A 72,089-nucleotide genomic window follows, 5' to 3' on the forward strand; every position below is an offset into this window, starting at 1 on the left:
TAGGAACGGATCTATCAACTAACGATCCCCACTCCACGGTGCTAACAGTGGGGTGAGAGGCAGAATCCCACAGGCCGTGATAACGGGCCATGAAACGGTTCTCGCTAACCGATAGATCTACTCAAGATCGAACATGCCTTAACCGCACGCTATGCACGATTAAGATTGATATAAAACAACCAATAAAAAACATAACTCATCATTTAAGATGTAGATTAGATTAGTTTAAGATTAGCAAATGATGAGTTAAATAAGATATAAGGCTGATCCAGATCAATCTCAATCGGGCAGAGTGATATTACTGTAATTAGATAAACAATGAAAGCAATAAGCAATATCGGTAACTTAATGAATCTACCAAAGACCGCCATTCAAAGGTAGAGTCAATAACTTGACCTCGATCTAGTTCAAGCAGTGGGGTGTGAGACAGAATCACACAGGCCATACTTGAACTAGGCAAGAGTCGATAACTAACCTATACCAGAGTCACAGTGGGGGTCGACCAGATCGATGCAGCCATACGAACAGAGGTATAAACCATGACGGTACTTACAGACAAGCAGTGAAGGTCGACCGGATCGATGTAGCCGTACTCACCGAGATCTACTCTACTCCTACTCCTAAGAGGTGGCCAGAGCCGAAAAAAGTAAATTGACTTGTATTTGATTGATTGGTTGTCCTCTTACAATAGCCGGGGTTCGTTATTTATACCCAGAGCCTAAACATGAATCCTACTCGAGCACGATTTGTTACAGACTTTAATTTGGCATAAAAATGAAAACATTCCTAATTTAAGATAACTTGGACTCTAATCTTTTCCCTTTTTGTAGAATCCAACACATTTTCGTCCTGGCGTCGAGCGTAGCCTCTGTCGTTATCTGCTGGCGCTGTCCGAAGAAAGCCGATTCCTAGATTTTGCATCTGAATCAGCTATTTCTGATCCGCCTGTAACTGATCCCTTGATGATATGATCTTGTAAGCTTCTGGGTCTCTGTGATTTTCCAAATTTTGGTGTAAACACATGCCCCCCAATTTTGGGATAAAAGTAATTTTATTCCAAAATTATCCTGTCTGCATCCCTGATTGATCCACAGTCACGGGTAGAGAACCTCGATCCGGGGTTCACTATTTGTCGCCGTTCATATCACCTCATGAGCCCATGCTTCAAAACTTTTGCAAGAGCACCACAGTTTCACGAGCATTTGGATTCATCTTCCCGGGCCGGCTATAAAACGTTTATTCGATCCTGGCAAGAGCAACTCACTATTTTAGCCATGTTTCTCTTCCATCCATCCTTCCGAGTGCTCCCAACTCCGTTGGACCCTCCATGGTCTATCCTTTTGTTATGATGATCTCGAGCGGTTAGAAGAATTCTTGTGTATAGGGTGATTGTGTCACTTATTCTAGCGCTTTGTTGAGCAAGAAGACCAGCCATCGCAGTTAGAAGAATTCTTGTGACATTACCTGAGTCTTCTCTCCATGCTCACAAAGCTGTTTTAGTGTTCTGTGAAGGCTAGAATATATGGACACCTTTCCCTTGTTTGTTCCATCAAATGCCTATCGGAAAAGCCACAAGCTTCTTTCCAGCGGTCTCCTAGTTACCGAGGAATTAGCTGGGTACCTGTTAGGCAGGTGGCTCTTCCCTTTCTCTTGCACAATCTTATCAATGGGCCGATGTGACTTGGTTTACGATGACCCTCGGCCTTATGGGGATCCAGACTCCCTTCAATCCAAAGAAGCCTTGGTGGGTAGATCTCTAGTCAATGTAGACTCTTTGTATCCGTCTCACGATGCTTCGTAATTTTGGGAAACGATAAGCTCAAATTTGCTATCCTTCCGTTATCCGTCCCCTGAATTCCTAGAGTGCCAATCCGCTTTCGTTTTTTATTTCAATTTCATATCTCCTGGCAAAATCTATCTTCTCGCCTTCCTAGGCTATATAAACGGGCCTTGGCAGTGGATCCAAGTATAACTCACATTGCCTCAAACCCTTGCACCCTTAGCATAGTTCCTGCTTTTCCATAGGTCAGAGATTATGGAGAACAGCAAGAGGTCCCCTGAGAAGGTCTTCATCAGATCTGCATCATCGCGTTAGTGCCTTCGTCGTTAGGAAGGTGTATCCTATGATGCCTCCGCTGCCTTGGGGAACAGGGCCGACTCCGTTTGGCCTTTCAGGGCCTTCCTCATTGACGGCTTGCCGCCAGCCCTCTTGCCATCTGATGAGGCAGATTGATAATGATGATCTACTTGCCTCCATTGATCGACATGGCCAGAGTCTCACTGAGTGTCTATCCCTCATAGAATCGGCCCTGGCCATGGTTCGATGCCGGTCACCTCCTATGGTCGATTCGGTGGAGGATAGGTTGGCCAAGGCCGAAGCCAGAATTGCGGGTGAGATACCTGTCGTAACCTCTACTTCTTTTCAATTTTGTCTCCAAGACTCTAATCACCTCCCCTTTGAACCTTTTAGATCTATCTACCCAACTGGAGAGCCTTCGATCAGCTGCGGACCATGTGGCAGGATTTGTCAATGTCAGGGGCACCATTCTGGTGTTTCGTTTGCATGACATCCCGAATCGCGTCAGGGAGGTCGCCCTCCATGGCGTTCGTCATGGCGCTGCCACAGCGTTGGCTGCCGCCCAAAACCGTTTGGGAAAAAATCTTCAGCTTCTTCCCCATGGTTTTCCAGATGCAGCATACCCTGGGGAATAGGAGCGCTTGGTCGAGGATTTCATGAGTGCCGCCAATTATGTAGCTTTTAATACCTTGGTCGATGACATAGTAGGCAAGGTTTTCCTCGGCCCATAGTTTGTAATAAACGATATTTAACAGATAATTTTCTTGTCTTGGCACTATGCGCATTACTTTTGTTTATGCTTGCTTTTTTGGCTAAAGAGCCGATTTGATATAGCTGATCCAGACCCTTTGGTTTAACCAAGTCTGAAACACAACTTTTATTAAGAGAACCCTTCGATTTCCTACCTTTCAGTTGCTCAGTGTTGTATTTCCATTGGCATTAGTGAAGTGGTGCTTCGCCTTCCATTAATTGCTATTGCCTTTTGCATGTCCTGAGGCGTCCGCCTCTTCGCTTCATGTCTTCAAATACCAACCAAGGGCTTCGGCTTCAAACACCTCTCTATCTGCAACCGTTCCTTCGCTTTCTTTCGTCTGCCAAAACCTTGCAGCGGTTCCACTCCTCTTTTCTGCAGATTCACTCGTTCCTCATGGCCGATGAAGGTAATCAAGGCAAGCGCGCGACAGAGGAAATCCTAGCAGAAGGCATGCCGATTAACCAGCGTCCCCGGCGCATAAGGTAAGATTGGCAACCCTTGTTCATGATGATGGTCTGCTCCGACTTGCCGATAAGCTCATTGTGAATGACAGCCTTCACTCTTTTTCTAGGACTGACAATCCTGCTGACGCTGCATCTTCTGCGCTGGCTTTATCGTTGGGTTCTTCCAACTCATATGATGGTGATGATGCCTGGCGCTTCTTTCGAGAATGGAGGGCGGCCGAGGACCGCTACTCTAAGGCGATTTTGAACAATGGTCAGCTAGAGATTCGCTTGGGGGTCCTCCAGGCTGCTCTTAATGCGACGGAGGTGGAGACCAACGCCGTTCGAGCACGGTTGGCTGAGTCTGACACCGCGGTAGTAGGTAAGATGAGCTTCATGAATTTTTCCATCCTGGTTTCCGTTTCCTTTGCCTTGATACTCTTCTGCAATTGCCAGCTCAAACGGTGCAACTAGAATCTCTTCAATCAGTGGCGAATGCGGCCGCGGACGCCGTCAATGCAAGGGGGTCCCCCATTGATGTTCGTCTCCAAGACATTCCAGCCTGCGTCCAAGAGATTGCTCTCCATGGCGTTCGTCATGGTGTGGCGGTGGCGCTAACTGCAGCGCAGGTCCAAACCGGGCATGATCTCCATACCATGGAGGTTGGCTTCCCGACCGACGATGGCCCTGGGGGACATGAAGATCTGATAGAAGATTTCACCGCAGTGGCAGAGGCCATTGTGGACATTACACTCGCTCAGGATGTGGTGAACAAGGTCTTCGATTAGTTTGCATTTAGGATAAACTAATGAATGAAGACTCCTATTCCTTTATGATTATGTTTCAATGCAATGCCTTCGTGTATGACTGTGAATCTTTGTGTTTTTTGCTCTATAGGCGATACATATCGTATCGGCTTTCATTATCTTTGAAGATGTTTACTTTTTGAACTAGAGGTGATACCCTCCTGGTACCGGCTATTAGAGCCGAGAATGAATCGGCTACCAAGTATTGATCAGATGCTAAGATAACGTCTCACAGAACTTTCAATATAAAAGGTCAGACGAGCAATCAACCCAGGTCAAGCGTCCTATTAAGCGAAACAGAACCTCTCTTAAGAAATCCATTAACTCTGAATCACACTTATACTTTAACTCAGCCTTCACATACGTCGGCCTAAAACCATCTCCAAGACTTAATACTCATTTTCCTTTGATCCAATGACCTACGTGAAGCTGTGACTTTTCTACTAAAACAAACTCTCAGAGCCGATCGCTTGCATCGGCTGTTGGCTTTCATTGCTGATTTTAATGAAGCCTCCTTCCCATGACCTGCCAGAAAAACACTCGAAATCTCCTAGTTCCCAAAAGACTAGATCAGCTATCGCGATGCTTACGGATTCATCAACATGAACCAGCTCGACATCATCTCCATGCCATTGAATCAAACACTGATGCATGGTCGATGGTATGCAGCAATTCGCATGAATCCAATCACGACCGAGGAGTAAACTATATGACCCTTTCCCATCAATAACAAAGAACGTGGTGAGCAGAGTTTTACTCCCGATTATCAGTTCAACGTTTATTGCCCCCCAGGTCTTGGATGTATTTCCTCCGAAGTCTCTAAGCATCATGTCAGTCTCAAGCAAATCTCCTGGTCCCTTGCCAAGCTTACGAAAAGTGGTGTATGGCATAAGATTGATAGAAGCTCCTCCGTCCATCAACATCTTGTTCATCGGCTTCCCATCAACAGAATCTTTCATGTATAAAGCCTTTAAGTGCCGATGCTTGACTGGCTTATCAAATATTGCTTGCTGCCCAACCATTAACTTGGCAACCATCTCTTCATACTCTAACTCGTTGAAGTCTAAATAAACTTCCTGATCTGTCGGAGCTCTGAATTCTGATGGTAACAGAAAAGCTATTTGGATATTAGCCGATGGTTGCCTCTTATCAGCTATCTGCTTGGTACGCCATACCTGAGTTTTACCAGGTGCCTGAGCCTGTTCCATCTCTCTGTTCCTTAGGCGCTGCACCCTCCTCTTTTGGCTCCTCGTCAAATCTCCTGGGCACCACTGGTCTTCCTGCCATGTGTATATTCTTTTAGTGCCTTCCTCTTCATGATCAGCCTAGTTCTGTCCAATGACTCTTTTCCCTAACCGATCATGAACACTTTTGTTTTTAAGCGCTGATCTATGTTGTTATAATGATATGCAGCTTGAGCATGGATAGATCGGCGGTTAGTTCAAGATTGTCTATACTCCTGATATTGATTGCTACATTCTGGACAGTCGTGTCTGGTAGGCAACTTCAAATCTTTATTCCAGCAATGTCTAAAGAAGGGACAATTCCAATGTAATTCAGCTTGTTCCCTTTCATACTTCTCTTCTTCTAATTGATGCTGGTATGCTTGATCCTTTATCCAACGCTGATAATCCTTTTCCTTCTACCGCTGCCATTTATTCAACAGAATCCAAGATGTGACAAGCGGCTTTGACGTCTCTGCTTTTGATGTCTTCCCCTGCTCGTATCAGCTCTTTTGTTCAGCGTGACGTTTTCTATTCTCTCTGTATTCATCGGCCGATATTTGTATCTTGGGATCAACTGTTCTAGCTTCTCTTGATTTGGCCGATGTTAGGACCTTGGTTTTTCCTTTGAACAGCCCAGCATCAACCATGTTCTAATCTCCTGGGAAAGGATTATCATCGACTTTCATCTTCCGAGGTGTATCGAATTTGAGCCTACCTTGCTAAATAGTTCTCTGTATATGCTGCCTGAAGATTCTGCATTCATTCGTGGAATGAGAAGTAGCGTTATGGAATTTGCAGAACTTCTTGTTCTTCAACTGATCAGGGGGCAACATGACATGACCATCGAGCAACTTGATCTGTCCCTTCTCAAGCAAGAAATCGAAGAGCTTGTCCGATTTGGTAACATCAAAGTCATAACTCTCCTCAACTCCTCTTCCCCAAGGATTTGGCACCATCACTGTCTTCTTGCCCCAATTCCATTTAGCTGCAGCAACCTCTTCTTCTTCATCTTCATAGCCGTCATCGACTGAATATGGATCGTAAGCTTCTGCCACTGAAGTACTCTTCTGGAATCGGGTATCTCTGCATATGCTCTGGAATTGGCTATTAAGTGCTGCCACTCATTGAGCCAATTGACCCAAGTTGTCAAATTCCTATCCCAGTAGTTTCTCTTTCCATATCGGCAGCATTCCTTAGACGGCTAAAGCAACTAACTGATCATCGGCCAAGCTCAACGAGAAACATAGATTCTTAGTCTCTCAGAATCTCTGAAGAAACTCAGTGCCCGATTCGTTAGTCCTCTGTCTCATGGTTGTCAAATCGGTTATCTTCTTTTCTCCAGTTCCAGTGTAAAAATATGTATGAAACTTCTTCTCCAGGTCAGCCCAATTGGCAATGGAGTTGACTGGTAGCGACGAGAACCAAGTGAAGTCCGGCCCTGATAGGGACAAGGAGAAGAAACAAACTCGATGGGCATCCTTAACTGATGCTTCGCCCAATTGTGTAAGATACTGACTGACATGTTCTATTATGCTTGTACCGTCTTGACTAGTGAACTTGGCGAATTCCGGGAGCCTGTAATTTGTAGGAAGAGCGACTAAATCATACCACTCTGGATATGGGCGTTTGTACGAAAAGGTCAGCCCTTTTGGCTTCAGGCCGAACGGATTCTTCATCATCTCGGTTACCTTCAGCAACAACTCGTCAGCTTGCGGATTTGGATTTCTCGGTACTTGCTGACCCATCTGTGGATTGAAATCCCTCGTGCCCTAATATCCTGGATTTGGTATCATGTGGAGAGTGTTATAATCTGTGTCATAGTGATATCCTTGTGGAATCTCAATCTGCTGGGTCTTCTGCTGGCTTGCTGTTTGAAGTCTCTGATTATAGACATAAGGATCTATATCTCTACGGATCCTTTGAATCGATGGTGCTATTTTTTGAGCCGACGACGGTATGTGGCCTGATGTGCCAAAATTGATCATCTGGTTCTGACTTTTCTCCGTCGGCTGTTGCACATGCTGTATTGACGCTCCAGGGTTGTACTGTATCTGATTCGTAGTAGTACCTGGAGTTTGTTCGAATGAACCTTGAAGTGTCTGGACTTCACCATTACCAGCTGGTGCTGCTTCTTGATGGCTAGTGCCAACTTGATTAGTCCCTTGGGTCAACAGATCTGGAATGTTGTAACAAGTCGATCCAACCTAACCAACTAGAATTCCATGAATCGCCTCTTTCATGGCGTTGTGAAATGCGTCAACGAAAGATTCATTGCGGCTAGATAGGGTATCACGAACAGATTTGTCTATGGCTTCCGCAAAGAAATGCCTGTCTTTAGCTTCAACTGTATCTGTCTATCCATGTAGTAGAACTCTTGGTAGTGGAAATTTCCGAATAATTGTGCTGCCACGTGTTTTGGTGTAGGACAACAAACACTTCTTCTGAAATTCTTCCGTAGCTTTGTTGATGGTATCCCTATCTTCATCAGGTAGGTCTTCATAATGTACCATAAGGATGTCGTCATTGTTGTGAACCGCCATGACGATTGTGGTGTCCCACCAAGCGTGCCAGAATTGTGTGTCGACACAGAATTTTGTCCCGTGCCAAGGACACACGCAGCAAGCCGATAGGATCCCCTTGATGGAGCAGATCCGCCTAGCTTCAGCATAGGGGTAGTCGATCCTGCGCAATCCTCCTGAGGCGTGCCAGTCAATTTGACCCTGCAATTGGCAAGGAGAGAAAGTTCATCAGTAATTAAGGGCGGAACTTGCCGGTGTTGCCAGACAGTTCCGAAAGTACGGCTATGAGAGCCGATATAGAAGGAAATAGGCTAAATAGCTGATCCCAGTATACTCATGACAATAAGTCAGTTAGAGCTCATGGGGTCATGTGAAGAGAATCGGTTATCATTCAGAATAAATATCATTTAAGCAAACATTAATCAATGGCAATAAGATATGAATTATGTAAAGAAACAATTCAACACCACTCAACCATCTAATAAAGATAAATTTATTGAACATGTTAGATCTCATCTATCACCATGACCAGTGGGGCATGAGGCAGAATCATGCAGGCCATAATACAATAACAAGATCATGGGGCTAACACATCTTTTGACTTATGTCTACTTCAACGATCTCATGATGTGAGCTGTTCGTGAAAGCACTCGATATCGGCTAAACAGCCGATTCAGGCATAGCGCACAGTTAAGGTCATGCCTTCTCAGGAACGGATCTATCAACTAACGATCCTCACTCCACGGTGCTAACAATGGGGTGAGAGGCAGAATCCCATAGGCTATGATAACGGGCCATGAAACGGTTCTCGCTAACCAATAGATCTACTCAAGATCGAACATGCCTTAACCGCACGCTATGCACGATTAAGATTGATATAAAACAACCAATAAAAAACATAACTCATAGTTTAAGATGTAGATTAGATCAGTTTAAGATTAGCAAACGATGGGTTAAATAAGATATAAGGCCGATCCAGATCAATCTCAATCGGGCAGAGTGATGTTGCTGTAATTAGATAAACAATGAAAGCAATAAGCAATATCGGTAACTTAATGAATCTACCAAAGACGGTCATTCAAAGGTAGAGCCGATAACTTGACCTCGATCTAGTTCAAGCAGTGGGCTGTGATACAGAATCACACAGGCCATACTTGAACTACGCAAGAGTCGATAACTAGCCTATACCAGAGTCGCAGTGGGGGTCGACCGGATCGATGCAGCCATACGAACAGAGGTATAAACCATGACGGTACTTACAGACAAGCAATGGAGGTCGACCGGATCGATGCAGCCGTACTCGCTGAAGAACTCGCCGAGATCTACTCTACTCCTACTCCTAAGGGGTGGCCGGAGCCAAAAAAGTAAATTGACTTGTATTTGATTGATTGGTTGTCCTCTTATAATAGCCGAGGTTCGTTATTTATACCCGAAGCCTAAACATGAATCCTACTTGAGCACAATTTGTTACAGACTTTGGCATAAAAATAAAAACATTCCTAATTTAAGATAACTTGGACTCTAATCTTTTTCCTTTTTGTAGAGTCCAACACGTTTTCATCCTGGCGTCGAGCGTAGCCTCTGTCATTATCTACTGGCGCTGTCTGAAGAAAGCCGATTCCTAGATTTTGCATCTGAATCAGCTGTTTCTGATCCACCCGCAACTGATCCCTTGATGATACGATCCTGTAAGCTTCTGGATCTATGTGTTTTTCCAAATTTTGGTGTAAACAGATACCAGGCAACTGCCTGCGCACGCGTGTCTCACACAAAAATTGTGTGACTTGCGACCATGTGGGCTAGCTGGTAGGCCTCTACGTATTAATTTTTTTGCTATTTTTTGACCGATTTATATATTCTGAAAAATGGTTTATATCAGCGGTTTGTGTAAGCATGCTACCAGTGTGAATCAATCTGCAATGGTCAATTTTGTTAAAACCTTTAGTGTAAATATTTACATAGATGGTTATTAAGTGACGTCAGAGAAATGCACTGATTTAATTTTCACTGGCCTTTCACGCCGGTGGTTCACTGGTTCATAAAAAACACTAGTATATAAACAAAAACTACCGCAAGTATATTATGAAAAATGGTTTATATCAGCGGTTTGTGTAAGCATGCTGCCAGTGTGAATCAATCTGCAATGGTCAATTTTAGTAAAACCTTTAGTGTAAATTTTTACATAGATGGTTATTAAGTGACGTCAGAGAAATGCACTGATTTAATTTTCACTGGCCTTTCACGCCGGTGGTTCACTGGTTCATAAAAAACACCAGTATATAAACAAAAAATACCGCAAGTACAAATGTTTTATGTACTAGTGAATTTAGATTTATGAGTAGCACATGGACAACAAACAGAACCATAAGAAAGGCAAAAAAACATTACCAGAAAAATCTTTCTCACTAGAAAAATTCTCGTGCATTCAGTGCGTGCCAAGAACTAGCAGAAAAATACAGGGTCAAATACAGGGCGCCTACAACATGCTCCCAAGTGCGTTCTGCATATGCATATTGTTATTTTTGCATAAAGCTCCTCCGTATGCAGCATTTAAGGAGGAGAGAGATGGAAGCTGTTGTCTCGCAAGCATACTGACTGAGCATAGTATTTGGAGTTCAAGCTCATTAGACATGAATTTTTGGGTGCAAATTAAGAGTGTAAGTAGGATTTTTCTAGAGCTGTTGGCAAGGTACGGCGGATGGGCTGTTGGCAAGGTTCACTTTACCGGCAACAAAAAAATACCGGGGGTTTAATCGGATTTATCGGAAAGTTTCTCCGTAAAAAAAACAAAAAAAAACTTAATTTCTCTAGAAAATTACATAAGTTCTCTCTAAAGAATTGAACATCAAGAACTAGCACATGACAGTATTGATATAGGAGAGTATCACACGTTCATATAGGTGGACTTGTGAAAATTGGAATATCGGTGATAAATAAATTTTACCGGACCTCAGCGATAAATGGGATTATCGGGTTAGCGAAATTTTATTGCCGATAAAATTTTCACTGGCTGTTGGCAAGGCAAAAGGACTGAGCGTCTGAGCCGGTGGACCTCGGAAGGAAAAACAGAAGGGATGTGGCTGTGGCACTATACCACAGCCCAAAAATAGTAAGAGCACAAACAAAAGGTTTTAGCACTGTCAATTAGATATAACTTGGATACCATTTTTCATAGATTTACTGAGGATGGAAAGAGTACATATAGCATGCATAAACTGAACTTTTACTACTAAATTGGAGTACATAGTATAGTAGTACTATTGTATATTCAGACAGATGTTATCTCAGTAAATACTCATGTCTATCATGATTTCTTTTGGCCTTCTCAGGAGATCTACCTTCTTGAGGGCATCGTTAGCATTTTTTATGCCAACAGTTTACAGTCCCGTAGTTTTTTATGCCATTCTTGTCCCACAGGTACAAGCAGTAAGAGATTTGTTACCAAAGAGGGACCAAAGAGGCTTCCTTGCGGCGGACCCAGGAAATATTTCAGGGGGGGCTAAACAATACTGTTGTTCGATCTTAAGTCTCAGCCCCCCTACACTATAGAACTTTGCCTAAAAATTCATGGGGCTCCACGGGGGTTCTACTGCTCCGAGATGGGGGGGGTGCCCCACCGCTGTGTCCGCTCCTGCTTGTCGGTGACAAAAGTCTTGGTCTCCCAGTGTTGTCTGGTGAACACCAGCCGGATGGGCTTGAGGCGTAGCGCTTCAGATATCATCACCACAAGTGAGGCAGTAGCCATCTTGGCGTCCTCTTCAGGTGTCGTCGACGGGTCATATCCTGAAAACATCTGCACAGCTCTTCTGGCCGCATCCTTGCCTAGAAGCACAGTTGGAAGCTTTCTATGCCCCTCACCGTTTTTACATCCTAGAAGGGATGTGTAATCCTCTGAAAATGGAAGAAGTGTATAGTGAGGAAAAAGAGTGTTGTAGCCGGGGAAGCAGTTCCAGTGATTCGTTTTTCTTGAATGCCACCGGGTAGATGTTCGAATCAGCGAAAGCAAGTGTCGTCCGGTGACCACCGGCGGCGAGTACTACGCTAGATTTGGACATCACTGCCGGCCTCATCACTGCCGGATTTGTGAGAACCGGCAGTGATGTTCCTTCACTGCCGGTTATGAGCTCCAAAATGAGAAAATGATTGGGGCTGGGTTAAAACCGGCAGTGAAGCACCACATCACTGCCGGTTTGTGGCTTGAACCGGCAGTATTTTGGCGGCCACTCATCACTGCCGATTCAAGCCACAAACCGGCAGTGATTGGGCTCTATCACTATCGGTTCTAGCCAAGAACCGACGACGATAAGCCTACAGCACAAAAAGGCTGCAACCATCCTCTTCTTCCTCCTCTCTTCCATTCCGAGAACAGAGGCGCGCGTTTGGGCCCTTCCCCCCATTGTTGCGGCTGCTCCTCACCATAAAGCTAGCGCTTGAATTTTGAAGAATGGCTTGATCTTTTTTGCTTTAAGGTTAGTAACAAACATCCACTCCTTTGATTTAGTTGCTTAATTAGCTTCGTTTTGATGGCTACATTGCTTGATTCTCATTCTAGTTCTTTCTCCATTCTAGAGAGCACTTTTTCAATTGGACATTTGTGCAAGGCTCAAAATATGGTGAATCCATCATCCAAATGGTTGGTGTCTATGAACACATTTAAATTCGTGGCTAATTATTTCATGGTGGTCAAGATCACCATCGTAAGTATGTGATGCTATAATTAGTTCTTAGAAGTAGAGTAGAATAGTTATTCTTCAATATTGTGCAATAATTGTTTTTTACTACGATTTTCAATTTACAGGGCCAGGGCTACCAATTTCAAATTTTCAATAATTAGTGTACAATAATGTTTTCCAAAAATGGTACTTTCGAGCTACAATTGTTGTTCATGAAGCTCAATTTCTTATTAATTCTTTGTAATTACTGTCTCAGTATTTTTTTGTGCAGAGATGGATCGAGAGTGGATGCATCTGTCCCGAACGGAAAAGCGGTACATGCATGGCGTCAGCTAGTTTATCACCAATGCCAAAGCCCATGCTGGGAATGGGAACCCTATCTTCTGCCCATGCAAAGATTGCAAGAATCAAAGGAACTTTCGTCAAATTGAGTCTATACGATTGCACTTGATTACCAGGGGATTCATGCCAAACTATACGATATGGACTATGCATGGCGAGGTTGGTGTGAATATTCTGTAGGAAAACGATGATGATGTGGACATGCTTGACGTAGCCATCCACGATGGTGACGAGGAACCTGGTGTCAACACAGAACCTATGCCCACAGTTAATAATGTGTTTAGGAACATGCTAGCTGATGACACCGAGGATAACGATGGCATTTCTCAGCTGCTACGTAATGTAGAGACTAGATGTCTTAGTGAAAGACAGCTGAGAAAGTTAGAGAAAATGAGACAAGATGGCAAAACACCATTGTATAGGGATTGTCCAATGAGCAAACTGGAAGCCGACATCATGTTGTTAGAGTTCAAATCGACAAACGGATTGAGCGATAAAGGCTTCGATCAGTTGTTAGGTATAATAAGGAAAATGCTCCCAGAAAAAACGAGTTGCTAGAAAAAACATACATGGCCAAGCAAATGATCTGCCCCATCGTCCTCGAGGTTGATAAAATCCACGCGTGTTCCAATGATTGCATATTGTACCATGGAGAAAAATACAAAGACTTGGACAAGTGCCCCAAGTGTGGAGCTCTATGGTATAAAGAAGGGCCGTCAGATGACGGTACCAAGACTAGAGGAGGCCCCGTAAAGGTCGTTTGGTATTTCTCTATAACTCTCCGGGTGCATAGGTTGTTTGCATGTGCAAAGTCAGCCAAGCTGTTGCGCTGGCATGGCGAAGAGCGTAAGAAAGATACAATGATGAGGCACCCCACTGATGGGCATGACTGGAGGACTGTCAATACTATGTTCTATAAGGACATCGGTGGAGAGGTAAGGCACCTTTGGTTTTCTTTGAGCACAGATGGGATGAATCCTTTCGACCAGGTTAGAATCAATCATAGCACACGGCCAGTGACGCTCTATATATATAACCTTCCACCTTAGGTTTGTATGAAGCAGTCATACATCTAGATGCCACTACTGATCCAAGGGCCAAGACAACCTGGGAATGATATCGATGTGTTTCTAGAACCAGTGATCGATGAACTAGTGGAGATATTTGAAAAGGGTGTGCTGGATGTTTGGGACGAGTACAAAAAGGAACATGTCACAATTAAGGGAGTACTTATCGCTACAATCACCGACCTGCCAGGTCGAGGTTCGTTGTCCGGAGAGAAGACAAAAGACTATACTAGATGTGTCGAGTGCTTGGACGACACCGATACGGTAAATCTGCCAAATAACTCAAAGATAGTTTATATGGGACACCGTAGGTTCCTACCTAAGGATCACCCTTACCGCAGGAACAGAAAAGATTTCAATGGTACTATTGAGAAACGCTTAGCTCCAAAAAACCGAGATGGGCGTGCGATACTTCGAGAACTCAACAAACTAGAGGTTGTCCTTGGGAAGGGGGACAATGCAGTAGCAGTGCCTGATGGGAGCGTTTGGAAGAAAAAATCGATTTCTGGAAACTACCTTACTGGCCATTTCTGAGTGTACGCCACTGTCTTGATCCCATGCACATCACTAAAAACGTGTGCGCTAACACTCTTAACACCTTGATGGACACCGGGGGGACATCGAAGGATTCACTAGCCACATGCCTAGACATGCAACACTTGGGAATCAGGAAGGAGCTGCATCCCGTGGAACTAGAGAATGGCTAGTTTGAACTTCCGGTTGCGTCATGGACATTGAAGAAGGAAGAAAAGCGTGCACTTATTTCTTTCTTCAATGAAATCAAAGTCCCGACGGGCTACTGTGCGAACCCGAAGAGGCTAGTGAACATGAGAGAACTCAAGTTCAACTGTGGCCCTATGAAGACCCATGACTGTCATGTCATTATGACTCAGCTGCTCCTTGTTGCCCTGCGTGGTATCCTCCCCCTAAAGGTCTGCGCCCCAATCATAAAGCTTTGCTCGTTCTTCAACGCGATCTCAAAAAAGGTCATTGATGTGTCCACGCTAGAGCAGCTGCAGTGGGACATGGCCGAAACTCTCGTTAGGCTTGAGATGCATTTCCCGCCAACTTACTTTGATATCTCATTGATCTGCTCATTCATCTTGTTGACCAAATTAGAGCTCTTGGCCCAATGTACATACATCAGATGTTCCCTTTCGAAAGATTGATGAAAGTTTTTAGGAGGTATGTTAGGAACAGATTCAGGCTAGAAGGGGGCATGGTTGAAGGATGGTCAACGGAGGAGGCCATTGAGTTCTGCACATATTATCTGGACATCAAAAGGGTTAGAGTTCCAGAATCTCATCACAAGGGAAGACTATGTGGCAAAGGAACGATCGGGGAGAAATCTGTTACAGTAGATGACCCTGTTTATTTTAGACAGGCACAGTTCGCTGTTCTCCAGCAAGCCGAGGGTTTGATGCCATACATTAACGAGCACAGACAATCGCTGCAAACTCTGTATCTGAGCAGGTCATAGGCTTGGCTACATAAAAAATATAAGGAGGAATTTGTCAGCTCGTTGCGACGTCGCTTGCTTGGAATAAAGTTGGGTAATCAACTGGATGCCTTAGCCAAGGGGCCTTCGAGTACATATCTTAAGCACCAAGGGTATGAGATCAATGGATTCACATTTTACACAAAAAAGCAAGATGGAAAGAGCACATACCAAAATTGTGGTGTTCGTTTTGATGCTCATGAAAAAAATAGCAACGTGCAGGCGACATACTATGGTTTCATAGAGGAGATATGGGAGCTAGCATACGGTCCGTTGAATGTGGCTCTTTTTCGCTGCCAGTGGGTCCGACTCGAGGAAATCAACACTGACAGCGAAGGGTTCACTACCGTTCATCTCAATAAGACCGCATATAGAGACGACTCCTTTGTCCTTGCAAGAGATGTTATGCAAGTCTTCTATGCAAGGGACAACAAGACAAAAGCAAGGCTAAAAGTAGTCCTAGAAGGGAAAAGGAAGATTGTCGGTGTCGATGGAGCGACGGACGAAGAAGACTACAGGGGCTATCAGGAAATACGTCCATTCGGGCCGAACGTACCCCTACCTATCCTTCAAGAGGGTGACAAACCTGCTTACATACGAATTGATCACAATGAGGCCCTCATTGTTGATGCACCTAAAGATAGTTAGATTATTGTTAACTATGTAATCATTATGCAGACGCTGTATCAGTAATTCACACTGAATATTTAATTTATATTTTGTGCGCATCTCTATAATTTAATTATTGACTATGTAATCAAATATTAAGATGATGTTCACAAACACTATTATTTAATAATTATAGACCATTAATTAATTATCGTAGAATTAAATAATCAAGACACAAATTTTTGTGTTATTTTAGAATATAAACTAACTGCATTATTTCTATTAATAAATAAATAAAGAAAAGCAAACTATCCGAACTCCCTATCCTAGCTCAATGGTTAAGGCCGAGGGTATGAACATATGCTATTAGTAGTTGTCCGTGGCTAAAACTAACCACGATCGTGTCACAACCATGACTCATCATCGCTTGTTACCCCATCGCCGAAGGACAAATCGGCAACAAGAAGCGACTGATATCGCTAGGACGGGAGAGCCGTATGATTCGACAAACAGTGATGGTGTCAATTAGGTCAGTGAGAACGAGCAGCCATGGACCTCGTCCGACCTGCTCGATCTAGGTCAAAATGACCAAGATGGCTAGGTAACTTTGGTATCATGTGACTATGTAGCCACACACGCTAATCAATTGAGAGGGTCATAGCTTACTTGGTGTCTTTAGTAGGAACCTCCTCCGGCCGAGGAGCCAGAGGGTTCGGGTAGCAGGAAGGCCAGATCCAAGCAAGGCGTGTCAAAGATTCCTATTGGTAGGAATGCACACTGGCACATTACTGAGTTCGATGAATTCGGGGATCCACTCTCACCGCCTATAGCTTTGACCAAATACAAGACTATCCTCGGGTTACTTGTTAGGGACTTCATCCCAATTAGGTACAAGAAGTGGATTGGGAAAGATGATGACCCGTGGAGGGTTCCTGAAAGTGAGAATGATTACATATAGGATATCAAGATCCCAGAGTATTTCACTTTCCCAACCGAGTATGATAGGGAGTTAGTCAAGAAAAAAGCAAAAGAAATTATGGGGACATGCTTCAAGAATTTCAAGGGGACATTGTACAAGAATTTTTATCCTCCAAAATAAAGAGCCAGATTTCGATGGTGGACAGTTTAGCAAGCATAGGACTTCTGGCAACATTTTAAGGAATATAGGTTATCCGAGGAGTACTTAGCACTGAGCAAAAAGAATAAGGAGAACTTGCGGAAAGCGACGAATCCTCATCATCTCGGCTCTCGTGGGTACGCCAAAAAGATGCCAGAATTTGAAGCAGAACTTCAAAAGATGGATCACATTGCTAAGGAAGGCGTTCAAGTTGAGACAGCCGATTGGGATCCTAGATCGGTATTATATTGTATGGGGAGGAATGTACGGAACGCCGAGGACGGGAGCTTTAGCTCCACAAATGAACCCATGAGCGAACTCATCCAGAGGAGAAACCGGCATGGAGTCAGAAGCGAGCGTCGTTTTGGAACGACACAAAATCAGCGCGGTGGATTAATTACCTCCGATACTTGGATTTGTCGGCTCTAACTGTGCGAGTTTATTTAATTCCTGGTTGGATTTGTGTTCTAACTTTGATTGCATTTCCATTTGCCTATTGTTTTTGTAGGTTCTATCGCTGTTATTGCATTGCATTGCTGCTTGCGTTCTTGGAAGAGCCATGGAACATGTAAAATACAGTTGGTAATATAAATATGCAGCCTTCTACATTCCTTCTGACATGTAAGCCTCAATCCTCCTACATACCTCTAAATTAATAGCATGCTTCATGTAGTCATGTGTGCTAATTTAAATTGTCCCATTCACATTTTTCTTTCTTAATTTACAGATCGTCAGAGCAAGCATCATTCCCTAAATTCTCAATTATTTCCCGTAGGTGTAAGCATACAAATGTAAACTTCCTTCATTCATGTTTCGCTTTTTGGTTTCCACACCCAACTTAATAGTTGCATATTATGTTTGTGCTACAACCCCATTGTAAGGGCAGAGCCTGCAAGATAGATGTGCTCCTCAGCTTTCACTCCTGAATTTTTAATGCTAATTGTCTACAACTGTCTTACGTGATCAAATTTAGTTCTGGTTTTCTGAATTCAGATTCAGTTGGCTCTGACCACACCGGTCAGAGAAGAGCCATACGCAAAGGTTCGGTGTATTCCCGGTCAGAGAACTGGGTCGGAGTCAGAAGCGAGCATCGTCCCCTCCCTGGCCAGGCCTTCTGGTTGGAGACGCGGGTCGGAGTCAGAAAGCGAGCGTCGCCCCTCCTTGGCCAGGCCTTCCGGTCGGAGATGCGGGTTGGACTCGCCTTTCCGGTCAGAGAACTGGGTCGGAGTCGGAAGCGTGCGTTGTCCCCTCCTTGGCCAGGCCTTCCGGTCGGAGAAGACTGGATCGCTCTTCCGGTAAAGAGCCGTAAGTAGACGTTCGGTGTATTCCCTCCATGGCCAGGCTTTCCAGTTGGAGACGCGGGTCGGAGTCAGAAAGCGAGGTCGCCCCCTCCTTGGCTAGGCCTCCTAGATGGAGAACCGGGTCGTAGTCGCCTTCCGATCGGAGAACCGGGTCGAAGTCCGAAGCGAGCTTCGTCCCCTCCTTGGCCAGGCCTTTCGGTCGGAGAAGACTGGATCGCTCTTCCAGCCTGTCGTTAGGTATCTGGGCCGTCCCAGGAGTTGTACGTCATTTGCAATGCCATTCACTGGGCCAGACTTTTGCTGGGAAGTGGGCTGTAACACCCTAAATTTTGCATATTTTTGAAATAGGAGAAAATGGTTAATTATGCATTTTGTGGGAATTTGAATTTAAAAAAACAATAATTTTTATTGAAAATAAACTCAAATATAAGGTCACAATCACGTATGTGCATTCATGCCGTTGCATAATATTTTGTATTGCTTGGTTTGAAGTCAGATTCTAAATCGATTTGAATTCGCATTTTGAATTTGCTTTTGGAAATATGTTTAAGAAAAAAAGGAATTCTTCTTTCTTTCCATTTGGCCTATTGGCCCGTTTTCCTTGCGCCGGCCCATTCCTTTTACCTTCCTAGGCCGTCGCTCTCCCTCTCCTTCCCGCTTGGGGCGAAGGCCAGCTGGTCGGCCTACCCGTTGCAGCCGCCTCACTCCCTTGCGCGTCGCACCGCAGCGGCCTAGCTTCGCCGGCCCAGCCTGATGTCGCGCCCGCGCCAGTTCCTCCCTCCGGCCACTGAAGTCCCAGGCCCAGCCGTCAGGCCTTCCCCTTCCTCGCGCCGTAATAGAACCAGACACGACTGCGCCGTCGCCATGTGTTCGCCTCCGCCACGAGCTCGGCGTCGTGCCTCTGAAGTAACCCCGCCCCATAAATATCCGCACGAACTGCTCCGCCCTCCCTATCCCATCTGCCGCGAGTTTTCTTTGCCCACACAAGCCGCAGCCGCGCATCGCCCTAGCGCCGCCGCGACAGCCGCCAACCGCCGAAGTGCCGCGCCGCCTCCGTTGCTCCTCTCTAGCTCCGCTTGGGTCCGGTGAGTCCGCCGTCACTTCCTCTCTCTCCCGATGTTTTTCTTTCGCTGAACCAAGCTCTGTTGGCCGAAATCCGAAGCTCCGGTGAGCCAACAATGGCGACACCGTCGCAAGCCTTGCCGCCGGCACGGTTCCGACGTGACTCTTCTCTCTCTCCCGCTGGTTGAATCTCAGCCGTTCAGATCTAATCCGATAATCCTTAATCCAAGATACCCCTTCGCCGTTGGTTTTTCAAAAAGCCCCTTACAATTATTTCAGATTCAACCTGCAGTCCAAAGCACGATTTCATATTCTGCTTTCTATTCTTGAAAGCGTATTTTGGTTCGTTTAGATTGAAAATATGTTTTCAGGTATTTACAGTTTTGCCACTCAACTTGTTTTAGCCATAAAATCTCTGTTTTAACTCCGATTTGATCCGTTCAAGTTGCATTAGGTTCATAATTAAGTAATATACATGTTTATACTACTGTTAAGTAGGTTTTCAATTTTTAAAATTCGAGAGTAGATTTAATCTATTATTCTACTATAGGAAATCTTGTTTAATTCATAACTTTTCCGTTTTAGCTCCGATTTTTGTGATCTTCGTGTCGGTGTGTTCGTAGTGAGACGTAGATTCAATTTCCAAACTTTTCATCTTGATTTTATGCTATTGGTGTACTATTCTAATCTATAGCTTTGTTTGCTTTGCATGATTGCTCCTGGATGCTTGTATGTTGCTGTGGTTATCGAGTATAGACGGTGAACAATTCATGGGAGATCAAGGATACAACTTTGACGAGCAGGACCAACAGGAGTACTTTGCTCAAGGCAAGTATAGCTTGGGATCATCCTTGTTTCGTATTCACTTTAATTCATTAAATTCATATTGCATGTGTCGCCTTAATAGGAATTCCCTAGAATTGAACTTTTACCTTATTACCTACGTGTTATGCATTGGGTAGCTTTGCTAGTGCTCAATTAAACCATGATCTTGTAACCTGACTAATGGTATATGCAATAAACATTAAAATATGACTTTTTAGCAACTTGGAAACAGGGGGCTGGAGTATTTAGCTACTTTCTAAATGCTTCAGATTCCTCTCCCTAAGGACTTATCTGTAAGTGATCATCCGGGACTTACAGTACAGCTGTGAGGGCTACATGGCTCTGGCTTTAATTCGTATGAGGACCTTTTCTAGCTTTTTAGTGGTTACCTTTATTGGCGTAAGAATGGCTTGACGAATCGGGTATAGGACAGCCTCTACTCTTATGTGTATAGCCGCGAAGGAATTGTGCCATTTGACAGGGGGGTTCCTATATCTGTTTGCCGAGTGAATCTAATGGCCCTAACTTGTTAGACGAACCTTTGAAAGGCTCCATAGTGACCCTTGCCTGCTCACCTTGGAAGTGTTTTGGGAGTAATTAACCCGGGCATATGGGCATCACGACTCACAGTGAAAGTGTAGAACCTCTATAGAGTGTAAAACTGGTATATCAGCCATGCTCATGGTCACGAGCGGCCTTGGAACATTTATGGAATAGATGAACACTAAATTATCTATGTATGCTATTCATTATTCATGTTTACATTTGATCATGTGTTTTGCATTGGGAATTGAAACAACTTGTTGCTACTCTTAAGCTAAAATTGTGACAACTAAAAGCTGAATGCTGTTAAACCTGTGTCAAGTCTTTTGAGCCTCATGAACCCCGTATTACACTTGTTGAGTACGACATGTACTTACGCTTGTTTATTTTCATTATTTGGATAAAATCCCGGATGGATAACAGATGGCTTTGGATATGATGATTTTCCTGAGGACTACTAGACTTGTGGTTAACCAGTTGACGTCCCTGTGAAATGGAGCTTCCGCGAGAGATCTTTTACTATTTCTGCTACATTTATGTGATAACTCTGTCTTATTCGTGATGTAATAAACACTTGTGATGATACTATTCATAATTTGTCAGCTTATGTGTGTGACTGATCTCTGGGTGCACATAAGATTTTGCACTCCATTTTATCCTTAAAATTGGGTGTGACACGAGCCCATCGAGGACCCTGGGTTTATGAACCTGACACTAAAGTTAATTGTGGTGTTCATGACTTTTTTTATGTATATGAACGGGCGCCCTAAAACATACGGAGAGGAATCGTCAACACGGCGGTTTCACACGCTCATTCACGCATCGCTCGGCCGATGTTTCCCTCACTCGCACGCGCGTGCGGTGGACCTGGCCCGCGCGACAATCACTGTGCACCCTCCACCGTGCCAGAATGCATACAAGAGCAAGGAAACTACTCTATCAATCAATCAAATATTATAAAAAGCGAAATTGTTTTCATCAAGCGGTTGTGATTGTCCTTGAAGGTAAAAGAACCGAACATGATTATCTACCACATTGGTTGAGATTTTCTTTTTTTTCCTTCCATTTTATGCAAAAGAACTGAACGTGATTACGTACCTTACATGCGTGTGAGCCAATCTTGCATGCAAGAGCAAGAAGGAAACTACGTATCCATGATTAGTTGATTACCCCTCATTGATGTTGTTACCAGAAGGCAGTGCCTGTGTAGTGCGTTATTTGTGGCCGGCTTGCCACATATCATGTCCGCAGTCCACAAATAAGCAGCCTGTTCGGTTGGTTGGTTCGTATCGTTGCTGGTTCCTGAAGAAGTACTGCTAGCTGGTTTGTGTGAGAGAAAAATACTATTCCAGCTGGAAATTTACAATCATTTACGACAAGCCACAACCAAACGAACAGGCTAGACAGTAACAAGGCATCGGTCTTCCGTGTGGTGCCGCGCTGTCGTGCCCATTCGTCATCTCGCACGTGCGATCGGAACTTGGACGACGCCGTGACGGTAGGAGCGCTGCGGCGGCGGGCACGGCCACCGGCGTCTACAACTTGTGAGCAGCCACCAGCGACCAGTGTTTGCTACCTGCGAGTGGCCGAGCACTGAGCCACCGAGCAGCAGCAGAATAGACTAGACGGGAAGGAAACATTGCAGAGGACATAGATGGGTAACTAACGCAGAGTCACTATGGCTTGCAATAATAATACCTACGATTTAACTATTTCTATATATCGCTGATCGTGAATCTTGCCACAGACACTTAAGTGGATATCTTATTTTACAGTATATGTCTACGTGGAATAGACCAAAAGCCACGCATATTTATACGGTGAGAATAACTTTTATTTTAAGTTTTATGGAAGATTTTTCAAGAGACGCAGTATTACCCATGCGACAGGCACTAATATTGACATATATACTTGAGCATATGTACATGATGGTACAGAGATGCGGCGGAACTTATTTGTGGATTTATTGGCGCACGAAAGAAATGGATATCGGAGATTTCTTCCTGCTGATATAAAACATTATCTTAGGCACATCATGAAATGGTCTATAAAGTAGAGTTTGTAAGCATGTGACGCCACGCTCTCTGTGACTGCTAATTTCACAAACTTTGCTTTTTTGATTAACTGTAACTTTAATGTTGATATTTAATTTTTATAGTATTGATATCTTATCGTGCGATCCGTGTGTTTTTAGTATAAAATGTTAGCTATTCCGTAGCAAAGCACGGGCACGCTACCTAGTGATATACAAAGATCAAAAGAAAACAAAGGCCCCGCTGACCCACAAACCGGAGAAAGAAGGGCCGGACACCTGGTTACAGAAACCGACATGCTTAGATCGATGCCCAGCTAGCAGTAGGAGGGGTATCGCCGCCGAGAAAGAAGTGGCCGGTCGAGGCTCGAGCTAAAGGGCAGCTACAGGTTTGTGGTCTGCAGACTGACTTTTTTTTCTGTGGATGGGTGACATTTTTGTCCCTTTCAGTCCTTCACGATGCTTTCTTGTAGAGACTAGAGATAATCGATGGGTGCTTCTATTCTACTACGCAGGCCACATCACCAAATATTGGCCATGTTTGCTTATGCTACAAGCCGCCCACAGTGGCTGCAGCTTATAGCATAAGCTAGCTACACTACCAAACAGCGCACTGATGATTGGTCCCCCCAGCAACAGGACGGCAACTTGCGCCATGAGCATGACAAGGATGAATCGTCCAAAATTGGGGGTTCACATCAACAAAACAAAGACGCCCTCACGTGGCATTTTCTTCTATTTATTAGATGCTACCAGCACTAAGCGCCCAACTTGCACTAGGTCAGGGAGAGTTTCTAGAGGCGGCTCCTCCATCCGTCTTTAGAAATCAACAATTTCTAGTCGCAACTGCTCACTCGCACGTTACTCCTCTAACTGCTCCACCCCATACTCTAACCTCTCACTCATTTCTCTTCATTCGTACTATACTTATCTGATTTTGAAATGAGTTTTTAGGACCCTAAATGATTTCAAATAAAAATGTTGTCAACTAAAAAGTTGAATAACTTTTCGATACCTACAACTTTCGTTTTGGTTGTTTCTCCATCCAAGGTGGTTTTAAAAAAATTGAGTTTCAGATTTGAGAAATCCGAACGTCCTTGGATAGATGATTTCAAATCAAAAAGTTGTCAACTACAAAGTTAAATAACTTTTCATGATCTACAACTTTCGTTTTGGTCATTTCTCCATCTAAGGTTGTTTGAAAAAATAAAATTTCAAATGTATTTTCCATGGATACATGATTTCAAATAAAAAATTTATCAACTATAAAGTTGTATGACTTTTTGAGATCTAAAACTTTTGTGCTTGGTGTTTCTCCATGCGTGGTCATTCAAAAAAATACAAAGTTGTATGACTTTTTGAGATCTAAAACTTTTGTGTTAGTTGTTTCTCCATCCGTGGTCATTCCATAAAATTCAAATTTCAAATGTCAGAAAATGAAACGTAATTTTTCTTAGACAGATGATTTCAAATTAAAACGTTGTCAACTATAAAGTTGTATAACTTTCAGCGGCGAATCTATGTGTAACCATTGGGGTTAGCTGACCCCGTTAACTTGCCAAAAAACTCTTTAAAAATTCTTTCATCCACCAGCAAATTGCTCTTCAAATAGAAAATCAACACATCTTTGACTCCGTTGCTTAGTCCTTGACCCTAGTGATACGATATCCTAGATTCGCCCCTGATAACTTTTTGAGATATACAAATGTTGTTCTGGTCATTTCTCCATTGGAGGTCATTTGAAAATTTTGACTTTTATTATATTTTACTGCTCGACGCCCACTTTTTAAATGTGGCTTTATATACAGCAGCCTTTACAAATTATTTTTTAGAGGCGGCTGGGATCTAAAGCCACCCTTAAAAATAGGGCCTTTTGTCGTAGGACAGCTCGCGTACCTCATTCATCGAGCGCTTGACCATGATGCTGGGATCTTCCACACTTGACAGATCCACCAGGAAGTTGTTTACTTCTTCTAGATCTTGTGTTAGATGCTTGATTCCTACCTTCAGTGTGATTTTGGCAGCTGAATCTCCGGAGGGGCAATCAGAGCATATGCAGCTTCCCAAGAAGGGATCCCATGGCTTCCAAGGATGAACTCATTGCCTCAGCCTTCATGTCTACTTGGAAGAAATGAAAGCATCGACGAGGGGAGGCCTAGCTACTTGCTCGCTCCACACCATCTTGTCATGGATTGGCACCACAGGTGTAGATATGAGAGATGAAAGGAGAAACGGGTGGTAGGAAAGCTGCAATAGGAACATGAAAATTTGGGTTTGTTTGCTTTGAACAAGTGAACAATAATGCTTGGGACATAAACATCACTATCAGTAAATGTGCAGAGGATTGACGCCACTTTTGCTACCCTATACAATAGGTTTTCTGGTACTTTATAAAAAACTACAATGTACCCATGTGTTGCATCGGAGCATAAAACTTGTTGTATAGTCAGGGTAGAATACTAAATTTCTATTCTCTATCTTTATCATCTCTACCCTCTATCTAGTATTAAAGAGCCAAGAGTTTCTTTTTCGCTGGAACTCTACAGGATTTTCAGGAAATCACAGGAAATTCCTAGTAGAATCCAAAGGGAGCCTTATTCGTCCGTCATCTGTTCCATTCATGCGTTCTGTCAGTGCCCATAGAGTTTCCGATTTCTTTTTTCCCACCTGTTGTTCACATCCCAATTTCTTTATCGGACTTGCTAGTCACTACGTAGAAAAACGTTTTTAGGGGCGGCTGATAACCGTTTGTAGGGGCGGTTTTGCCAGCCGCCCCTATAAAAGGGTGGCTATAAATCATGCATTTGTAGAGGCGGTTCCTAGACCGCCCCTACAAATCGATTTGTAGGGACAGCTGGTGTTATCAGCCGCCCCTACAAATCGATTTATAGAGGCGGTTGGTACTGTAGCCGTACCTACAAATCAATTTATAGGGGCGGTCTGGGAACTCCAGCCGCCCCTACAAATCAATTTGTATGGGTGGCTACAGTAACAACCGCCCCTATAAATAATTTTTCCGCAAAAAAAAAAAATTAAATTTACAATTCAAATTCGACTAGAATATATATTTTTCATCATGACTTATCTTCTTCTGCGATTGTACTGAAACTCAATGACAATACACATTTATTTATACCAGATTATAACAAATATTCCATGACATGTCTTCCAAATGCGAATTGTAGTAATACATATCAAATCAAATATAAAAAAAATATCAAGTCAACTAAAAAATGCTAACTAGTATGCTCAATGCCTTTATCATAGATAAAGGCACAATCAGGAAACCCAAATTTATGTCCCGAAAAAAAGAAACTTCTGAAATATTCACCTTGTGAACACTTCTAAACGCAAGCTGCACAGATACCAAGTATCGGAAGGAACAAATGACAGATGGTTTCGCTTAAAAAAAACAAACAAATAACAGATGGAAATGCATGTCAACAGGTTTCCTCCCATTCTTGAGCAATAATCCCACACTTGCTTCCGGCATCTACACCACAAAAAAAAGGTATCAGAATTTCGTTGAAAATGGGCAAGCAGGATGCTGTGAGTTGTGAAAGTATGGCAGGTGCTAATACGAACAAACATGGCACAGCATGGCAGGTGCCAATGCGAACAAACATGCTTCCATGATCAGCTCAGTGTGATATCCAATCCATTGCTTTCTAGTTCCTATAACTAGTATATTATGTTTCACAAAGAATAAAGAATTATCTTTGCACCCATGAGTATTTCCAATATATAAGAAAAAAATAGTGATGGCATAGTTAATCTGAAGCATTAGCTGAATCAAAACGGAAAAAAGACTAGCATGATAAGCTCTGCAAAACAAGTAGCATTCATGTTCTATTTTTGCAAGAAATACAATCACCTGTGCATAAGTTATAGCAGAAAAAGGAGCACTCCAACACTGGATACAGACCTGACCATGCAGGCTATTGATAATCTTCCACTTTGTCAGCGATGCATGTGGAGTGGATTCAGTGATACAGCAAGTCATTCGGATAGAAGGTAGCCAATTAATCTATGAATCCAAATAAAAATACTTTATACTTACCAATCTGGAAAAAAAAATCTCAGGAAACAAATCTAATCGGTCATAAGTTTGCTGGAATCACGCATATATGAGCATTTAGGTTGCGCACGGCAATGTAGTACTCAGAGGAAAGATTGACGGTCTGCTCAATTGTTCCATTTCCTGAGATCAGACAGTGTAACAGCATTAGCATTCAGAATTTCACTGAACTGGTTCTTTTAATTGATATATATATTACAGTACTTACTTACCCTGCACCAAGCGCCAAAATAATGTGCTGCTCTGCAGAGATGGCATCTCAGCCCACCGCATAAAGCTTTCCCCTATGGAGCCAACGCCAGAGATCACACAACCAGAATTTTCAGGAAGTAAAAGGAAGATGATGAGTGGTCAGTGATTGTATCTGTACAGACTTACTTGTACCTCCTCGTTATTCATCTACCTAAGTTGTTCATACGATTTAACAAAGGACTAACAAAATCTAGATGACAATTCGTTTTCAGATATCGATAGATCCTCTGTAGCTGCCGTCAGATTATTTTTTTAGAAAGACAGAAAGAGCTTTGCTGAGATTTTATTAGACGATGTAAAGGAAAATAACAGGATAAACAGAGAACAAGGAGTAGAAACTCGGAGCTACTACGGCGCGCAGGCCTGACCGTCAGATTATTTTCACCTAATGACTAATGTTGACTATCTCCCACAGACCCGTGCAGTGGTAATAGTAGTGTATATAATCCTATGATATCTTGCAGTTATGAGAAATGAAGTGATACGAGCTAAATGCAAATCTTTTAGCTTTAGCACATCTTCTTCCCTCCTTTTCGTTATATTACGGACCAACCACGCCTTCAGTTTATATCTGAAGGCACCTTACCTTGTGCAATGATGATGCAGAGTGGATGAGGCACGCCATCTTCAGACTTGACACTGTAAGCGGCTTGAAGTCGAGCCCCCTTGTTGAGGAAATACGTCCATTGCTGCACGATACAAACAAGACAAACTATTCAGGCGAGATATACAGAGCCGGTTGCTGTTCGTTTGGTTGCAGACGTTCTGGACTTCTGGTGAAATCTTTTGCTGGAAGCCTGCAGGTACTCTGAACGCGCAGAACAACCTGAAGTCCAGAGCCTAACAGGCGCGCGACAATCAGATCCAGAGACGAACGACGACGACACAACGCGGCGTTACCCTGTGAGAGTTGGCGGGCACGACGACGCGACGGGCCTCCGGCCACTCCGTCGGCACGGCCAGCGGCGGAGCCACAGGCAGCCCGTGGAGCACCAGATCGCCGCCGCTCCCTTGTGACCCTGCATCCATGCTGACCTGAAAACGCACAAAGCGCACAAGCTAAACAAACTTCTGCTTACCTCTAGGCTTGTCCTCGTCGGATCTGGGCTGGTCCTCGCCGGATCGAGCTCATCCTCGTCGGATCTGGTGGTGGCCGCTGGAGAGGGAGGGTCACCGCGTGGGGGAGAGGGAGGGGCAGCGTGGGGGAGAGGCGGAGGAGGGGCTCGGAGGAGAGGAAGGGTGCGGCGCGGGACTATGAGCGAGGGAGAGAGAGAGGGGGAGGGGAAGGAAGAGTCGAGACGGAGAAAGAGAGAGGACAGCAGATGATATTTTGGTTTGGTGTACGGGCATTTGTAGGGGCGGTTCAATCACCAGCCGCCCTTACAAATACCAACACTAGGAGCGGCTGGTGAGTGAACCGCCTCTACAAATCAGATCTATTTGTAGGGGCGGCTCGTATCACCAGCCGCCCCTGCTGTTCTATTTGTAGGGGCGGCTGGTCTCTGGGCTCCTCAACACGCTACTGTAGGGGCGGCTCCATCACCAGCTGCCCCTACAAAAAAATTGCTCTGTTGCTATAAACCGTTTTCACGTAGTGAGTGTCCGGACATCCGATCTGGGGCACTAGCATCGGACAGTACCCCCTCAGCGAGCGAGCACCCCAGCGCGTCGGGCTTGCAAGTGAGTGTCCCAGCAGCAGGCCCGCGCTGCCCCTAGACGTCACCCGCGCTGCCCCGGACGTCGCTCGCACAGCCAGCTGCTTCCCACGCGCATCCCATGTGCAACACCTGATCTACTTTTAAAATATTCAAATGCAACAGTTGCAACATACAAAAGAAGACAGATGGAAAACTTGAAACATGCATCTGAAATACTTGAAAAAACCACCTGAAAAACACTTAAAAACAGTTAGAAACATATGCAACCTCTAGGTGAAACACTTGTAACAGACATATGAAACGATGAAAACATTTGCAACATACGTCTATTACAGATGAAACATTTGGAACATACACTTGAAACAAACGTGCATAGCCACTGCAACATGTGCAACATCCTGATCTACTTTTGCAACACCGATATGAAAAACTTGCAACATACCTCTGAAACACCTGAAACATATAGTTGCAACATACGCTCTAAGTGAAAAACATTTCCTTGCTCCTTCGGTAAATGGAGGCTCGTCGGCGCATGGAAGTCAGCGGTGTGCTCGCCAGCAACGCAAAGCTAGGCGGCAGCGTACAGAGGGCGAGGTGAGGGTGGCATGGGCGGTCATGGTGTAGAGGGCAGGTGGGCGGCGCGTGAAGGTCACTTGTGTGCTCTTCGGTGGCGTGGAGCTCGGTGGGGCAGAGGCCGGGGTGGGGACGACGCGTTGAAGCCGCGACGGACGAGGCTGAGTTGGGAGTCATGGGGTGCAAACTCATCCATACGTATGGACGCCTTCCATGGGAGGAAAGGGAGGTTGGTGGGGATCACCTGGGAGCAAAGCGCGGTGGCGAGGAAGGCATGTGGGTGGATGCAGCGGCAGAGGTAACGAGCAAGGAAAGGAGGAAGGTAGGTGCGCACGCCGACGCAGGGATGCAGCGACGCAGAGAGTGAGGCCTTGTAGTGGAGAATGAGCGAGTCGTGTGGACCAGTGCGAAGAAGCCCGGAGTGGTGCGCTAACTCGTTTCGGTCTGTGACGTTAACGGTCGATGCAGCGTCCGACGGAAAGAGAACCATCCGGACAGCCATTCTCATTTCTTTATGCGTGTTCATAGGTTTCCGATCTCTTTTTTCCCTCTCCACGGTCATTTGCCAATTTCTTTTTTCCCAAATGTTAAAAACAAATAATAAATTACAACGGATCTTTGAACCCTCGATTTATCTTTGTTCTCTATCTCTATCTAAGAAGCAAAGAGCTCCCCACTAACTTGTTGATGCAGTTTTAATTGGGAACAAACTTATTTTAACCGGAACATGGACCAGGCGATATTACTCACTACTACAGATTTGATTTTTAGCAACACATCTATTTTTAAATAAAGATGACTCAATTTACTCCTCCCTGTACAAATCGGTCTTGAAACAAGACGCCTCTAGAAATACATTTATATACAAATGCCCCTGTTCTTTAGAGGCGGCTCTAGATGCAGCTGCCTCTTCATAAATCAATTTCTGGAGGCGGCTAGATCTAGAGCCAGCTCTAAAAATCAATTCTAGAGGCGGCTGGATCTAGTGTCGTTTCTAAAAATAGGTGTATTACAGTAAAATTTGAATTTTTCAGATAATTTTGGAAGGAGACACGGCCAAAACCAGAATTATAGAACTCGAAGAGTTAAACAACTTTGTTGTTCATAACTTTTTGTATTTGAAATCATCTATCAAAGGAAAATTACGTTTACACTTCTGATTTTGAAATTTAAAAATTTTAAATAACCTCAGGATGAAGAAACAACCAAAACCAATGCTATAGATCTCAATGATTTCTATAATTTTTACCATTTTTAGGAGTGAATATTTATGTTCTTTGCATCAGAGGAGAAAAAATCTATGAAAGTTACATTTTAGTTCAATATAGGCTTAATAGGAGTATAAGCTTGAACTACTTTCGCTTGAACTATTTCTCAGCAAATGAATAGTATTTTTCTCTCACAACAAATCAGTATAAGCATCAACATAAGCCAAATTTCAGCATAAGCGAACAGGGTGGTCGATTTTATATTATAAATATGATGGTCATCATAAAATAAATTACACCTTTTAAATTTTATAGAAAGAGTAAAACATAAATAGATATATATACTATTTTGTTCTCGTTTCGCATAAACATTTGATTGTTCTTTTTCAAATGCTCCCACGCTATCCGTCCCATATGTAATCTAGATTCTTAATCCAATGCTTTCACAAAAAAAAAAGATTCATAATCCAATGGTATAGAATCTGACTGCAAGATGTATGGAGTTTCGTCCACATATAGGCATGTTCCTAGTTAAAGACATGCACAAAAGCACATGTCAAAAAATTTATGTTAAGTTTGGCGTGTTGTTCAATTTGTATATGATTGTAATTACAGCGCCCAAAGTTCCTTTAAAACTTAACAGCCTATATGCACATTTTACCCACGCATCTGATCTAAATTTTGAATTGAATATTCAAAAAAAAATTGTTTCCCTCGGCCAACAAAATGGCATCTTGAGTCCCTTGATGTTGACGGTCTTGATGAAGTTGACGTTTCCACTAAAGCTCGCTAGCGCGCTCCTTGTACTATACCACAATCAATCTGTCGAGAAAATAGGTAATTTTGATATTAAAACTAGAACATAAATCATAACATTCTCAGGTACTAGCATGTGAAGCGCTAATATACTAGTTAGATTGAACAGCACAAACAGTGACATAACGAACAACATCGTGATCAAAACAGCAGGCAAACGACAATAACATATTGGACTATGGTGTGTGTACCTTTCGTTTGTAGAGAGAGATGTCGTTGCTGGTAGTGGTATAAAGTCGTCGATGAGTGGTGGAGGATGTGCTTGGAGCAGCTGACAATGACGAACGCGGCAGGACGCATCGCCGTCTAACTTGAATGGAAGATGACCTGTCATGGAGGTCGGGAGCATGCGCACGAACAACACTTCCCATAAACTTTATTTGAACTCTCCTGTTGCAAGATCACAAGAACAAAGGTTCCAGATACCTACTCTCTCGATCATCGGTGCATGTAGATGCTCAAGATGGAGCTACGACGGCGGCACAGCAGCAAGAAGAGGCAAAAACCCTACCTCGATTAGATGCGTCCTGGCGCTGGCTGATAGGCTGTTTGTAACACCCTAAAAATTTCATTCTTTAAAAATAGTTAAATTTGATTTATTTATGTTATTATGTGTGCATTCAAATATAGGAAATTAATAATTTTTGTTAAATTAAAATTAAATATAAGGTTAGTAACCTCTTGATGCATACATGCTGCTGCACATTTATCTTTGTAATGATTAGTTTTGACCAAATTTGAATTGGATTCAAAATCAAGTTGAAAATGGGTTGCCAAAACTCTAGAAAAAAAAAAGAAAAAAAAAATCTTCTTTCTTCCCCTCCCTTCTTCAATTTTGGCTTGCTGGCCCATTCCTTACCCACTGGCCCGCTGGCCTTTTCTTCCTCCGCGCCAGCCCGCCAGCCCAGCTCAGCTTCTCCCTTGCTCACCGCGACGGCCTGCATCGCCGGCCCGCTCGCCCTCCCACCTTTCCTCTCCTCCTGCCGTTCCTACCTGGGCCGGCCCACTCCGGCAATTGCCAGCCGCGTTGCCTTCCTCAACCGCGCCCCGCGCCTCTGCCGCTGATCGCCTGGGCCCACGCGTCGGCGCCTTCCCCCACCTCCCGCGCGTCCCGCGTCCACGCCGGGTCAAGCAGCAACCGCCGCCGTGCCCACTTCGGTCATGGGAGCGTCCTCCCCCCCCCCCCCCCGCGCGCCCGACCTCTACAAAAGAGGGCTAGACCCCATCATGCCCCCCGCTGCAGTTTTCTTCTTCTTTGGAGACCGTAGCACCAAACCACAGCAGCAGGGAAGACCACGAGCTCGCGAGCCACCATTGTTCGTCATTCATCATCTCCGGTTCATCCTCGCCCTGATTGAAGTCATGGTGAGCTTCGCCTTGTTCCCCTCTCTCTCGGTGCCTTCAATTTGTCGAGCCGTGGCCTCTAGGGCCTTAGACAAGTGCGCTGGCTAGCTCCTCCTCGCTGCCGGTCATGGCGAGTGTCACGCGAGCCATCCCTCGGCCGTGTTTTGTCCCGGGGCGAACTCGCCATCTTCCCCATGGTCTCGGATTGGAGAACCATGGCCCTTAGGGCCTGATCCATTCACGCCGGCGAGCTCCTCGCCGCCAACCATGGCAGCGCCGCCGCGTCGGTTTCGTCTCCGGTGAGTCGCCTCCCCTCTCCCCTCCCTGATTTAATCCTAGCCGTCCATCACGTGATCAAAGGCCCAGGATGGCCGATACCCCATCGCGGGTCCTTTTTCTAAAGAGACCCCTGGGTTTTGACAAATTGAACCCGCAGTCCTCGGCCATTTTAATTATTCCGAAATTGATTTTATTTAAATTTAGAAATAGTTCCTTCTATTTACAGAAATGCCACTAGATTTGTTTTGCTCATAAAAACTTCGTTTTAGCTCCGAATCGACCCGTTCAAATTGCGTTAGTTTAGTAATGGCATAATCTACGTGTTAGTACCACTGTTAACCATGTTTGCAACTTTTAAATTTCATGGTTAGGTTTAATTAAATAAATTGCTATAGGAAACCCCGTTTAAATCATAACTTTCGCGTTTTAGCTCCGTTTTTTGTGAACTTCGCGTTGACGTGATCGTAGCGAGACGTAGATTCTTTTTATAAACATTTTATCTTGTTTTCTATACTGTTGGTGTATTGTTCCAACTATAGAATTGTTTGCTTTGCGTGAATGTTCCTGAAATGTTGTGTGTTGTCGTGTTGGTCATGTTCAGACGGTGAGGAGAACGTTGGAGACCAAGAGTTCTTTGACAACCAGCAGAACCAACAGGAGTTTGTTAACCAAGGCAAGTATAGCATGGGATCTACCTTGATGCCTATTCACCATTTATTAATTCCTCATTTGCATGTGTCTAATTTTGATACCTGTAAGGACATCCTAGTGTTTGATTATCTTGTTCCTTGATCTCCTATGGGTTATATGCATATGGGTAGTTTGCTAGCGCTCAATGTAACTAAACATGATCTACATAATGAAATAATGGTTCTATGGAACAAAAAGTTAAAATTGACTTTTAAACAATTGAATTATAGGGTGAAGGAGCAAATGACTTTCGATCATGATGCTCTAGGCCCTCCATAAGGACTTATCTATCGGCAAAAGCTGGGGCTGACAGTGCAACTGTGAGGGTCACATGGCTCTGACTTTAGCTCAGTAATTAACTCGGGCATATGGGAATCACGACTAGCGATGAATGTGCACAACCTCTGCAGAGGGTTACAAACTGTTATAACAGCCGTGCTCACGGTCACGAGCGGCCCGGAAAACTCATAGAATAACTGGTTATTTATTGTTGCTCATTTATGATGTTCTATGATGATAATATGATACAATTGATTCTGATAACAGATCTCGTGGGTTTAATTGGGGCTTAAGCATAACTTGATAATAGTTTATGATAAAATCCTGACTTACTAAAAGTGCTAACCGCAGTAAACCAGAGTCATCTTTTTTGAGATTTCATAACCCCATGTTATCTTGTTAAGTACGGGAAGTACTTACGCTTGTTTACTTTCTATATTTGGATAAAAATCCCGGATGGGTAACAGATGTCAACGAGTATGAGGAGTTTTCTGAGGACTATTAGGCTTGTGGTCAACCAGTTGACCGTCCCTGTGTTGGAGCTTTCACGAGAGAGCTATCTTTTTATTTTCCGCTGTGTTGTGTAAGACTATATTATGTTATTAATCGTGATGTAAGATACACCATGATGATACTTTTTATAATTTGTCAGCTTATGTGTGTGACTGATCCCTGAGCACACATGAGTTTAGTGCATTCAATTTTATCCTTAAAATTGGGTGTGACAAATTGGTATCAGAGCAGTGTTGACTGTAGGACGCAAACCTAGTAGAAACTGGTTGTTTTAAGGTTTAGATGTTGCTACAAAAACCCTTGCTCTATGAACCTTGATATTTTCTTCTCTACTATATCTCTACCTTTGCTATTCATCTCTACCTTGGTGTTTATTTTAAAGTCTTTGTTCTCATCTTCACTCCTTGGTTTGATATGCTTTCAGAATTATTCATCATCACCTTCTCGTGGAATCTGAAGATAAGTCTTAGGATTGTTACACCTAGCATAATAAGGACGATAGTATCACAAGTTGAGTTAATGATTGAGTTGTGCACCTTTATTGCTTGTTGAATTGTCATTATGCTTATGATTGTTTTGAATCTTTGTAATGATTGCAATGATCTTGTTGGGTGTTCCCACAATTTCATTTATCTTATAGGCCTAAGGTATAAGGATTAGTGCAATAAATAGTTGGGTTATGGTTTTCTTCTGTTTCCTCTATCCTGTCTTTTTCGGAGCAGTCTACACTCTTCGGCTTATATCTCTATTCTTGGACAACAAAAAATCATGAGAAAATTTTTGACAATAGTAGACTTCAATATCTTTCTCTAAGCACAAGAATCACCTTGATAGCTATTTTGGTTATGGAGATACGAAAATCAGAAGGTGATGTATCTGTGCTGTTTGGAATATGGAGTAGTTTTGGTTGTGTTCTGTTTTCGACTAAGTTAACTGCAGAATTTGGAAAAGTATTCTATAAGGAAGTTGTGGACAATTTTTTAAGTTTTCCAACGGTATAAGCTACAACTTCATTAGATTAACAGAATGGGAGTTACAGCTGTTTTACTGCACTGCTGTTTTTCGTCTCGCGAGGAATTTCAGGTTTCTTGCCCATACACAAGGGTATCGTTGGGATGTCAGAACATCTTGATACTAGTTAGCTCATCTAAAAGAAGTAGATGTAAGCTATACTTTGGTGTCCCCTAGTCTATATTTTCTTAAGGGGGTAGCCAAGTTGAAGAATTTGCAAGCTGAAGTGTCCTACGTTCTTGTTTGCGCAGCGGAAGCGTGGTGGTACCCAAAGATGTGAGAGAAACTCAGAGTCTCAATGAGGTTTGGTTAAAGGTTCAACGAAGGTTTATCCAAGATCATTAAGATTTTGATAGAGCTACTAGAGAAGCTTTCAAGTTAATTTAGATCAAGAGACCTCAGCTAAGTGCTGAAGGAATCCAAGAAGAGGTTGGAGTAGAACCTATGTATTAGCTTTGCCACAATCAGGACAAGGGCTTTAGGTCCACTAGGATGCACTTTATCAAGTTATGGAATGTGTCCTTATGCAAGAAGAAAAATGTAGTACCTTGTTCATTAAGTCAATTAAGGAAGCGTGAGTTGAACTACCTAACAAGTTATCTGAAGTTACCTAGTGTGGAGCATGAAAGTACTATCTTCTTGGAAGTACAATTGACATCTAGGAGGATCATAAGAATCTACAGGACATCTCCACCAAGTTGGTCTTGAGCTTGTGATATCTTTGTTGGGATGAAAATTGAATATGACTTGGAAAAGTGCTATCACCTGGAGAAGGAAAAGTCATTGTCGATGCCCTTAGCAAGAGAGAGTTATGCTAAGAAGATTCGAACAACACCAAGGACTAAGAATTGTATTCCAAGTTCAAGCAACTTAACCGGAATCATTCATGTTTTGAAGATTGGTGGAAGAATTTCCTTCTGACCAATAAAGTAAAGAATTTTCGTTGGAAAGTGGGATCCTTATCAAGACGATGGGACTACACGAAGAAGTAAAGGAGAATCTAAAGACAGAGTATCCCTTTCTCTCAGTCGACGTCGTCCGAATCTCGAGGACGAGATTCATCTTAAGGGGGGTAGAATTGTAACACCCTAAAAATTTCATTCTTTAAAAATAGTTAAATTTGATTTATTTATGTTATTATGTGTGCATTCAAATATAGGAAATTAATAAATTTTGTGAAATTAAAATTAAATATAAGGTTAGTAACCTCTTGATGCATACATGCTGCTGCACATTTATCTTTGTAATGATTAGTTTTGACCAAATTTGAATTGGATTCAAAATCAAGTTGAAAATGGGTTGCTAAAACTCTAGAAAATAAAAAGAAAAAAAATTCTTCTTTCTTCCCCTCCCTTCTTCAATTTTGGCACGCTGGCCCATTCCTTCCCCGCTGGCCCGCTGGCCTTTTCTTCCTCTGCGCTAGCCCGCCAGCCCAGCTCGGCTTCTCCCTTGCTCACCGCGACAGCCTGCATCGCCGGCCCACTCGCCCTCCCTCCTTTCCTCTCCTCCTGCCTTTCCTTCCTGGGCCGGCCCACTCGGGTAATTGCCAGCCGCGCTGCCTTCCTCAACCCCTCCCTGCGCCTCTACCGCTAACCGCCTGGGCTCACGCGTCGGCGCCTTCCCCCACCTCCTGCGCGTCCCGCGTCAAGAAGCAACCGCCGCCGCGCCCACTTCGGTAGTGGGAGCGTCCTCCCCCCCCCCTCCCCCGCGCCTGGCCTCTACAAAAGAGGGCCAGACCCCATCATGCCCCCCACTACAGTTTCTTCTTCTTTGGAGACCGTAGCACCAAACCACAACAGTAGGGAAGACCGCGAGCTCTCGAGCTGCCATTGTTCGTCATTCATCATCTCGGGTTCATCCCCGCCCCGATTGAAGTCATGGTGAGCTTCGCCTTGTTCCCCTCTCTCTCTTGGTGCCTTCAATTTGTCGAACCTTGGCCTCTAGGGCCTTAGACAAGTGCGCCGACGAGCTCCTCCTCGCTCCCGGTCATGCCGAGCGCCGCGCGAGCCATCCCCCGGTCGTGTTTTGTCCCGGGGTGAACTCGCCATCTTCCCCGTGGTCTCAGATTGGAGAACCATGGCCCTTAGGGCCTGATCCATTCATGCCGGCGAGCTCCTCGCCGCCAACCATGGCAGCGCCATCGCGTCGGTTTCGTCTCCGGTGAGTCACCTCCCCTCTCCCCTCCCTGATTTAATCCTAGCCGTCCATCACGTGATCAAAGGCCCAGGATGGCCGATACCCCATCGCGGGTCCTTTTTCTAAAGAGACCCCCGGGTTTTGACAAATTGAACCCGCAGTCCTCGGCCGTTTTAATTATTCTGAAATTGATTTTATTTAAATTTAGAAATAGTTCCTTCTGTTTACAGAAATGCCACTGGATTTGTTTTGCTCATAAAAACTTCGTTTTAGCTCCGAATCGACCCGTTCAAATTGCGTTAGTTTAGTAATTGCATAATCTACGTGTTAGTACCACTGTTAACCATGTTTGCAACTTTTAAATTTCATGGTTAGGTTTAATTAAATAAATTGCTATAGGAAACCCCGTTTAAATCATAACTTTCGCGTTTTAGCTCCGTTTTTCGTGAACTTCGCGTTGACGTGATCGTAGCGAGACGTAGATTCTTTTTATAAACATTTTATCTTGTTTTCTATACTGTTGGTGTACTGTTCCAACAATAGAATTGTTTGCTTTGCGTGAATGTTCCTGAAATGTTGTGTGTTGTCGTGTTGGTCATGTTCAGACGGTGAAGAGAACGTTGGAGACCAAGAGTTCTTTGACGACCAGCAGGACCAACAGGAGTTTGTTAACCAAGGCAAGTATAGCATGGGATCTACCTTGATGCCTATTCACCATTTATTAATTCCTCATTTGCATGTGTCTAATTTTGATACCTGTAAGGACATCCTAGTGTTTGATTATCTTGTTCCTTGTTCTCCTATGGGTTATATGCATATGGGTAGTTTGCTAGCGCTCAATGTAACTAAACATGATCTACATAATGAAATAATGGTTCTATGGAACAAAAAGTTAAAATTGACTTTTAAACAATTGAATTATAGGGTGAAGGAGCAAATGACTTTCGATCATGATGCTCTAGGCCCTCCATAAGGACTTATCTATCGGCAAAAGCTGGGGCTGACAATGCAACCGTGAGGGTCACATGGCTCTGACTTTAGCTCAGTAATTAACTCGGGCATATGGGAATCACGGCTAGCGGTGAATGTGCACAACCTCTGCAGAGGGTTACAAACTGTTATAACAGCCGTGCTCACGATCACGAGCGGCCCGGAAAACTCATAGAATAACTGGTTATTTATTGTTGCTCATTTATGATGTTCTATGATGATAATATGATACAATTGATTCTGATAACTGATCTCGTGGGTTTAATTGGGGCTTAAGCATAACTTGATAATAGTTTATGATAAAATCCTGACTTACTAAAAGTGCTAACCGCAGTAAACCAGAGTCATCTTTTTTGAGATTTCATAACCCCATGTTATCTTGTTAAGTACGGGAAGTACTTACGCTTGTTTACTTTCTATATTTGGATAAAAATCCTGGATGGGTAACAGATGTCAACGAGTATGAGGAGTTTTCTGAGGACTATTAGGCTTGTGGTCAACCAGTTGACCGTCGCTGTGTTGGAGCTTCCACGAGAGAGCTATCTTTTTATTTTCCGTTGTGTTGTGTAAGACTATGTTATGTTATTAATCGTGATGTAAGATACACCGTGATGATACTTTTTATAATTTGTCAGCTTATGTGTGTGATTGATCCTTGGGCACACATGAGTTTAGTGCATTCAATTTTATCCTTAAAATTGGGTGTGACACTGTTTATATAGGTTGTCTAGCACAATCTCGTGTCACGATCATGATCTAAACCATTTTGGCCTCCTATCTATAAAAACTTAAAGGACAAGTAGCCAAAAACTAAATCTACAAAAAGAGGTTGCACCCCTGCAAGGACATGGGTAGGATTTCGGCGGACCATTCACGCAGGTGTCGCATGCCCTTTGTCAGGACGACAAGGGGAGGCGAGCGAGTGAGCGCGTTTGGGCTTCCTTTCTCCTCATAGTAGACTTGAGGGAGTGGAGAGGACTTCCATATTTAAGCATGACTACCTCCAATTCCACAAGTAAGGTGGGGCTAAAGAGTTCCCACTTCCCCCCTTTGCACAAATGAATGGGCCTTTGAGATTTCTTCATAGAAATTTCATAATTCTATTTGGGTCAAGCCCATATATATTCCAACAATCCACCACTATATGTCTAGTGCCTAATTAGAGATTTGCATGTTCCCACTACTATTTGATATATTAATATTTCAGCAGAGACGGTTAAGTTGAACTTCCACCTGGAGCTTCAAGCTACACCCATCCATAACTTTAATAATGGACTATGTCTTGAATTGCATGTTCTACTTAGACGAGTTTCACTGAAATTCAAACTAGTACCTGGTCGCCATTAGCCTTCCCCATGGGTGGAGCATATACATCTTACTCCCTAGTCTCTTCATGTGCTTATAGAGATCACCCAAGTCTCATAGACTGTGATGTTTTACAGTCGGGCTTATATAGGTATGTTATTTCTAGAATGCTCTACAAGACAACATCTTCACTTATCAAAGCCAATAGAACATATTAAGACATTCGCCAACCTACCTTATAGCTATATATGACAGGATTGCACCTTCACTTAGAGAGGGTTATAGATTACTCTCCTCAGTTTACCAATAGCTTGTTCTTCCCAAGGTCCTTAGTCATGAGATCTCTAATGAAAAATATTGGGTTACTATTACTATAAACTCACATGGTCTCATACCCATCTATAAAGGGATTTGCCAGATTTCTGTCTATTTGAACATAAGCCACAACTATTACTTCAGAGTTTCTGGATTTCCTGACAGACTTCAAATGTCTTTAACATGTCTTGTTGACTTCGCATTATCCTTGGCAATGTTCACCATAGTAATTACCATTTGGTTATCACAATTCACAATTAAAGATAGTCATTATTGGTTTTTCAACCATCGGCAAGTCCAACAAGAGCTCACATAGACATTCTGTCGCTGCAGAAGCTATGTCAAAAGCAGTAAGTTCGGCTTCCATGGTTGACCTCATCAAAATGACATGTTTGCTAGGCCTCCATGGCTCCACACTACCTCTAAGAGTAAATACATACCATCTAGTGGCGTAGAGTTCATCAACGTCAAATATCTAGTTAGGCATTGTATCCCTCAAGCATATAGTTGGGTGCCCAGAATAGTGAACTCCATATCTCATTGTACCTTTAAGATAATGCAAGACTCTTTGAAGTGCATGCCAATGATCATCACTCGGGTTGGACATGAACCTATTCATTCTACTCATAGCAAAAGAGATACCTGGTCTTATTGTGTTAGATAAGTACATGAGTGAATCAGTAATCTGAGAGTGCCTCCATTGATCTCAAGCTATCTATTGGTGATGTCCCAAAGAGGCAATCATACATGTTATATGGATTGGACCCATAATGGGCTAAAACATAATCCATTAGGGGCATTAGTATACTACTAATGGCCTTTTAACAAGGGATGACTTTAAAGCTCATGAGTAGAGGTAGAACATGCAACATTAATTAGTACCATATCACTAGTTGATGCTGAGACAGGGAGTTATCCTCCCTATATAAATGTACCAACACCCCATGGGGAACATAACTCTTGGTCCTTCTAAGTCTAAGCTTAAGTCCCTTTTTCATCCTCTTAGCTGCACCCCAAGTGCTAGCACACTGGTGCCCAGTGTTCCATCTCCGCACGCGTGGATACTATGGAGACACTGTTGTTGTTGCTGCAGCATCGATTGGCGATGAAAACGAGGTGAGCGGACGTGTTATTGCTACTAGTACGTGAGGATGTACGACTACTTCCACTACAATGACGTGCATGACGTTGGGCTGCTGCAACTCTAGCTATGTTGTGCGTCTAGTGGTAATGATCGATGATGCTCTACTCGCATGTCGTTATCTTGGTTGAACGTGGTAGATCTGCTAGTGTAGCATACCCATTTCGGTACACTATCCTCTTGTTCTTTTCAATGTTACATTGGGATCATAATGTGTTGGAGAAGGTTTGCTATCCATATACCCGAACTGGCTTAAGATCTTCTCAACATATTGAGATTACAACAAAGTAATCTTACTCTCATCCTCAATAAGCTTGATGTTTAGAATCACATCAGGTTCTCCTAGATCTTTTAGGTCAAAACTCTTTGATGGAAAAGACTTTACCTTATTGATTGCATCAATGTTTGTGACAAAAATAAGAATATCATCAACATACAAACATAGTGTAACAGTATGACTCCACCATGGCGATAATACACACATTTATTAGCCTTATTAATGGCAAAGCTTGCAAAGGTTAAAGTTCTGTCATACTTCTTAAGCCATTGCTTGGCTGCTTGTTTCAAGCCATACAAAGATTTTAGTAACCTACACACCTTGCGCTCTTCTTCTTGTACTACAAGCCCATCAAGTTGATACATATATATTTCCTCATCCAACTCAGGTAGGTTGTATTCACATCCATTTGATGAACGAGAAGACCATATGAGGCAGCCAGGGAAGTAGCACTTGAATAGTGGTCATTCTAGCAACATGTGAATAAGTATTAAAGAAATCGTTGCCTTGCTTCTGGGTATAACTCTTAGCTATAAGCCGAGCCTTGTACTTGTCAATAGTACCATTAGGCCTAAGCTTCCTTTTGAACACCCGCTTACAGCCCACAGGTTTACAACTATAGGGTAACTCAGTTAATTCCCAGGTCACATTAGATAGGGCTGTCGAGTCCATCTCATTACGGACAACTTCTTTCCAATCATCAGCATTTGGATCATGCATATGCCTTTGCAATAGACAAGGGAGTATTGCCCACAAGGTACACAATGAAATCATCACCAAAAAACTTTGCAGTCCTTATCTCTTGCTCCTCATAGGAGCTCCATTGTCATTCTTCTCAAGGACTTCCTCATGTGGGTGCTCAAATGACTCAACAAGAGACTTGATAGCTGTAGTAAAATGCCGAGCTATCTTAGAAGAAAATCTAGAATTTCTATCCATATCGTCTTACGTAGGAAATATAATCTAAAAATATAGCATCATGAGATTCCATAATTGTATCAACATGCATATCAGGAACTTCAGAATTTACCACTAAAAACCTATAGGCAATGCTCTATTGAGCATATCCTAGAAACGCCGTCCATAGCCTTGGGTCCAAGCTTGCGCTTCTTAGAAATTGGTTTGTTGACTTTCGCCAAACATCCCCATATACGCAAGTATGAAAGTGACAGTTTCCTTCCAACCCAATCCTCATATGGGGTTGTATCTTTATTTCTATTTGGAATTCTATTCATGACATGACTCGTAGTCAATAAAGCCTCCCCACCATGCCTTAGAAACCAGCAGTGTCTAATATGGTGTTCACCAAGTCATTTAGCGTGCGACTTTTCCTCTGAGCAATCTTGGTTGATTCAGACGAATAGGGAGGCTTCCTTTCATGAATAATATTGTGTTCCTTAAAATCCATCAAACAATCTGGGAAAATACTCACCACCATGATCCATCTTTAGACGCCTAATCTTCCTCTCTAGTTAGTCTCAACTTCAGACTTATAGAATTTAAAGTAGTATAGTGTTTCATCCTTAGATTTGACCAAGTAAACATTGCAAATCTAGTTGCGTCATCAATTAAAGTCATGAAATATCTCTTTCCACCTTTTTCCCCTATTCATCTCGCATATATCAAAAATGTATTAGCTCTAGAGGTGCCAAATTTCTCTCACCTCTACCTTGTGAGGCTTTCCAGGTTGCTTTGATTGCACCCAACTATGGCACTTAGAACCTTTTGCAATAGTGAAATCTAGAATTAAACTCATGATGGACAATCATGACATCAAACCAAAGTTAACATGACACAAACGAAAATGCCAAACACTTGCATTGTCATTAACCGTGCCACAAATATGGTTCACTCACTTATTACAAAAATTTGCTGAAGAAAAGCTAAACAAGCCTCTGCACTCATAGATTTTACCAACAAATTGTCCACGCTTCAACACCACTACTTTAGTCGACACTAACACTACCTTAAACCGGTCTCTGAAAAAGAAATCCCTTCTTTTCAAAAATCAAACATGAGAAAATTCAAGACCATGCATGCTCGGTGAAATTGAATACTCTCTCTTGTGTTACCTCAGTTTTGACTATGATATATATGCTTTCTTGATTCCGTGCAACCTTGCAGTGACTTCCTGCATGCAGATGCGCTCATTCGGGGACGGCTTAGTGCAGAGAAGCCCAATGTTTAGGACTGAAAGCAAACACTCCAAGCTTTTCTCCTTCATGGCCAATGAAGTTTCTGGAGATAAATGTTGTTTCTCTTCTAGTAGTTCAGGATCTATTATCTGTGGTATCCTATCAGGAAAGTTCATCTCAACAAATTTTGTAATGTTCATCTCACCATTGAACATATCATCAGTTGGCCTCCTTCGCAAAAATATTTCAAGTAGAACAATCCCGAAGCTGTAGACATCCCCAGCGCTCGAAACTGCTCCACCTGCAGCACACTCTGCAGATTGCACAAAAGAATTGTTTACTCCAATGATAAACGTACATGAAAACATTACGCTGCATGAAACTTAGATTACCTGGAGGAATATACCCTATTGTTCCCATAATAGCGACTGAAGTCGAGATTGAATAAGTGGACGATGATGCTGCAGAGTCAAACTTGAACCTTGCAAGACCAAAGTCTCCAACATGTGCTGTCATATTGTCATCCAAAAGAATGTTGCTAGGCTTCAGATCACAATGGACGATAGTTCCTTGGTTGCCATGGTGGAGGTACTCCAATGCATCTGCGACATCCACTGCAATACTTAACCTTTGAGCCATTGTGATGTGGCTTCGAGTTGATGTGTTCCCATCACATTGAGTCGAGTACAGTAGCTCCACAACCGCAGACGCCCTCTTTGCCGAGTGCTGGGGGCACTCGGCAAAGCCAGCCAAGCACTCGGCAAAGGCTTTGTCGAGTGCCGCACTCGGCAAAGGTCTCTCGGCAAAGATTTTGTCGGCAAAAATTTCTTTGCCGAGTGCCAAAAATCGACACTCGGCAAAGTCTTTGCCGAGTGCCAAGCCCGCACTCGGCAAAAAAATAACTGCCGTCAACATTTGACGCCGGCTTTGCCGAGTGCCTAGGGACTGGCACTCGACAAAATTTGAATGTTTGCCGAGAGCCAGGGCTGAGCACTCGGCAAAGAAACAATTTTTTTTTAAAAAAAATCTTTTTAAAAATAGTCTTTGCCGAGTGGTACCATCTGGCACTCGGCAAAATTGACCTCTTTGCCGAGTGCCAGGCTGTGGCACTCGGCAAAACTGGGGAAGTGGCTGTTTTTGCAGTATTTTTTCCCAGCTTTGCCGAGTGCCACACCCCTGGCACTCGGCAAAGACTTCTTTGCCGAGTGTTGGCACTCGGCAAAGCTGGGAAATTTGCAATTTTTTTTGTTTGTTGCTTTCCTTCGAAAGCAAACACGCAAAACTCATATATAATACATGAGACATCACACAGGCATTTAGCATCACACAAAACGCATACATAATCCAACATCCATCACAAGCACATCCAACATCCATCACAAGCACATCCTCCTGCATAATCCATCACACGCACATCTAATGTGCAAATCCATGACAACATCTAAGAAGTCTTCATCCAACACAAGTCCTAGATCAAGAAAAGTCAATGAAGCATGAAGGGGCACCACCTACTGCCACTGATCCCAATGGGAGCCTAAAGGGGCACCTCCGTGCGATGGTGGACCTGTCCAGCCGGGGTGTGTGTGCTGAGGCGAAGGAGTCGGGTTCGAACCCGACGACTATTGCACAAAGGAGAATTGAATTCATTAGTATCTACATAAGCTAAAGGACTTGATCAACCATATATATATACTCACCGGAGTGCCTAGAGCCAGAGGAGTAGGAGGCACAACTGGAGCGAGCAGCGACTGGGGCACCACCACACCCGGGAGAGTGGTGCCGAGGCTCGACATGAATGAGAACATGTCCTGCATCCTCTGCGCCTCGGCCGCCCTCTGGGCCCTCAGGACCTCCCACTCGGCCCTCTTGGCCTCCCTCTGGGCCCTCTCCCTCTCCCTCTCGACCCTCTCGGCCTCCCTCTCGGCCTCCATCCTCTCCACAGTGGCCTGCAATATTCAATCACCAACGTTTAAACAATGCAAATGCAAGGTACATGTGTAAAAGTAATGAACGGCGAATGAAATAGAACTAACCTGGAGTGCCGCCATCTGCTGCAGTGTGCTCGCCTGCCGAGGTCGAATGGGGATGGAGGAGCTCGTGCTCTGTGCTCGGATCTGGACGAGGTTGGGCACTGAGGTTGAGTCGACCATGTTGGAGGCCATCCAGTACCGGCCGTGCTGCTTCCCTCCTCCGAGCCTCATCACGAGGTCGGTATCAAGGGGCTGGGTGGCGGGGTCAAAGTCCTCCCCATGCAAGTCACCTTGTGTCATGAACTCATAGACTAAGGCTTTGAAATCATTTCCATTGGAATCAATACTAGAGCACACAGTGAGTATAGGAACTAGATTTCGATGCCGCACATTTCGTAGAGCGTTACATTCTGCAATGAAGCTCTTTTGTGCCCCCCATGTCTCTAGGAGAAAAACTTTGACAGCAACCATGGTTCTGTCTTGGAAGAGTTCTCCTTTATACACGGAAGAATATCTTCCTTTGCCAATCAAATTGGATGTTGAGAACCCACATGTTGCTTGGGCGAGATCGTGGTAAGAAACTTTGGGAAACTTGCTACTGAATGACGGCAAAGATAACATATTTCTCTTTCGATTTCCTCTCCAGACCACCATTACCGTTATGACTACAAGTGCCAAAATGCTGGATAAAGGGATCACCACTTTCTTTACAATGGAATGCCTCTTTTTACTTGAATTAGCAGGCATGACTTGGCATGCGAGTAGGTGTAGCTCCAATGGCCCACCACAAAGCCCTGGATTTCCATCAATCCTCACAGCAGTCACATTACTGAATATCCCTTTCTATGGGACCTCACCACTGATGTTGTTGAATGACAAATCTAGATGCTCAAGGTATTGGAGGTTTGTGAGGGACATAGGTATTGACCCAGTCAAAATATTGTGAGACAAGTCCAGAACTTCTAGACCCCTTATGTTCCCTAGTGAAACGGGTATGCTTCCTCCGAAACTATTCTGTCGCAACCCAATGTATTCCAAGTTTTCACAATTACCTATAGTGGTCGGAAGCTCTCCAAACAGCATATTTGACGAAAGATTCAAATATACGAGTGCCTTGGCATTGCCTATTTCATCAGGAAGTTGCCCATGCAGGTTGTTTGCAGATAAATCAATACGAAGGATTGCTGGAATTCCAAACATCTCTTTGGGAATACCACCATGAAGAAGGTTATTTGAAAGGTTACATACTTGAAGATTTTGAAGAACTCCTATGCTTGTAGGTACATGCCCTTCGAATTTGTTGGCTTGAAGTCCGAGATCTGATAACTGAGTCAAGTTTGAAAGGGATGATGGAATAAACCCTGTGAAACTGTTGTTATCTAAAAGCAGCCGTTGTAAACTGTTTAGAGTTCCAAGCCATTCTGGAACCTTTCCTGTAAATTGATTCCCATGTAGTGCTAACCACATCAGGTTGCGAAGGTTTGCGATTCCAGAAGGAAAATCACCAGATAATTGATTATACCCCAGTATTAATGTCCGCAGTTTAACAGAAAGGTTACCTAATGAAGTTGGTACGTGGCCTTCTAGCTGATTGGAATATAATGACAATGTTTGTAGATTAGTACAGTTGCCTAAGCTGTAAACAAACTCCCAGTCTTGACTGTTACGAGCTTTAAGTTTATTTAACTCAAGATTCAGAAGGTAGAGATTGCCAAGTTTACCAATGGAACTAGGGACCACCCCAGTGAAACTGTTGTTTGACATACCAATAAGGCGCAGATCCGATGCATTGGCCAACGAGGAAGGGATGTGGCCATGGAAAAAGTTGATGCCTATTGCAAGTATTTGGAGGTTGGGAACAGAGCTACCGAGGCCAGGTGGCACCTCGCCGCTTAAATGATTCCCTGAAATACCGAAGGAAACGAGGGTTGAAAGATTCAGGATGGCCTGTGGAAAACTACCTACCAAATGGTTGGCAGTAGCGCGTAGACTCTGTAGCTCCGGCAACTTGGCAAACTCATCTGGTATGTTTCCCTGAATATTATTGAAATTGAAGCCTAACGACTTAAGTGTTGTGATATTGGCAAGAGAATGAGGTATGGTTCCAGAAAGATTGTTAGATCCAAGCTCGAGCTGTTCAAGCCCAAGAGGCAAACCAGGAAACCCTCCAAGGAGATTGTTCCCATCGAGCCATAATTTCTCCAGGTTGGAGCAGTTTTGAAAAGTTGGTATAACTCCATGTAACGTGTTGTTACTCAAGTAGAGGGTTTGGAGGCGATGCAACTGGCCAAGGGATGCTGGGATTTGTCCACTGAATCTGTTTGTTGCTAGGGACAGGTGTTTCAGGAATGTCAGGTTTCCTAGCGAAGGAGATATTTGGCCGACTAAACCTCGGTTTCCAAGGTCAAGATTAGTGACACGATTGCTCGTCGTCCTGCAACTGACACCTTCCCAACTGCAGAAGTGATTGCTGCCATTCCAAGATGCCAGTGCTTGCTGTGGATCCAAATTGATCGCCTTCTTGAATTCAAGCAGTGATAGTCGATCTGTTTGGTTCCCAGGGCCAGGAGGAGTGTTGCTGTAGGTGACAGCAGGCAAGGTGCAAGCCATGAGCACCAGCAGAAACCGTCCAGTTGCAGCACCCTTCATGGTGATAAGCAAGGGGGCTGAAAATTTCACAAGTGCGGAATTCCAGCGGCTTCAGCTTTCTCTGTCCTATTACATGCAAGGAGCTGAAGATGAACACCATTTCCGACCAAAGTACTAATAACCATGATAGAAACTTCAAAATTCTTCTAAAATTAAAATTTCAGAAAATAATATTGTATTTGTGTGTAAAACAAATTTGCATGTGGAGTACCTGAAACTAAAATAATGTCTTTTTTTCTCGATTACGGGAACCAGGGAACGTATCTTATGGTCTTCTGTTCAGCAGTTATCGGAACTGTCAGTGAAAATCCAACTGCATGATGACGATCAATTATATCCTGCCATTCAGAGTTTACAAAAATCAAAACCTTGCCGCATACTTACAATGATACAAAGATCAGAAGAAAACAAAGGCCCAGCTGACCAACAAACCAGAGAAAGAAGGGGCCGGACACCTGGTTACAGAAATCAACATGCTTGGATCGATGCCCAGCGGTCGGAGGGGTATCTATCGCCGGCGAGGAAGAAGTCACCGGCTTGCACTGGACACACGGTTTGGTCGAGCTAAAGGGCAGCTACAGCTAAGAGCTATCCCTTCTTGACAGGTTTGTGGTCTGCAGACTGATTTTTTATATCTGTGGATGGGTGCCATTTTTCCCCCATCCACGATGGGTGCTTCTACGCAGGCCACATCAGCAAATATTGGCCATGTTTGCTTATGCTACAAGCCGCCTACAGTGGCTGCAGCTTATAGCAGAAGCTAGCTACAGTACCAAACTGGCCCACTGATGATCGATCCCCCAGCAACAGGACGGCAACTTGCGCCATGAGCATGACAAGGATGGATCGTCGTCCATAATTGTGGGTTCCATGACAAAGACGGCGTTAGCTGGCACTTTCTTCTATTTACTAGGATGGTACTGGTGCGTTGTCACGGGGCCATCATTAGATGCTACCAGCTGCCCAACTTGCACGACGTGAGGGAGAGTTTGTAGAGGCGGCTCCGGAAGGTTTATAAGGACCGATGGGCCAGCCGCCCCTAACCATCCCCATCTAGAAATCAAGGATTTCTAGCTGCCCCTGGCTAGAAATCATTTTGTAGCGATGGCTAGATATTTGTAGGGGTGACTAAAAAATGAGCTGCCTCTACAGATTCTTGCTCAAAAATTCTGGATTCGGATCAAAAAATAGTAAAAAAGAAACTATCCGAGGAGATCCCAGGGCAGCCACGGCGTGCAAGTTGCAAGTCATGCAATTTTTCACGTGAAAAACACACACTTCAAGGCCACCGGGGATCAAACCCGCAACCTCTCACCTTACGCGTTACTCCTTTGTCTAATATAATTCACCCCATACTCACTTGTATCCATATGTGTATCACCCTAAAATTTGCCTGTTTTTAAAATAGGTTCAAAATGATTTATTTGTGAATTTTTGTGCACGTGAAATACAGGAAAATAAATTTTTTCATTAAATTAAAATTCATCATAAGCTAGCAACATGTTTGTGCATACATGCCGGTGCATTTGATTATTTGATTGAGTGGTTTTGATTGAAAATTTAAAATGGTTAAAATTGCTTTTGCAAATGAAATTAAAAATGGTCTTGAAGTAAAAGGAAAGAAAGAGAAGAGAATTAGAAAACAAAAGACTTTAAGAAATTGTAAAAATTTATTTTTGAAAACTTATCAAAATTTCTCACTTTTATTTGAGTTGAAAAATATACTTGAAACTACGTCGGAATTCGATTTGGATCATGTTTTAAAATCTGGGTTGAATTAAGAAAGGAAAATAGAAAGATATTTGGAAAAAGAAAACTCCATACTCCTTTTCTCGGTTTTGGCCCAGACGGCCTGCTCGCACGCGGCCGTTCTCGTCCCACGTGGCCATGGCTGTTTCCAACCGCGCGGCCCATCTTTTCCTCTTCCCACTGCGCCAGCCCGTTCAGTTCGCACGCAGGCCCAGCTTCGTTTCTCCGCACGGCCCAATCCATGGCCCTGGCCGCAGCTCAGCGCCTCAGCCCGCGCGCTCGGCTGCTCAGCAGCGAAAGCCGCCCGCGCGTCCCCTTCTTCTTTCTTGCGCCGACAGGTGGGGCCGCCCTATGAGCTTCATCCTCTCCACAAGCTCGTTATCTGCTTGGACTCCGTTGTCGCCGCCTGGAGTCCGTGCTGCCCACGCGCCGTCTTTCTCGAGCCGTCACTGCCGCTGGACCCGTGCCTCTCCGCACGCTGTCAGGTGGGCCCTCGGTGTCGGCACTGTCGTCGTCGCCACGGACTCGACCGCCGCCTTCCGTATCACCGACGAACCCTCGTCAAATCCGTGTCTGCGCCGCTCCCGAGTCCTCCCCTGCCGTGCGCGCCACGTCGCTTCGCCCCATATAAGCCTCCGCGCCGTGTCGTCCCTCACCAAGCCTGGAGAAAGCCGCAGCCGTCGTCTATGCCCTAGCGTGCTCGTGCCGACGAGCCGCTCGAGTCCTCAAGTGCATGCAGCGCCGCCTCCTATCCCAAGCTTCGGAGCTCTGCCCTCGCCTCAAGCCTTGCCGAGCTCGCCTCGTTGCTTTGCCGTTCCGTCGTCGCTTGGAGCACCCTGCCGAGCTTCTCCGAGAGGTAACGATGCCGTGAGTACCACTTCCCGCCCCTGCTCTCTTCTTCTCTCTACAACCGGCGCAAGTTCACTAGAGTATCACCATGCATCCTGACCCGCTCAATTGAGTCCTACGCCATCGCTGCTCGCCCGCTGCAGCACCCAAGCCCAAAATCGAATCCGCCGTCGCCTGCTCTCCTGTCCGGTGTCCTTGTTGCGGTAGGTGATGAAGCCCCCAGTACTCTCTTTCTCTTTCTTTCAATCTCTGTTGCTCCGGTCGCCGCTGTAGATGCCACCGGCGTGAGCCTGCATATGCGTTACGCTGTGCCGATCTGCTAGTTAGCTTGATGACCTCATCTTCCACGTCATGCTTTATTGTGGCCGTTTTCCTTTACAATAGGAATACGTAATCATCCTGAGCCGTCCGTTTTTAGATCAATGGTCCAGATTAGAACTTACCCCTTCGCTGTTCTTTTTGCTAAAGAGTCCCTCTATTTTTGACAAATAAACCCGCAGTCCAAAACATGTTTCCAGATTTTGTTTTCTTCATTTGAAAGCGTATTTTGTTTCGGTTAAGTCTAAAATACGTTTTCAGCTATTTACATATTTGCCACTGATTTTGTTTTAGCCATAACTTCTCCGTTTTAACTCCGATTTGATCCGTTCAAATTGCGTTAGGTTCGTAATTTCATAATCTACGTGTTCATACTACTGTTCAGATGTTTTTAACTTTTAAAATTCGTGATTAGATTTAATCTATTATTTTAATAAAGGAAATCTTCTTTATTTCATATCTTTTGCGTTTTAGATCCGTTTTGACCCATTCAAGTTGCGTTAGATTCATAGCAACGAGAACTACGCGTTAGTAACAGTGGTTACCATGTCACTATTTCTGAAATTTCATGGTTTAGATCATATCTTAAATAACAATTATGCAACTGGGTTTTGTAAATAAAATGTGATTTGTTTTACTTTAGTTTTATAATTCAAATCTAAATTTGATTTAATCCAATTTATATAAGACTTTATATAGTTAAATAAATGAAGCCTATAGTTTTCTTTTCCGCGTATAAAGTAAATCTTTCGGTAGATGTATCTTTTCAACCGTAGCTCCGATTAACGTGCTTTTCGTGTCTGTGTGTTCGTAGTGAGACGTAGATTCGTTGTACAAACTTTTTATCTTGATTTTATGTTTGGTGTACTGTTCTAATATAGATCTATTGTTTGCTTCGTGTATGATTGTATGGATGCTTGTGTGGTGCTTTATGATTTCGTCTAGTCAGTGAGATATACGTGGTGATGAAGAAAAAGAAGAAGAACGCTGAAGATTAAAACTTACCGAAGGATCGGTGTTTAAGGCAAGTATAGCATGGGATCTTCCTTGTTGTCCTATACACCTTTAATCATTTAATTCATACTGCATATGTCTACCTTGACTATCACTAAGGATTTTCTAGTACTTTGTACCTTGTGTCTTGATTCCTATGGGAAATTGCATTGGGTAGCTTTGCTAGTGCTCAACTAAAGCCATGATCTTGTAACTTGACTAATGGTATATGCAATAAACACTAAAAGATGTTTTTTAGCAACATGGAACAAGGGGGCTAGAGCATTGGGCTGTTCTATGGTGCTCTAGATTCCTCTCTCTAAGGACTTATCTGTAAGTGATCATCCGGGACTTACAGTACAGCTGTGAGAGCTACATGGCTCTGGCTTTAGCTCAGTATGAGGATCTTTTCTAGCTTGTTAGTGGTTACCTTTATTAGCATAAGAATGACTTGACGAATCAGGTATAGGACAACCTCTACTCTTATGTGTATAGCCGTGAAGGAATTGTGCCATTTGACAGGGGGATTCCTATATCTGTTTGCCGAGTGAATCTAGCGGCCCTAACTTGTTAGACGAACATTTGAAAGGCTTTATAGTGAACCCTGCCGACCTTCCTTGGTAGTGGGTCAAGAGGTTGGCCGCCTCAGGCAAAAGGGTAAATCACGACTCACAGTGAAAGTGTACAACCTCTGCAGAGTGTAAAACTGATATATCAGCCGTGCTCACGGTCATGAGCGGCCTTGGACCATTTACGGAATAGATGATGGACAATAATGATATGGATGATGAAGATGCTCACTAATGGTTAATTGTTTATGCTATTTATTATTCATGTTTACCTGATCATGTGTTTATGGGCTTGTGGATAATACTTGTTGCTACTCAATTGCTAAAAGATGACTTATTAAAAGCTAATCGCAGTTAAACCAGTGTCAACCTTTTGAGCCTCATGAACCCCATGTTATATTTGTTGAGTACGACATGTACTTACGCTTGCTTTATTTTTAATTATTTGGATAAAAATCCCGGATGGGTACCAGATTGTTAGTGTTTGGAGGAATTAGGATTATGATCAACCAGTCAGTTGTCCCTGTGGATTTGGAGTCTTCGCCTGAAGATCGGAGTTGCCTTTACGCTGTCTATACTCTGAGGTTATACTCTTTATACTAATACGCTATGTATTTAAGTATTGTCCTTTGATATTACACTTATTTGTAGCTATATGTGAGATTTGACTTCCTATGCTCGCATATGGTGTGTATCTGGTTTTGTTCTTAAAACCGGGTGCTACAATATGAAATATTCTTTCACTTCGTACTATACTCAGCTGATTTTGAAATGATTGTTTGGGACCCTAAACTATTTCAAATAAAAATGTTGTCAACTACAAAGTCATATAAAAATTTGATATCTAAAATTTTTGTTTTAGTCATTTCTCCATCTGAGGTCATTTTAAAAATTTAAATTTTAAATTTGAGAAATTTGAAAGTAATTTTTCTTTGATAGATGATTATAAATGAAAAAGTTGTTAACTACAAAGTTGTATAACTTTTCAAGATCTACAACTTTTGTTTTGGTCATTTCTCCATCAAAAGTTGTTTAAAAAATTCAAATTTTAAATGTGAAAAATTCAAATATAATTTTCGTTGGATAGATGATTTTAATTCAAAAAGTTATCAACTACAAAGTTGTATGACTTTTTGAGATCTAAAACTTTTGTGTTGGTTGTTTCTCTGTCCGTGGTCGTTCAAAAAATTTGAATTTCAAATGTCAAAAATTCAAACTTATTTTTCTTGGATAGATGATTTTAAATGAAAACGTTGTCAACTACAACACTGTATAACTTTTCGAGATCTACAACTGTTGTTCTGGTCGTTTTTGCATCCCAGGTCATTTGAAAATTTTAAGTTTTATTATGTAATGTTTCGACGTCATTTTTAGAGGCAGCTCTATATCCAACGGCCTTTACAAATCAATTTGTAGAGGTGGCTGGATCAAGAGCCACCCCAGAAAATAGGGCCATTTGTCATTGGACAGCTCGCATACCTCATTCGTCCAGCACTTGACCATGACGCTAGGACCTTCCACACTTGACGGATCCACCAGGAAGCTATTTATTTCTTCTAGATGTTGTGTTAGAGCTTCCCAAGAAGGGATCCCATGGCTCGCAAGGATGAACTCATCGCCTGTGCCTTCATGTCTACCTGGAAGAAATCAAAGCATCGAGGACGAGGGGAGGCCTAGCTACTTACTCGCTCCACACCATCTTGTCATGGATTGGCACCACAGGTGTGGATATGAGAGATGAAAGGGGAAACGGGTGGTAGGAAATAAAGCTGTGATGGCAACACGAAAATTTGGGTTTGTTTGCTTGAACAAAATGCGTCTCCTTAAGTCCTCATGATGCTTCGGTCTTGAACATCACTATCAGTCCTCAGGATTGACGCCATTTGTGCTACCCTATATAATAGGTTTTCTGGTACTTCCATTAAAAACGAGCCAACATACACATGTGTTGCATCTGAGCGTACAACTTGTTATATAGTCAACTAGAATACCAAATTTTTACTCTATCTTTATCTCCTCTTAACTCTGTACCTAATATTAAAGAGCCCGGAGTTCCTTTCAACCCATCTTTTTTTATGTGTTCCGTTCCTGTGTTCCTGTCGGTGTCGATAGAGTTTCCGATTTCTTTTTCCCACCCGACGGTTACTTCTCATTTTCTTTCTCTGTGTCCATAGGTTTCCGATCTCTTTTTTTCCCTCTCCACGGTCATTTCCCAATTTATTTTTTTCTCAAATGTTAAAAACAATGGAGACGTTAGCGTCCGGATGGACGCCCGTGTCTGCATCGTGTCGCGCACCCCGCCCGCTCGGATTCCCACGCTCCGCTTCCCATGCCTACTGCATTTCGCACGCCCATGCGGGACATCTCGCGCTGCCTGGACAACTCGCCCAGCCCACGGTGCACGCCTGCACGCTAGGACTGCTCGCGCCACCTCCGCTTCCCACGTGCATGCATGCAGGGACCATCTGCGCACGCTCGGCGGTGCCCCAGCAGCTGCAACAGGAGGCTGCAGCAAGTGGGTTCTATTGCAACATGTGCAACACTATATCTACTTTTGCAACATTTAGAACAAAATCTTGCTACATACGTTCGAAAACAACTTAAACACTTGCAACGTATGTATGAAACACTTCACAAAACACTTGAAAGCCATTGCAAACATATGCAACACCCAGATCTATTTTTGCAACATCAAGATGAAACACTTGCAACATACACTTGAAACATACGCTTGCAGCATGCATGTTATGCAACATCCAGAAATTGTCACACCCAATTTTAAGGATAAAATAGAGTGCAAAATCTTATGTGCACCCAGAGATCAGTCACACACATAAGCCGACAAATTATGAATAGTATCATCACAAATGTTTATTACATCACGAATAAGACAGAGTTATCACATAAATATAGCGAAGGTAATAAAAAGATCTCTCGTGGAAGCTCCATTTCATAGGGACGTCAACTGGTTGACCACAATCTAGTAGTCCTCAGGAAAATCATCATACCCAAAGTCATCTGTTACCCATCTAGGATTTTTATCCAAATAATGAAAATAAACAAGCGTAAGTACATATCGTACTCAACAAGTGTAACACGGGGTTCATGAGGCTCAAAAGGCTTGAGACAGGTTTAACAGCGTTCAGCTTTTAGTTGTCATAGTTTTAGCTTAAGAGTAGCAACAAGTTGTTTCAATTCCCAATGCAAAACACATGATCATATGTAAACATGAGTAATGAATAGCATAAACAGATATTACTTAGTGATCATCTATTCCATAAGGGTTCCAAGGCCGCTCATGATCGTGAGCACGGCTGATATACCAGTTTTACACTCTGCAGAGGTTGTACACTTTCACTGTGAGTTGTGATACCCATATGCCCGGTTAATTACTCCCAAAACACTTCCAAGGTGAGTAGGCAGGGGTCACTATGAAGCCTTTCAAAAGTTCGTCTAACAAGTTAGGGCCGCTAGGTTTCTATGGCCTACGAATGTAGAGCTCCCCTTCCGACAGGCATAATGACGCGCAACCTATACACTGATGGACAGAGGCCACACTATACCCAACCCGAAACACACCCCTCTTGCGCCATAAAGGTAACCACTAACAAGCTAGAAAAGGTCCTCATACTGAGCTAAAGCCAGAGCCATGTAGCCCTCACAGCTGTACTATAAGTCCTGGATGATCACTGTCACACCCAATTTTAAGGATAAAATGGGGTGCAAAACCTTATGTGCGCCCAGAGATCAGTCACACACATAAGCCGATAAATTATGAATAGTATCATCACCAATGTTTATTACATCATGAATAAGACAGAGTTATTACATAAGTATAGCGGAAATAATAAAAAGATCTATCGCAGAAGCTCCAATTCACTGGGACGTCGACTGGTTGACCACAAGTGTAGTAGTCCTCAGGGAAATCATCATTCTCAAGGTCATCTGTTACCCATCCAGGATTTTTATCCAAATAACAAAAATAAACAAGCGTAAGTACATGTCGTACTCAACAAGTGTAACACGGGGTTCATGAGGCTCAAAAGGCTAGACACAGGTTTAACAGCGTTCAGCTTTTAGTTGTCACAGTTTTAGCTTATGAGTAGCATCAAGTTGTTTTTCAATTTCCATTACAAAACACATAATCAAATGTAAACATGAGTAATGAATAGCATAAATAGATATTACTTAGTGATCATCAATTCCATAAGGGTTCCAAGGCCGCTCATGACCGTGAGCACGGCTGATATACCAGTTTTACACTCTGCAGAGGTTGTACACTTTCACTATGAGTCGTGATTTACCCTTTCGCCCGAGGCGGCCAACCTCTTGACCCATTACCAAGAAAGGTCGGCAGGGTTCACTATGAAGCCTTTCAAAGATTCGTCTAACAAGTTAGGGCCATTAGATTCACTCGGCAAACAGTTATAGGAACCCCCCTGTCAAATGGCACAATTCCTTCACGGCTATACACATAAGAGTAGAGGCTGTCCTATACCCGATTTGACAAGCCATTCTTACGCCAATAAAGGTAACCACTAACAAGCTAGAAAAGGTCCTCATACTTAGCTAAAGCCAGAGCCATATAGCCCTCACAGCTGTACTTTAAGTACCGGATGATCACTTACAGATAAGTCCTTAGGGAGAGGAATCTGAAGCATTTAGAAAGTAGCTAAACACTCCAACCCCCTGTTTCCATGTTGCTAAAAAGTCACATTTTAATGTTTATTGCATATACCATTAGTCAAGTTACAAGATCATGGTTTAATTGAGCACTAGCAAAGCTACCCAATGCATAACCCTTAGGTGACAAGGTAATAGTTCAATTCTAGTAAACCCTTATCAAGATGACACATGCAACATGTATTTAATGAATTAAAGTGGATAGGAAACAAGGATGATCCCATGCTATACTTGCCTTGAGCAACGTACTCCTGCTGATCCTGCTCGTCAAAGTCGTACCCTTGACCTTCCGAGAACTGCTCACCATCTATACTCGATAACCACAGCAACATACAAGCATCCAGGAGCAATCATGCAAAGCAAACAAGGCTACAGATTAGAATAGTACACCAACAGCAATGAATCAAGATGAAAAGTTTGGAAAACGAATCTACATCTCGCTATGAACACACAGACGCGAAGATCACAAAAATCGGATCTAAAACGGAAAAGTTATGATTTATGCAAGATTTCCTATAGACAAATAATAGATTAGATCTAAGCTCAAATTATAAAAGTTGGAAACCTACTTTACAGTAGCATAAACATGTAGATTACTTAATTACGAACCTAACGCAAGTTGAACGGATCAAATCGGAGTTAAAACGGAGAAATTATGGCTAAAACAAGTTGAATGGCAAAACTGTAAATAATTGAAAACGTATTTCAGTCCAACCGAACGAAAATACGCTTTCAAAAGAAAGAAACATAAACTGTGAAACGCGCAAAGGACCACGGGTTAACACCGAATTAATTATAAGGGTGTAACTGCAAAATCGGCATCGAAAGGGTATCTTTAGATCTGAGCCGTTGGATTAGAAACCGACTGCTGAAAACAGATCAGGCGGAAATAGAAAGAGAGAGAGCACCGGAACTGTGCCGGCGGTCATGCCCCGACGGCGGCGCCATTACCAGCCTTCTGAGGCCCTCGGTTCTTGGCCTCCAGCGCGCTATTCGGCAAAAGGAAGGTACCGGGAGAGATAGGAGGTTGCGGCGAACTCCCCGGACCCGAACACCAGGGACGAAAGCAGTCGAGGCGGCCCGGCGCGAACTGGCAGCGGAGGTCAGCGGTGGCGCTCGAGCGAGAAGTGGCTGCGGCTACTTGGTGAAGAAAAACGGCCGCCAGATGGGATAGGGGATAGAGGAGGGGTGCGGCGCTATTTATGGGGACGGAATTCCTTGGGCGCGACGGCATCGAAGATCGTAGCAGTGTCGGACTCAACGGCGATGGCACAGTGTCCGCCTGGGACACGAACAAGAGGAAGGAGGTGGGTCTAACTTGCGGGCCTGGCTGGTCAGCTGCGGAGGAGACGCGCGGGCGTGGCTTGCAGCTGGGCGCGCGACTGGGCCGGGGATGCTGGGCTGCGTGAGCTGGGCTGGCTCTAGAGCAAAGCCGAGCGGCCTCAGCGGGAAAGAACGTAGCAGACTGGCACGGGGAAGAGAAGGCCACAGCGGCAGCAGCAGGCCTTCGGGCCGAAAAGAGGAAGGAGAAGAAATTTATTCTTTTCTTTTTTCTATTTTTTTCAAAGCAAGTTCAAAATGCAATTTCAACTCAATTCGAAATCCGACTTCAAACCAAGCAATTCAAAATAATATGCAGCGGCATGAATGCACATTCATGGTTGTTGACCTATATTTGATTTTATTCCTAATAAAATTATTATTTCCTAAATTCAAATGCCCATAAAATGCTTAACAAATCAATTTCCCATATTTAAAAATGTTGTAAAATTTAGGGTGTTACAATCACTTACAGATAAGTCCTTAGGGAGAGGAATCTAAAGCATTTAGAAAGTAGCTAAACACTCCAGCCCCCTGTTTCCATGTTGCTAAAAAGTCATATTTTAATGTTTATTGCATATACCATTAGTCAAGTTACAAGATCATGGTTTAATTGAGCTCTAGCAAGGCTACCCAATTGCATAACCCATAGGTGACAAGGTATTAGTTCAATTCTAGAAAATTCCTAACAAGATGACACATGCAACATGAATTTAATGAATTAAAGTGAATAGAAAACAAGGATGATCCCATGCTATACTTGCCTTGAGCAAAGTACTCTTGCTGGTCCTGCTCGTCAAAGTCGTACCCTTGATCTCCCACGAACTGCTCACCGTCTATACTCAATAATCACAGCAACATACAAGCATTCAGGAGCAATCATGCAAAGCAAACAAAGCTATAGATTAGAATAGTACACCAACAGCAAAGAATCAAGATTAAAAGTTTGGAAAATGAATCTACGTCTCGCTACGAACACACAGACGCGAAGATCACAAAAATCGGATCTAAAACGGAAAAGTTATGAATTAAACAAGTTTTCTTATAGCAAAATAATAAATTAAATCTAAGCTCGAATTTTAGAAGTTGGAAACCTACTTTACAGTAGCATGAATATGTAGATCACTTAATTATGAACATAACGCAACTTGAACGAATCAAATCAGAGTTAAAACGGAGATTTTACGGCTAAAACAAGTTGAATGGTAAAACTGTAAATAGCTGAAAACGTATTTTCAATATAACCAAACCAAAATACGCTTTCAAAAGGAGGAAACGGAATCTGTAAATGCGCTTTGGACTGCAGGGTTAAGCCGGAAATAATTGTAAGGGCGTATTTGCAAAATTGGTAGCGAAGAGGGTATCCTTCAATCTAGGGCCACCGGATTAGAAATAGACGGCTTGGAATCAATCTGGCGAAAAGAGAGGGAAAAGGTGCGCCGGAACAGTGCCGATGGTGGCTTGACCACGACGGCGCCATGGCCGGCCAAATGGAGCTTCGGCTTCTCACTCCACAGCGCACGATTTGACGAAACAAAAACTCCGAAAGAGAGAGAAGGGAACGGGGATCTCACCGGAGCTGAAACGGAGGACCGGAGAAGCAACGACGGCGGCGCGGCGCTCGGTGAATGGCGGCGGTCGGTGGCGGCGCTAGAGCGATGCTCGACTGTAGCTGCTTGGGTGAAAAATCTGAATGACAAACGAGATAGGAAGGCAGAGGAGACTCGGCGCTATTTATGGGGCGGGTCTGCTTGAGCGGCACGCATCACGGGGTGCCATGGCAGAGGCGGACTCGACGTTGGTGCGGAGGAAGGACTCCGGCCTGGTTACGAGCAAGAGGAAGGAGGCGGGTCTGACCAGCGGGCCCGGATGGTCAGCAGACGGAGGGAGCTTGCGCGGGGCACGACTGGCGTCTGGCTGGGCCGCGCGATGCGACAGAAGGGCCGGCGCTGAGGAAAAGAAGCGCTGGGCTTCGGCCCGAGCGGAGAGGGGGAATGAAGAGCATCGGCCTAGAGAAGAAATGGGCCGCGCGGGGAGGAACGGCCGTGGCCTGAAACAGATAAAGGAGAGAGGAGATTTTTTTTCCTTTTCCAAATTTTTCCAAAGCAAGTGCAAAATGAAATTTCAACTCAATTCGAAATCCGACTTCAAACCAAGCAATACAAAATATTATGTAACAGCATGAATGCACACTCATTGTGGTTGACCTTATATTTGATTTTAATTTGATAAACTTTCTTATTCTTCCTAACTTTAAATGCTCACAAAAATGCTTAATAAATCAATTTCCCCTATTTTAAAATGTTGTAAAATTGAGGGTGTTAAAATTCTACCCCCCTTAAAATGAATCTTGTCCTTGAGATTCGGACGATGCTTACTCAAATAACTATGGGTATGTTTTCCTTAGATCCTCTTCTCTTTCCCAAGTAGCCTCATCCTCTGTATACCGATTCCACTGAACCTTACACATCTTTATAATTTGGCTCCTTGTAACTCTTTCTGCCGTCTCCAAAATCCTTACCGGATACTCCTCATATGTGAGATCTTGTTAACTGTAAGCTCTTCTAATGGTATCTGCTCCTCGGGTACACGCAAACACTTCTTTAGTTGAGACACATGGAGACACATCATGCACACCTGACAAACTCTCAGGCAATTCTAGCTGATAAGCTACTTCTCCACGTCTCTCTAAAATCTTAAAAGGCCCAATATACCTTGGGGCTAACTTCCCTTTCATGTTGAACCTTCTCACACTTCTCATAGGCGACACCTTCAAGTACACATAATCACCTACTTCAAAACCAATTCTCTTCTTCTAGTGTCGGCATAACTCTTTTGTCGAGACTGAGCCACTCTCAAGTTATCTCTGATCATCCTTACTTGCTCTTCCGTGTCTCTCAAAATATCAGGTCCGAACACTTGAGTTTCTCCTGTTTGATTCCAAAACAACAGGGGTTCTACACTTTCGTGCTATACAAAGCTTCAAAAGGTGCCATATTGAGACTTTTCTAATAACTGTTGTTGTACGAGAACTCTACATAAGGCAAGGCTCTTGTCCCAACTTGTACCATACTGCAATGCACAAGCCCTCAACATATCTTCCAATATCTGATTAATTCTCTCAGTTTGCCCATCTAGTCTAGGGATGGTATGCTGTACTAAAATTCAACTTGGTTCCCAACGAACTATGTACTTGCTGCCAAAAATGAGATGTAAATTGGGTACCTCGACCAGACACAATTTTCTTGGGAACTCTATGTAGACACACTATTCTCTCCATATATAACTGAGCTAACCTCGGATCCATTATAAGTAGTCTTGACCGGTATAAAGTGAGCAACTTTAGTTAACCGATCCACTATTACCCAGATTGAATCATAACCTCTCTGAGTATGTGGTAACCCAACTATAAAATCCATACCAACTTCTTCCAACTTCCACTCAGGTATCTTCAGTTGGTTGTAGCAATCCTGTAGGTCTTTGATGTTCAGCTTTGACTCTCTGACATGTATCACACAAAGCCACATATTCAGCAATATCTCTCTTCAGTTCGTACCACCAATACTTCTCTTTCAAATCTAAATACATCTTGGTACTTTCAGGATGAATAGAGTAAGCAGATTCATGCACCTCACGAAGAATTGCCTCTCACATAGCCTTATCCTCAGGCACACATAGCCTTTTCCCAAACCACAAAGTTCCATTGTCATTCATACAGAATCCTGGTGCCTTACCAATCACTATGTTTTCCGCTATCTCTTTCAACTTTGCATCATGTAACTGTCCCTTACGTATTTCTTGCTCCAATTTAGGCTCCAACACCAACTCCACTGCATTAGTGACAAAGCCTAAATTCAGTCGCTCAAACTCAGCACACAACTCACTTGATATCGATGTCACTTGCACCTTATTGGCATAACTCTTCCTACTAAGAGCATCGGCAACAACATTCGCCTTTCCAGGGTGATAGTGTACCTCCAGATCATAATCTTTGATCAACTCTAACCATCGATGTTGCCTCATATTCAGATCTATCTGAGTGAAAATGTACTTTAGACTCTTGTGATCAGTATAAATGTCACTCTTATGCCCGATAAGATAGTGCCTCTAAATCTTCAGAGCATGAACCACTGCTGCTAACTCCAAGTCATGAGTTGGATAATTTAACTCATGCTTTCTCAACTGTCAGGATGCATATGCCACCACTCTGCCTTCTTGCATAAGAACACATCCGAGACCTTGACGAGATGCATCACAATAGATAGAAAAACTCTTGTTCAAATCAGGCAAACCAATACTGGGGCTGTGGTCAACCTCTTCTTCAACTCTTCAAAGTTAGCCTGGCACTTCTCTGACCACACAAACTTGGCATTTTTCTCCAATAAAGTTGTCATAGGCTTAGCAAGCTGAGAGAAACCTTCTATAGTATCCGGCTAATCCCAAGAAACTATGAATCTGTCCCACATCTGTTGGTGGCTTCTAATTCAATACATCTTTCACCTTACTTGGATCCACTGCAATTCCACCATTAGAGACAACATGTCCTAGGAAAGAAACTTCCTTCAACCAGAATTCACACTTGCTTCGCTTAGCATACAACTTGTGTTCTCTGAGCTTCTGCAAGACCAACCTTAGATGTTCAGCATGCTCTTCTTCTATTTTGGAGAATATCAATATATCATCGATGAACACCACCACAAACTTATCCAAAAACTCCATGAACACCTTGTTCATCAAATACATAAAGTAGACAGGTGCATTGGTCAAACCAAAGGACATAACAGTGTACTCATACAAACCATACCTCATAGTGAAAGTTGTCTTGGGCATGTCAGTTGCACGAATCTTCAATTGATGATAGCCAGAACGAAGATCAATCTTAGAGAAAACACAAGCACCTCTCAACTGATCAAACAAGTCATCAATTCTAGGCAACTGATACTTATTCTTGATAGTAACCTCATTGAGTGAACGATAATCAACACACATCCTCTGAGTACCATCCTTCTTATCAACAAATATAACTGGTGCTCCCCAATGAACTAGGACGAATAAAACCTTTCTCCTATAACTCCTTTATTTGTTTCTTAAGTTCTTCTAATTCATTAACCCCCATTCTATATGGACGCTTAGTTATAGGTGCAGTTCTAGGTAATAATTCAATAATAAACTCAATCTCACGGTCAGGTGGCATACCTGGCAAATCATCAGGGAACACATCTAGAAATTCATCCACCACTGGGTCCTCCTTGTTGCCGCTATCATCAAGCTGGTTCATTGTGGCTGTCGGCTGTGCTTGTATCACAACATCAACATTGATTCTTTCTCCATTTGGTGTGGTTACAACAACTACCTTCTCTTTACACTGGACCACTGCCTGTTGTTGCTTCATCCAGTCCATACCTAGAATCACATCTATACCAGATGCTCTCAACACAATGGGGCTCACTTTAAACTCTACCCCCCTTAAGGATAGACTAGTCGGAAGACAATGATATGAAGCTTTCATACTTCCACCCGGTGAGTTTACTAACATGGGATTTTGCATGGCACATAATGGTATGCTATGGTTTCTAACAAATACTTGTGACATGAATAAATGCGAAGCTCCAGAATCAAAAAGAACAGTGGCAGGGGTTGAGTTGACATTGAATGTACCGAGCATGACTTCTGGTTCCGTAATCTCCGTCTCTGTAGACACATGATTCACCTTCCCATAATGTGTTGGCTTCTGGTTGTTGTTCTGCTTCTGGGGGGTTTGCGGATTGGGCTTCTCAGGGCAATTATAAGACAGGTGACCTTCCTTGCCACAACAGAAGCACTTGCTAGGGGTGCTAGGGGCACTAGTCTTCATAGGAGTGTTGTTGGGCACTCCATGTCATGGTGTCTGCTGACCACTCTGTTGTTGAGGATGTTGATTGGCATTCTGCTGCTGGTTCTGGTTGCGCTGAGGATACTGACCACGATTCCACTGACTAGGTGGTCCCTGGAACCTCTGTTGAAAGCCTTGCTGAGGGTTGGTACGTGGACGAGTATTACTTCTAGAGGCCTGTCCCTGAAGCCTCCTCTTCTTGGCCTCCATCTCCTTACACTTGTTGTCAATAACAATAGCGTGATTCACCAGTGTCTAAAAATTGGGGTAGGTATTGGACATAAGCTGGAGCTGCAGACCATCATACAGACCTTTGAGAAAGTGGCGTTGCTTGTCATCATCATTAGCCACTTCATTTGGAGCATAACGTGACAACTGAGCAAACTTGTCATGGTACTCAGTGATGGACATGGATCCCTGCTTCAGAGCTCTAAACTCCTCCTGCTTGAGCTCTATCAGTCCCTCAGGTATGTGGTAGGATCTGAAATTCTCTTTGAACTCCTGCCAGGTGACAGGAGGAGCATTGGCGGGACGTCCATACTCGAATGACTCCCACCAGTCTTGAGCTTCTCCTTGGAGCTGTTCTGAAGCGTACAACACCTTATGTTGATTATCACATTGTGCTATGTTGAGCTGCCTCTCCACTGCACGAAGCCAATCATCTGCTTCCAGTGGATCAGTGGCACGAGAGAACACCGGGGGACGGCCCTTCAAGAATTCACCACGCTTATCACGTGGTGCTCCACCACCCTGTTGGTTCTGCTGATTCTGCACCAATGCTTGCATGATCTGTGTCTGTACTGCCAAGAGTTGCTCAATAGATGGTGGCGGTGGTGGTGGTGGATGTGGGGGAACACCTCCATGACCTCGGCCTATTCCTCTTCCAGACATCTGCTATCAAACATTCAAAATTTAGAAATCTCCAAGTTAGAATACATTCTGAAAATTTTCTGGACGAGTCTCAACATCAGCAGCTCTGTAAAACAGTCATATGTCGAGTTCCAGGAATTCAAATGAGGCGTACTTTATATGGTTTGAAAGCTTAAGAAGTTATCTACAACTTTTATTCAGACCACATTCCCATATTCTGTCGTTAGGTTACTCAAAAACAGGATACAACCGAAACTGTTCCCAGATTCCAGACTGCGCAGAAACTTAAACTTGAAACAGAGATATCTCATGAACTAGATCAGATATAGGGGTGATTCCAGAGGCATTGAAAGATGCTTAAGTCTAGTTATTCCCATAAAAATTTCATAATTTTTGGTCATGTAGATTTTAATTGGCATTGAGATAATGACAGACTGCTCCGAAGAACAGATTCCGAGAGAACATGATGTAACAAACCCAACTATTTATTTATTGACCCAAACTTTAATATTGTTGAATATGGAACTTGCGGACATGCCCACAAAGTTCCAGCACACTTTACAAAGATCCAACTCACACATAAACATAATAACAAATCAACTAAACACACCAATGTTCACACCGCACTAATAGACTCGACTAGACTCAACTTAACTCGTTCTACTATCGTGTTATTACATAAAGAGGGACTCCAACATCTATGAGCGATACTTATGGGGAAGCTCCTCATACATCTTTGGCAAATTGAGGCACACCCTTTGTTCGTCTATCACCTGCCGGTGCCTCTTGATAGTTTCCTGCTGCGCCTTCAATTGATTCTCCAATTGGCGAATCTTTGACACAGACTCAAAGCCAAAGTGTACCATCACTTGGGTGGTTGGATCCATGCCCTATGGGTCCATCATCGCCCATCCCAATTCTAGGTGTTGGTGAGGGAGGAATCGATATTGATCATCCTTCATGTCCTCGAGTCAGCGACCACGGAGGCCTATGCAAGCTTCAGCGGCTGCATCTTCTATGCCTTCCTCCATGGTAGCACGGTGCCCATGGTGCGCATAGTTTGAATCCAGCTGATATGCGCCTTTTTGTTCGTCCTTGATGGTGATGCACACCCTGGTCTTCCAATAGGTATCTTCAAGAGGGTGTGTATGTTCTTCGCAGACGTATTCTACAGCTGCATCCTAGTCGTTGTAGTAGGTCTAAAGCATGCTCATAAGTCGGTGATGCGAAATAGAGGATTCACATCCCGGCTTGTACCACACCTTTGTCGTCCACCCTAGGGGCCGGATCGGCTCATCTTCTTCAATGACGTCTTCCTCGTCATCATCGGACAAGTGGACAACCTTGACTTCTTGGGGTTCCTCCTGGACAGGCTTAGGCATAGGTACTGGTGATGGGGGTGTTGGCGGATCGAATTCCTATTCCTGGGGTTCTTCCTCCTCAGGCTCCATGGACAAACCTTGAGGCAGATAGTACCCTCCAGTGCTGATGCGGACAATCTTGTGGGCACGAGGCATCTACAGAATTAGACTTAGTTAGATTAGGTTAGAAGCAATAATTTTCATAATAGAATAAGGCAAAAGAAGCATAAAACTTTAGCAAATATCAAGGGTGAGATAGAAAGCATGAAACGAGTGAAGCAAAAGAAGCTAAAAATGACCATTGCTAACTAGGCTTGTGTCCTGCAGTCAACACAGCTCTAATAGAATTCTGTCATACCCAATTTTAAGGATAAAATGGAGTGCAAAATCTTATGTGCACCTAGAGATCAGTCACACACATAAGCCGATAAATTATAAATAGTATCATCACAAATGTTTTACATCACGAATAAGACAGAGTTATCCTATAAATATAGCAAAGGTAATAAAAAGATCTCTTGCGAAAGCTCCATTTTACAGGGACATCAACTGGTTGACCACAAGTCTAGTAGTCCTCAGGAAAATCATCATACCAAAAGTCATTTGTTACCCATCCGGGATTTTTATCCAAATAATGAAAATAAACAAGCGTAAGTACATGTCGTACTCAACAAGTGTAACACGGGGTTCATGAGGCTCAAAAGGCTTGAGACAGGTTTAACAGCATTCAGCTTTTAGTTGTCATAGTTTTAGCTTAAGAGTAGCAACAAGTTGTTTCAATTCCCAATCCAAAACACATGATCATATGTAAACATGAGTAATGAATAGCATAAACAGATATTACTTAGTGATCATCTATTCCATAAGGGTTCCAAGGCCACTCGTGACCATGAGCACGGCTGATATACCAGTTTTACACTCTGAAGAGGTTGTACACTTTCACTGTGAGTCGTGATACCCATATGGCCAGGTTAATTACTCCCAAAACACTTCCAAGGTGAGCAGGCAGGGGTCACTATGAAGCCTTTCAAAGGTTCGTCTAACAAGTTAGGGCCGCTAGGTTTCTGTGGCCTACGAATGTAGAGCTCCCCTTCTGACAGGCATAATGACGCGCAGCCTATACACTGACGGACAGAGGCCACACTATACCCAACCCGGAACACACCCCTCTTATGCCATAAAGGTAACCACTAACAAGCTAGAAAAGGTCCTCATACTGAGCCATGTAGCCCTCACAGCTGTACTATAAGTCCCGGATGATCACTGTCACACCCAATTTTAAGGATAAAATGGGGTGCAAAACCTTATGTGCGCCCAGAGATCAGTCACACACATAAGCCGACAAATTATGAATAGTATCATCACCAATGTTTATTACATCACGAATAAGACAGAGTTATTACATAAGTATAGCGGAAATAATAAAAAGATCTATCACGGAAGCTCCAATTCACAGGGACATCGACTGGTTGACCACAAGTCTAGTAGTCCTCGGGGAAATCATCATTCTCAAGGTCATCTGTTACCCATCCAGGATTTTTATCCAAATAACAAAAATAAACAAGCGTAAGTACATGTCGTACTCAACAAGTGTAACACAGGGTTCATGAGGCTCAAAAGGCTAGACACAGGTTTAACAGCGTTCAGCATTTAGTTGTCACAGTTTTAGCTTATGAGTAGCATCAAGTTGTTTCAATTTCCAATGCAAAACACATGATCATATGTAAACATGGGTAATGAATAGCATAAACAGATATTACTTAGTGATCATCTATTCCATAAGGGTTCCAAGGCCGCTTGTGACCGTGAGCATGGCTGATATACCAGTTTTACACTCTGCAGAGGTTGTACACTTTCACTGTGAGTCGTGATACCCATATGCCTGGGTTAATTACTCCCAAAACACTTCCAAGGTGAGCAGGCAGGGGTCACTACGAAGCCTTTCAAAGGTTCGTCTAACAAGTTAGGGCCGCTAGGTTTCTGTGGCCTACGAATGTAGAGGTCCCCTTCCGACAGGCACAATGACGCGCAGCCTATACACTGACGGACAGAGGCCGCACTATATCCAACCCGGAACACACCCCTCTTGCGCCATAAAGGTAACCACTAACAAGCTAGAAAAGGTCCTCATACTGAGCTAAAGCCAGAGCCATGTAGCCCTCACAGCTGTACTGTAAGTCCCGGATGATCACTTATAGATAAGTCCTTAGGAAGAGGAATCTGAAGCATTTAGAAAGTAGCTAAACACTCCAGCCCCCTATTTCCATGTTGCTAAAAAGTCATATTTTAATGTTTACTGCATATACCATTAGTCAAGTTACAAGATCATGGTTTAATTGAGCTCTAGCAAGGCTACCCAATTGCATAACCCATAGGTGACAAGGTATTAGTTCAATTCTAGGAAATTCCAAACAAGATGACACATGCAACATGAATTTAATGAATTAAAGTGAATAGGAAATAAGGATGATCCCATGCTATACTTGCCTTGAGCAAAGTACTCTTGCTGGCCCTGCTCGTCCAAGTCGTACCCTTGATCTCCCACGAACTGCTCACCGTCTATACTCGATAACCATAGCAACATACAAGCATCCAGGAGCAATCATGCAAAGCAAACAAAGCTATAGATTAGAACAGTACACCAACAGCCAAGAATCAAGATGAAAAGTTTGGAAAATGAATCTACGTCTCGCTACGAACACACAGACGCGAAGATCACAAAAATCGGACCTAAAACGGAAAAGTTACGAATTAAACAAGTTTTCTTATAGCAAAATAATAAATTAAATCTAAGCTCGAATTTTAGAAGTTGGAAACCAACTTTACAGTAGCATGAATATGTAGATCACTTAATTATGAACCTAACGCAACTTGAACGGATCAAATCAGAGTTAAAACGGAGATTTTACGGCTAAAACAAGTTGAATGGCAAAACTGTAAATAGCTGAAAACGTATTTTCAATATAACCGAACCAAAATACGCTTTCAAATGGAGGAAATGGAATCTGTAAACGCGCTATGGACTGCAGGTTAAGCCGGAAATAATTGTTAGGGCGTATTTGCAAAATTGGCAGCGAAGGGGTATCCTTCAATCTGGGCCGCCGGATTAGAATAAATGGGTTGGAATCAATCTGGCGGAAAGAGAGAGAAAAGGTGCGCTAGAACAGTGCCGATGGCGGCTTGACCACGGCGGCGCCATGGCCGGCCAAGTGGAGCTTCAGCTTCTCACTCCACAGCGCATGATTGGACGAAACAAAAACTCCGAAAGAGACAGAAGGGAAAGGGGATCTCACCGGAGCCGAAACAGAGGACCGGGAAGCAATGACGGCGGCGCGGCGCTCGGTGGATGGCGACGGTCGGCGGCGGCGCTAGAGCGATGCTCGGCTGCGGCTGCATGGGCGAAAAATCTGAACGGCAGACGAGATACGGGGTGCCGTGGTAGAGGCGGACTCGACGTTGGTGCGGAGGAAGGACTTCGGCCGGGTTACGAGCAAGAGGACGGAGGCGGGTCTGACTAGCGAGCCCAGATGGTCAGCGGACGGAGGGAGCTTGCGCGGGGCGCGGCTGGCGTCTGGCTGGGCCAACGGCTTGCGGCTGGGCCGAGCGATGCGACAGAAGGGCCGGCGCTGAGGAAAAGGAGCACTGGGCTTCGGCCCGAGCGGAGATGGGGAAGGAAGAGCAACAGCCTGGAGAAGAAATGGGCCGCACGGGGAGGAACGGTCACGGCCTGAAACAGAGAAAGGAGAGAGGAGATTTTTTTCCTTTTCCTAATTTTTCCAAAGCAAGTTCAAAATGAAATTTCAACTCACTTCGAAATCCGACTTCAAACCAAGCAATACAAAATATTATGCAACAGCATGAATGCACACTCATTGTGGTTGACCTTATATTTGATTTTAATTTGATAAACTTTATTATTCTTCCTAACTTTAAACGCTCACAAAAAAGCTTAATAAATCAATTTCCCCTATTTTAAAATGTTGTAAAATTTAGGGTGTTACAGATATACTTCTGCAACATCAAGATGAAACACTTAAAACATACATCTGAAACACCTGAAACACTTGAAACATATGCTTGCAACATGAAACATGTGTATATAGTCATTGCAACATACACAACATCTAGATATAACACTTAAAAACGTACGTCTGAAAAACTTCAAACACGACATCGCCGGCAGATGGGAGTCTAGGACCGGTCAATTCCGGCCGTTGGGGTGGGAGCCGGTGGCGAGCGGCGGCGTGTGAGCACCACCAATACCGGTCGGGCTCATGGGTGCCCTTGGTTTGGCCTGGGATGACTTGAGGTGCCTCGGCACGTGCGCCCAGCGGCCACTGGCAGGGCAGGGGCAGCGACGGTGGCCCGCGGTGGTGAGGCATCCTGGCGTTGTTGCGGTTGGGGAAGAGGCCGGGGAGGCGCTATGCGAATTGAGGGAGGAGGCAGCATGGTCGGCTTGGGTGGAGGAAGGAGGCAGCGGTGTCAGCACAGGGCTCTGCTCCTGCCAGCGGACGCGCACGAGAGAGAGAGAGAGAGAGAGAGAGAGAGAGAGAGAGAGAGAGAGAGAGAGAGAGAGAGAGAGAGAGAGAGAGAGAGAGAGAGACCGAGAGATGGGGAGGTCGAGGATGGGGAGAGCATAGGCAGCACGGCATGGGATTAGGGCACGATGGGGGCTGGCCGCGGCGGCAAGGCGGAATGGGGTTGGCGGACGGCGTGGTGGGGAGTAGGGAAACTTTTGCGGTTATATGTTGTGCCAAACCGCTGCGCAGTCCTGGGAAGCCGTGTCCAGACGGATGGACGCCCTCACTAGAGCATTATTGTAAAAACAAATAACAAATTGCGACGGGCCTTTGAACCCTTGATCTATCTCTACTTCTCTGTCTAGGAAGCAAAGATCTCACCACTAACTTGTTGATATAGTTTTGATTAGAAACAAACTTATTTTTACTGGAACCTGGATCAGGCAATTATTATTATTCACTACTATAGATT

At 43.7% G+C, this 72,089-nt stretch overlaps 2 protein-coding genes, 1 long non-coding RNA gene and 1 pseudogene across 9 annotated transcripts; 1 reads left to right on the plus strand and 3 right to left on the minus strand.

The window, feature by feature from the left end:
* Positions 1–25,997: 25,997 nt before the first annotated feature.
* Positions 25,998–28,533, minus strand: LOC136481604 (E3 ubiquitin-protein ligase APD2-like). 6 transcript variants are annotated; one of them, XR_010764789.1, is made up of 6 exons: positions 28,125–28,533; positions 27,811–27,913; positions 27,185–27,256; positions 26,955–27,095; positions 26,820–26,849; positions 25,998–26,387 (listed from the first exon to the last, which is right to left on the minus strand). XR_010764789.1 is itself a non-coding variant. In XM_066478943.1 (4 exons), the coding sequence occupies exons 1-4, from the start codon at positions 28,251–28,253 to the stop codon at positions 26,995–26,997; spliced, it is 405 nt and encodes a 134-aa protein (XP_066335040.1). In that variant the 5' UTR covers positions 28,254–28,533; the 3' UTR covers positions 25,998–26,994. The 6 variants fall into 6 exon arrangements, 1 of the variants encoding a protein (XP_066335040.1); XR_010764787.1 differs by having other exon boundaries at positions 26,769–26,849; XR_010764788.1 differs by having other exon boundaries at positions 26,820–27,095.
* Positions 28,534–41,937: 13,404 nt separating this feature from the next.
* Positions 41,938–44,614, minus strand: LOC136483567 (probable LRR receptor-like serine/threonine-protein kinase At3g47570). Of its 2 annotated transcripts, XM_066480681.1 has the most exons (3): positions 44,287–44,613; positions 43,832–44,207; positions 41,938–42,646 (listed from the first exon to the last, which is right to left on the minus strand). In XM_066480681.1, exons 1-2 carry the CDS (start codon positions 44,531–44,533, stop codon positions 43,843–43,845), a joined length of 612 nt encoding a protein of 203 aa, XP_066336778.1. In that variant the 5' UTR covers positions 44,534–44,613; the 3' UTR covers positions 41,938–42,646; positions 43,832–43,842. The 2 variants fall into 2 exon arrangements, with proteins under 2 accessions (XP_066336778.1, XP_066336779.1); XM_066480682.1 differs by lacking the exon at positions 41,938–42,646 and having other exon boundaries at positions 43,561–44,207; positions 44,287–44,614.
* Positions 44,615–45,184: 570 nt separating this feature from the next.
* On the minus strand, positions 45,185–49,164 carry LOC136483565 (probable LRR receptor-like serine/threonine-protein kinase At3g47570; annotated as a pseudogene).
* A 1,557-nt stretch (positions 49,165–50,721) lies between these two features.
* On the plus strand, positions 50,722–54,034 carry LOC136481606 (uncharacterized). Its single transcript, XR_010764791.1, has 3 exons — positions 50,722–51,129; positions 52,379–52,453; positions 53,465–54,034. It is a non-coding gene; the product is annotated as an uncharacterized lncRNA (long non-coding RNA).
* Positions 54,035–72,089: the final 18,055 nt, after the last annotated feature.

Source organism: Miscanthus floridulus, chromosome 9 (genome assembly GCF_019320115.1).
Source record: "Miscanthus floridulus cultivar M001 chromosome 9, ASM1932011v1, whole genome shotgun sequence".
NCBI lineage: Eukaryota > Viridiplantae > Streptophyta > Magnoliopsida > Poales > Poaceae > Miscanthus > Miscanthus floridulus.

Coding starts and splice junctions, on each gene's coding strand:
- LOC136481604 (XM_066478943.1), bottom strand. CDS start 28,253: ATGGATGCAGGGTCACAAGGGAGCGGCGGCGATCTGGTGCTCCACGGG. Junction 27,257..27,810: donor CTGCATCATCATTGCACAAG/GTAAGGTGCCTT, acceptor TTGGCTCCATAG/GGGAAAGCTTTATGCGGTGG. Junction 27,096..27,184: donor ATTTTGGCGCTTGGTGCAGG/GTAAGTAAGTAC, acceptor GTCTGATCTCAG/GAAATGGAACAATTGAGCAG.
- LOC136483567 (XM_066480681.1), bottom strand. CDS start 44,533: ATGGCTCAAAGGTTAAGTATTGCAGTGGATGTCGCAGATGCATTGGAG. Junction 44,208..44,286: donor AATAGGGTATATTCCTCCAG/GTAATCTAAGTT, acceptor TGCAATCTGCAG/AGTGTGCTGCAGGTGGAGCA.